The 71,745-nt window shown below is 43.3% G+C and overlaps 5 protein-coding genes across 6 annotated transcripts; 4 read left to right on the forward strand and 1 right to left on the reverse strand.

Moving 5' to 3' along the window:
* Positions 1–31,559: 31,559 nt before the first annotated feature.
* LOC122040559 (CTL-like protein DDB_G0274487) lies at positions 31,560–34,101 on the reverse strand. 2 transcript variants are annotated; one of them, XM_042599914.1, is made up of 5 exons: positions 33,795–34,099; positions 33,462–33,695; positions 32,454–33,368; positions 32,133–32,366; positions 31,772–32,041 (listed from the first exon to the last, which is right to left on the reverse strand). In XM_042599914.1, the coding sequence occupies exons 1-5, from the start codon at positions 33,810–33,812 to the stop codon at positions 31,868–31,870; spliced, it is 1,575 nt and encodes a 524-aa protein (XP_042455848.1). In that variant the 5' UTR covers positions 33,813–34,099; the 3' UTR covers positions 31,772–31,867. The 2 variants fall into 2 exon arrangements, with proteins under 2 accessions (XP_042455846.1, XP_042455848.1); XM_042599912.1 differs by having other exon boundaries at positions 31,560–32,366; positions 33,795–34,101.
* A 14,815-nt stretch (positions 34,102–48,916) lies between these two features.
* LOC122040560 lies at positions 48,917–52,451 on the forward strand. Its single transcript, XM_042599915.1, has 5 exons — positions 48,917–49,311; positions 50,399–50,476; positions 51,344–51,443; positions 51,821–51,963; positions 52,065–52,451. The coding sequence occupies exons 1-5, from the start codon at positions 48,973–48,975 to the stop codon at positions 52,272–52,274; spliced, it is 870 nt and encodes a 289-aa protein (XP_042455849.1). The 5' UTR covers positions 48,917–48,972; the 3' UTR covers positions 52,275–52,451.
* Positions 52,452–54,097: 1,646 nt separating this feature from the next.
* Positions 54,098–55,255, forward strand: LOC122040388 (transcription termination factor MTERF2, chloroplastic-like). The gene has a single exon (XM_042599703.1). It carries the CDS (start codon positions 54,098–54,100, stop codon positions 55,253–55,255), a length of 1,158 nt encoding a protein of 385 aa, XP_042455637.1.
* Positions 55,256–58,964: 3,709 nt separating this feature from the next.
* LOC122040561 lies at positions 58,965–59,522 on the forward strand. The gene is made up of 2 exons (XM_042599916.1): positions 58,965–59,130; positions 59,232–59,522. The coding sequence occupies exons 1-2, from the start codon at positions 59,011–59,013 to the stop codon at positions 59,439–59,441; spliced, it is 330 nt and encodes a 109-aa protein (XP_042455850.1). The 5' UTR covers positions 58,965–59,010; the 3' UTR covers positions 59,442–59,522.
* A 2,402-nt stretch (positions 59,523–61,924) lies between these two features.
* LOC122044357 lies at positions 61,925–63,265 on the forward strand. Its single transcript, XM_042604858.1, has one exon. It carries the CDS (start codon positions 62,508–62,510, stop codon positions 63,096–63,098), a length of 591 nt encoding a protein of 196 aa, XP_042460792.1. The 5' UTR covers positions 61,925–62,507; the 3' UTR covers positions 63,099–63,265.
* The last annotated feature ends 8,480 nt before the right edge of the window (positions 63,266–71,745 follow it).

The following is a 71,745-nucleotide window of genomic DNA, read 5'->3' on the forward strand; positions in this document are numbered from 1 at the left end:
GTACTCTTTGAACTAATCAAAGTACTTAGTCTTGCGGTACATTAAGTAAATTTATTTGTATCTTGAATAGTTGTCTATAAAATAGACAAAATATTCAATACTACCTCTTGTCTGGATAGTCATAGGATCACACAAATCAGAATGAACCGATTTCAACATATCTTTGACTCCATACCCCTTGGACTTAAAAGCTTCTTGGTTATTTTCCTTCCAAGTAAGACTCGCAGGTTGGAAAGATTTCCACTACCAATGAACCCAAAAGTTCATCAGCTACCAATGAATCCTACTTAAGTTAATATAACCTAGCCTTAGATGTCAAAGATATAATTGGTTCATTTCCGAAGGTTGCTTTCTCTTAAAGTTAGAAGATGTGTTATTAATTTCCATTTGTTGTATCATGGAGTTATTGGATTATAAATTGTCAACCATCATACCAGAATAGATAACTTGCCTATTTTTCTTGATAACAACTTTGTTATCAAAATAGACACAATATCTATTCTATAATAGTTTAGAAACTGAAATCAGGTTCTTTCTAAACTTAGTATGTAAAGACAATTCCTAATAATCCAAATTTTATTCCTATTAGAGAATAAACCTCTCCCACTGCAACAGCTGCTACTTTTGCAGTAGTGCCCATGTGGACGGTGTTTTTTTTTATTTTCATTTAGTTATCGGGAATCCTGGAACCCTGCAATGAATTGCAGACATGATCAGTGGCTCCCATATCTACACACCGGGTACCGATAGATAACTCCACTAAACATGTATCAACTAATGAATAAAATACACCTATATTGTTCTTAGTTCTAAGAGGACAGTCTACCTTAATGTCCAAATTCTATTTCCAATCAATTATAATTGGGACCACTAAGTCTATCCTAAAGTATATCAGCTAGGGATTGACCATCTTCCTAAGAATCACAAAAATATTTGGTTAAGACCAACTCCTTAAAAATCCCCATGAATTTTGTATGCCACTTTAGTGTGGACGTATACAAATTCAAAGAGGAAATTTTATTTAATTTTATTATCTCGTCAACCTTACTTTATGACGAATAAAATTAATAGTTGGTCTATCTTTAATCAAATATTTGGTCAAGACTCTAAATTTAAAATAATATTGATTCCTCTAACAATACTATTTAAATTTACCAACACCTCAAAACACCGTGAATTTTGCATGCCACGTTAGTGTGGACGTATACAAAATCAACATTTGTAAGAGGAGGGATTTTACCCATTAACTATCTTGTCAACGTAACTTTATGACAAATAAAATTATCTCAAACACCGTTAATTTTGTATGCCACGTTAGTGTGGACGTATACAAAATCAATCATTTGTAAGAGGGGTTTAACCCTTTAATTTTATTATCTTGTCAACCTAACTTTATGACAAATAAAATTATCTCAACCGTTAATTTTGTATGCCACGTTAGTGTGGACGTATACAAAATCAATCATTTGTAAGAGGGTTTTAACCCTTTAATTTTATTATCTTGTCAACCTAGTTTTATGACAAATTAATAGTTGGTTTCATTTGGTCACACAAATAATAGCGGTGACTCGATGGGAGGATACTATTAAATGTATCTAAGTGTATACCATTACTTGACACTAAGTCCATTAATAAGATTATGCCCCTTCGTTGGGGAAGATCACACGCTCTTAATTAACTTCCTATAGTCATCCAAAATGGAAGTCATTCTAGTGATCCGCAAACAAGCTCATCCGTTATGGAGGAAGGCGAGCCAACGCAAGCTTGTTTGCATCACTTACAAACCAAAGAATGGAGACCATGGGATTTACTTAAAAATCTCTCTCCACTTAGTTATTTATTAATGAGGAATTTTAACTATGCTAGCCTACTAAACTTGTAACTAACATGCACACACAATATAAAAGCAATAAATAGAAAATCTAATTTTCAACTATTGACTTTTATCTCTAGTTGTCCTCCGTGTGTTGTCATCCCAAGTTCTGCCATATTTGGCCACCGCCATCTAGTCGCATCCATCTTGCTCCTTGTTCCCGCCTCTGGTCCTTAAAAGGTTCCACGCTTTAAGATTCGATCCATGACATAAATAGAATTTTAAAATTTTGATCCTATATTCCATAAAAGGAATGTACATGTATCTAGATCAAAATAAAATCCTAATAAAACTAAATACAACTCCTGCTGTATTTTATAATACAATCATGCACACATATAAATGCCCTTGACATGTCCAAGGGTCCAATCACACACATAAAACTATAAGCCATAATAGTTGGATCCTACATCCACAAAGTTAGCACATCCTATTATCCCGCCTAAATTATGTATGACATGTGCATAATTAAACTAATACCAAATACACAGAGGCAAAACCTAGCTCGATACCAATTGTTGGTTGCTACTCGGAAAACCTAGAGGTTCCACTGTACAAAAATTTTGTGCAAAGGTCTGAACCTTTTCCTAGCTACCATGTGTTCTTTTAAATTAAATTTTGGATCGCCTATGGAACTTAACACGTTTGATCCAAAACTTAATCTATTTGTTCTTTTAGGTTTTGACTTGGATCTCCTGCGGAACTTAACACGTTCGACCCAAATCACCTTAAGTTATTAATTCCATTAAATATTAATTTCCATAATTGGTTCCCAGTACTGACGTGGCGAGGCACACGGCCTTCTTGGATATGGGAGCAACCACCACCGACTAGACAAAACCTTTTATAGAAAGCTAATATTTAATTTCCTAAAATAACTTTAGGTTAACCGAAAAGAACAATCAAATCACAAGGAAAAGAAAAAACAAAAGAACACAACATCGAAAAACATATTCGAAATTCTAGAATCGTAAGCCTCTTGTATTTGGTATTATTTCCATAAATAACTAGCATGATGCGGAAAGAAAAATTACTAGTTATACCTTTTAGAAAGACCTCTTGATCTTCTACCGTATTCCTCTTCTAACCTCGGACATTGTGTGGGCAACGATCTTCCGAGATGAGAAACCACCAAGCACCTTCTTCTCCTCCTAGCTAGGTTCGGCCAAAACAAGAAAGCTCCACCAAGGAAGAAGAAAAACACCAACCAAGCTCTAAGAGATGCAAGCTTCCTCTCCTTCTTCTTCTTCTTCTCCAAGTAGTATCCGGCCTCCACAAGACCTCCAAGCAATAGAGAGTTTCGGCCACCACAAAGAGGAAGAAGAGAAGAGATGATGGCCGGCCACAACACCAAGGAAAAGAGGGAGAGAAAACAATAGAGGTTGTGTCTCATGAAGGCATCCTCACCCCTTCTTTTATATTCCTTGGCCTAGGCAAATTAGGAAATTTAATTACAATAAAATTTCCTCAATTTCCTTGACATGATTTAATTTAGAAAATAAAACCAATTTTCCAAATTAAACTTCAATGGCCGGCCACAATCAACAAATTGGACAAGTTTTAATCAACAATTAAAACTTCCTAATTTGTTTCCGGAAATTTTAAAATAAAATTTCTCTTTAAAAATCTCTTCATGGTTGATAAAGGAAATTTCTATAATTTTAATTTTATCAACATGTGAATATTTTAAAAGAAAATAAAATAACTCTCCAATCTACAAATAAGGAAGAGATCTAATCTCTTTCTTTAATCTTTAAGAGCTTTTACAAGAGATATTTTAATTTTAATTCTCTTTAATAAATTATTTCTTCCATAATAAAAACTAAAATTAAATCCCTTTTAAATTTAATTTGGCCCCACTAGCTTGGGTTCAAGCTAGGGCCACCACACCATCTTACTCATCCTAATTTCCCAGCTAGCTTGGCCCGCCCCTTATTAATGGGTATAGAAGGTGGGTATAGAACTCTATAAATAAGAGGCTACGATAGGGACGAGAGGAGGAATTGGTTTTGGTCTCCGATAAAATTAAGCATCCGTGTTCGCCAACACACAACTTAATTTATCAATAATAATTCATTCCACTAGAGAATTATTATTGAACTACCGCACCAATCCCAAATTACATTTTGGGCTCCTTCTTATTATGAGTGTGTTAGTCTCCCTGTGTTTAAGATATCGAATGTCCACTAATTAAGTGAGTTACTGACAACTCATTTAATTAATTTCTTAGTCCAAGAGTAGTACCACTCAACCTTATTATCATGTCGGACTAAGTCCACCTGCAGGGTTTAACATGACAATCCTTATGAGCTCCTCTTGAGGACATTATCAACCTAGTATCACTAGGACACAGTTTCCTTCTATAATCAACACCACACTATAAGTGATATCATTTCCCAACTTATCGGGCTTATTGATTCATCGAACTAAATCTCACCCATTGATAAATTAAAGAAATAAATATCAAATATATGTGCTTGTTATTATATTAGGATTAAGAGCACACACTTCCATAATAACTGAGGTCTTTGTTCCTTTATAAAGTCAGTATAAAAAGAACGACCTCATATGGTCCTACTCAATACACTCTAAGTGTACTAGTGTAATTATATAGTTAAGATAAACTAACACCTAATTACACTACGACCTTCCAATGGTTTGTTCCTTTCCATCTTAGTCGTGAGCTACTGTTTATAATATATAAGGAACCGATAACATGATCTTCTGTGTGTGACACCACACACCATGTTATCTACAATATAAATTAATTGAGCAACTACATTTATCATAAATGTAGACATTTGACCAATGTGATTCTTATTTCTAGATAAATGTTTATACCAAAAGCTAGGCTTTTAGTATACACTCTAACACTCATATCATCATTATTACAACACGTGAGTTTATCAGATAGTCAGAAGATCATATCAGATACGCAATATACCATTCCCATACCTGTTGATCCTGTCCGAGAGTCGAGGCAATGGATGCTGGGGACGTGGTGCTCCCATTGACCGTTGGTGGACTCCTCGTCAATGAAGCCTACAACCACAGCAATGTCAGTGCCGAGTCGGGGAGGGGTTCCCCGACGATAGCCCTCCGATGCTCAAGTCAAACACCGACGATGTAGAAGAAACAAGGAAGCAAAATGGCAGAGTAACTGTAGCTACAATAGATATTATACATACCTCTGTCGAAGCTTGGAGCTCTTTATATAGGGCTCCGGGGAAGCGCATGCATGCTCTTCGAGGTGTGCACGCTCCTCAAAGTATGCCTGAAAAGACGTGTCAAAAAAATGTCCCTGACACCATGCCTTAACGACCTGAGCATGTCTCTGATAGGACAGTGAAAGCTTCCGCCGTACGATCCTCTACCTGGCCATGCCGCCAACCATGCTGTTTGTCGGTGACACGAGTCTCTATGAGGATATTGGTTGATCCTCCTTTTGTTTGTTAGTGGGCTGAGCGGGAAGGCCTTGGGCCGAGCGGAATGACCACTCGGCAAACATCTAACTGTCCTGGCTCCATGTTATGTAGGTCGGAGTGTGTTTGAATGTAGTCTGCTCGGCCGTTAATGTTTGGTCGACGTGAGTCCGAGCGGGCTGGTCGTCCGACACATGCCTTGTCTGTTTGAGCGCCGGAAGCTCGGTACATGACCGAGCTGTGCTAACATCTGCCTCATGTAGGCTCTGCGATTCTTCCTCCCAGTCGGGAAAGGGAGTTGCCCGATCGGACGATAATACCGGGGCAGTGACTAGCTTGACTTTGACCTCCACCACATCATTGACCACCCCTGCTGACCGGGGCCCCTCCTTATCACCGAATCACATGCCTCCCCCTTAAGTCTAGTCAAAGGAGGCTGTAAGTCTGACTAACTGGACGAGCTTGTCTGGAGATCGGCTATCGATCGATCGTGATACTGGTTGGACCCTGACCGGTTTGCCCGAGGGTGTCGGACAGCCATGAGATTGCTCCTTGAGGCCGATCGGTACTTCGCCACTCGCACTTGGAGAAATTTGCCGTTTCTATCCTTGGCTGAGAGCGGTCAATGCTGATATCATCCGAATCCCTTCAGAATTCGTGCAAATCATCTCCATTAAAGCCGAGCATGAGCCCACGCCTGTTAATGCCATTTATTAAATACTGCCCTGTAGGCGTGTGCCATGTGTCACTGCCGCCGTCATCACACGGCCGAAGCGACATACATTGATGTGACGTTTAGCGATTTGAATTCAACGGCTGGATCTGCGCTCTGGCTTTCGTGACCTGGATCGGACGGCCCCGGTCCGCCGAGCTCAAGCTTTATAAAGCCGCGGTGTCGGCTTCTTCCTCTCACGTTTTCTGTGAAGGCTGTCGGCGAGTTCTTGTGTCGTTGGTGCTCCGACGACGCTCCGCTCCTGTTTTTGGTGACCTTTTCTTCTCCTGTAAGCTCTCTCGTTCCTTCCTCTCTCCAATCTCTCGCAACCCTCTTCGTTACTTGCAGTTTTCCTAGTGTTCGTTTTACGTTTCCTGCTTACTATTCTATCAAACTTTCGTAGAACCTCCTGTTTTTCATTTTTCGGCGATGGCGAGCTCTTCTCGACCGCCCGACCCTGCTCCCGGTCTTTGGTACACCACCATGGAGACCAGGTTTGACGAGGGCGACACCGAGAACATCCGAAATGCTTTCGAAATCCCCCCTGACCATAAAATCATTTTGGCCTCTTCATCCGACCGGCCTAATGATCCGTCGATCAGCACAATATGTCTATTCAGAGACCAATTTGTGGTCGGTCTTCGCTTCCTAATCCATCTTTTCATCATTGAAGTTTGTAATTACTTCCGCATTCCTCTCCCCCCAACTAGTACCCAATTCCTTTCGTATGTTGTGCGGTGTTGTCGCCCTGTTTCGACTACACAGCATCCCTTTGACCCCTCAAGTTTTTTATTATTTCTACTACCCCAAGCAGTCCGAGCTGGGGACCTATCTCTTTCAATCTCTGATAGGTCTAGTATTTTTTGATAAGATGCCTACTTCGAATAAACACTAGAAGGAGTATTTCTTCTTCATGCAGCTTCCCGAACGACCAAGCTTCCAGACCCAATGGCAGGTCGGACTACCACCTCAGCCGGACCTGAAGAAGTACAAGAGCCGATCAGATTATCTTCATGTAGTGAACATGCTGGCCGGTCAAAAGTACAATATCCATAAGCTATTGCTGGAGGGTGTTATGTACATCTTTGGGCTGAGTTCGATCCGCACGAGGCTCCCGAGCAGTGTAGGTATGAAATTTCTTAGCTGCTTTCTTTTGAGTCTAACTGATTTGCTTTTTTCCTTTTGCAGCCAAAATCATGATGCGAGCGCGCGCGACCGGCCTGACGAAGCTGAAAGATGCTGAGATCGAAGCGGTCGCTGCCAAGGAAATTGAGAGCCTTGTCCTGACACCGATTGGCTCCCACGAAGGCACGCAAGTTGAGAGCAGGGAGACCCCCACCGCCGTTCAGACAGCCAGCATCGAAGGAGTTGCTGAAGTGGTTGGTGACCCGCTTCCAACCCCTGACACACAACATGCCGATCGGACCGAAGGCTCCGAGTCTTCCGATGGAGTGCCCCTTCTTAGGCGCAAGAGGCACTGCATGGAAAACACCTCCTGATCTGCCACCTCGGCCGTGGGTACGGCCGACCGGGCTGGCACTTCTTCCCTTGTGGTTGTCCCTGTTGGTTGCTACTCGGAAAGCCTATAGGTTCCACTGTACAAAAATTTTGTACAAAGATCTGAACCTTTTCCTAGCTACCATGTGTTCTTTTAAATTAAATTTTGGATCTCCTGCGGAACTTAACACGTTTGATCCAAAACTTAATCTATTTGTTCTTTTAGGTTTTGACTTGGATCTCCTGCGGAACTTAACACGTTCGACCCAAGTCTCCTTAAGTTATTAATTCCATTAAATATTAATTTCCATAAAAGGTTCCCAGTTGTAACGACCCACCTTTCTACACTACTACTATTCTCTAAAGGTGGACGCTACTTGACTACTAACTCTACTTAACCGGTATGATTAAAAATCACATAGAAACTCTACCGAAAAATTTCGGCAGAGTCTCCCCTGTACCGGTGACCCCAAACTGGGATACATAACATGTATACTCAGCCACAGGCGGCTGGAACAGATATTTTCACAACCACGCAGTATAATAGCACAATAAAAATATGAAACTACTCAAGCAATGGCAAACAACCATATCACTCCAACAATAGGAGGTATCAAACTACAAATGCGGAAATAAACTCAATTACAATCTCAACTTCATCATAGCATTAAGGAGAAAAGAAAATGAAACATAACAAATCTTAAACTAAGTGAGTTCTTTAGCTAAGTCTCAAGGATCTCCATAGTCCACACATCACACACTCCTTATCGCCTTCTTCCTTATATTTTAGCTTTTCCTTTATCTGCGGTAGGAGGAATGCAATCTATAAGCATAAAGCTTAGTGGGCGCTATCTACTCACAAAACTCGATATGCATGTATATAAATAAAAACATGCTAAAACTGAATGCTAACATGTAAAGCTACTCATGCTCATAAATAGACAAGAAATCAACTAAGCTGGAAAACTAACATGTATATATTTCATGCTCATGAATAGAAGAAATCATATCATGCTAATGAAATACTAAACATGTATAGCTAATCATGCTCATAAATATAAAGGAACTAACTAAAAGCTAACATGTAAAGCTAATCATGCTCATAAATAGCAAGAAATCTAACTAATGAAATACTAAACATGTATAGCTAATCATGGAACTATCATGTGTATCAACAGGAAACCGAACTAATACATAAGTTGAACTAATTAATGCTAAACTGAGTCTAACTTGTATTCACATAACTAATTTGTGAAGTTTTGAAAACTATTTACATAATAGATCAAAATAATAATCATGCTGCTGATGGGCCCGGCAACTGTACTTGCTATGCGTGCATCCCTAACTAAACCCGGGATTACAAGTTAAGTCTAGTAGGGTTTACTAGGTTATCTAAACCTAGGGACGACTATGGAGCCCAACCCAATGGATATCTAATCCAGTACAGTGCCTCTGTGAAAATAAAATACTGATCATAATTAATTTTCTTACCTTGCTTTAACTAGGTTATCTGAACCTAGAACTAGGTTATCTGAACCTAGAGGCGACTGTGGGAGCCCACCCATTGGACATCTAGTCCATAAAAGCTGTAGCAAGACTATATAAGCTGAATTAAATGCTTCTCCTGCATTAACTGAGCTATTAAAATGCCTACTGTGGCATTATATTGAGCTAAGCATTTTATCAAGCACTTGGTGTGCACTAGAACACACCCTACGTACTGAAATCCTGTATACAAAGCTTAACATAAATCTGCATATTAAGCCTATCAAAATCTGCATACCTTACTTATAAAAATCCGCATGCTATAAAAATAGAACTGCTCATGTTATTCCAATAGCAAATAGGAAACTAGAACAACTTAAGCATGCTGTGAAAGTAAAACAAATTCAACTACTAGGCATGCAATAAAATCTAGAAAATCTGCTCATGTTATTCTAATAACAAAGGAATCTTAGAAAATAAAGGAATCATTGCTGCATGGAATTAACAGAATATCATGCTCACTAAATCATCACAAAAGGATCTAAACTACTATGAATTGGTGGCTATTCTTGCCCATGAATATGCACAAAAGATCTATCCAAACATACTAAGGTACCAAGTTGTGCATGCTCATCAAGGAAACTACACTGCTGTTCATGTTATTCTAATAGTAAGGAGAAACATTATAATTCAATACTGCTCGTGCTCTTCTAGTAATAAAGAAACTACACATGCTTAACTAATAACAAATAGAAAAGTCCATCAACATGCTAAATCATAAGTCTAAAGAATCTTTAGGAAATAAAAACAATCTTGAAACCAATCCAAAACTGTTCCGAAGTCATGAAAGGAAGACTAAATCCCTAGCAACAATTCTATATAGCATGATCCAAAACATGAAAGGAAACTAAAGCTCTATCAATTTCCTCAATTCTGTACAGTATAATCCAAGGCAAAGAAACTCATGCTCTGATTTAACAAACGAACTTCTGAAATTGAAGCTACAACACAACTAATGGAGCAAAACTGAAATCCAAAACCTTCCTGATCTAGCTATCCATGTTATTCCGAATCTCTCCTCATCTTTTTAAAACTCACGGCAGCAAAGAATATACGGATCAATCCGAATCAAAGAAGGAAACTAGAACAACTTATTCCTTACAGCATGTTTCAAAATAAACATCAAGAAGCTAACAAGAATTTGAAACCGACAACCACCAGCTAAACAAACAAACATGCTGTGAATGATAAGGAATGAAATCAAATTCCGAAATCAAAAGGAAAAGGAGATCAATGTCGCGGAACTACTCCTACTGCAGGTGAGAAGCAACTCACCTCGTGTTCTTGGATTCAAACCGAGGAAAAGGGGTTCTAGGGTTCGGAGACGGTGAAGATCTCGGCGGCTTCTTGGTGTTTCCGAGCTCCCCTCGTCGAGGTGGTCATGCACGGGTGGAGACCGGCCGGAAAAACCCTTCGCCGGCACCGGAGATCGAGCCCTACCGCCTGTTTCTTCGTTTCCGCCGCGAGAGAAAAACGCCGTCGCGAGAGGAGGAGAGGAGAAGATTTTCTCACGGGGAAAACCTAAGTTCTCTTCTTATAACTTTAATATTCTGTTAACTAACTATTGCTTAAATACAACTTGATTCGGGTTTTATTAACAAACCCGCGGCTGGTCTGTTGGTGGGCTGCGTTCTGCTTAAAGCCCAACACGAGGGATCGAATCCCAGCTGCAACCATTTTATTTCCTATTATTTTATTGTTCCTAACTATTACTTAAATATATATCGCTCCATATATAATTAACAAAATGAGCGTAGCTCACCTGGTTGGTCCGGTTTTGCTTGGGTCAGTCCGACCCGAGGTCGTGGGTTCGAATCTCACCTTCAACGTTTTTTATCAAAACTTCTTTCTTTTTGTAACCCTATTAAACGACCTCCAAAAATTACATAAAAATACTCTAAAAATTCCTAAAAATCTCTAGAATATTTTAAAAGTATTTCCAAATATTTTTATGGACATTTGGAACTTGAAATAAGAAAAATTGGGTCGTTACACCAGTACTGACGTGGCGAGGCACATGGCCTTCTTGGATATGGGAGCAACCACCACCGACTAGACAAAACCTTTAATAGAAAGCTAATATTTAATTTCCTAAAATAACTTTAGGTTAACCAAAGAGAACAATCAAATCACAAGGAAAAGAAAGAAACAAAAGAACACAACTTCGAAAAAACATATTCGAAATACTAGAACGTAAGCCTCTTGTATTTGGTATTATTTCCATAAATAACTAGCATGATGCGGAAATAGAAATTACTAGTTATACCTGTTAGAGTGTAGACTAAAACCCTATCTTTTGGTATAAACCTTAATCTAGCAACGATCTTCCAAGATGAGAATCCACCACCCACCTTCTTCACCTCCAAGCTAGGTTCGGCCACAAAAGAAAAGCTTCACCAAGGAGAAAAACCACAATACTAACCAAGCACCAAGAGATGCTAGCTTTCTATCCTTCTTCTTCTTCTTCTCGAGTAGTATCACACACCACAGAGCTCGATAGAAGGTAGGGTTCGCCACCACAAGAGGAAGAGATGGAGAGGTTGGTCGGACACACCAAAAGAGGGAGAGGAATAATAGATGTTGTGTCTTGTGAAGGCACCCTCACCCCTTCTTTTATATTCCTTGGCCTAGGTAAATTAGGAAATTTAATTACAATAAATTTTCCTTAATTTCCTTGACATGATTTAATTGAGAGAAATAAAATAAAATTTCCCCAATTAATTTGTGATGGCGGACACATTGGAATACAAAGAGGACAAGTTTTAATCAACAATTAAAACTTCCTAATTTGTTTCCGGAAATTTTAAAAATAAAATTTCTCTTTAAAATCTCTTCATGGTTAATAAAAGGAAATATCTATAATTTTAATTTTATTAACATGTGAATAATTTTAAAGAAAATAAAAATCTCTCTAATCTACAAATAAGGAAAGAGATCTAATCTCTTTCTTTAATCTTTTGTAGATCTTTTACAAGAGAGATATTTTAATTTTAATTCTCTTTAAAATATATCTTCCACATAATAATAAAATTAAAATTAAATTTCCTTTTTAATTTTATTTGGCCGGCCCTACTAGCTTGGGTTCAAGCTAGGGCCGGCCATACCTAGGCTGGCCCTAGCTTGATTCCAAGCTAGCTTGGCCGGCCCCCTTTAGGTGGGTATAGAAGGTGGGTATAGGTGGGTATAGTACTCTATAAATAAGAGGCTACGATAGGGACCGAGAGGAGGAATTGGTTTGGTCTCCCGATAAAATTAAGCATCCCGTGTTCGCGAACACACAACTTAATTTTATCAACGATAATTCATTCCACTAGAGAACTATCATTGAACTACGCACCAATCCCAAATTACATTTTGGGCTCCTTCTTATTATGAGTGTGTTAGTCTCCGTGTTTAAGATATCGAATGTCCACTAATTAAGTGAGTTCTTGACAACTCATTTAATTAATGTCTAAGTCCAAGTAGTACCACTCAACTTTATCGTCATGTCGGACTAAGTCCACTGCGAGGTTTAACATGACAATCCTTTATGAGCTCCTCTTGGGGACATTATCAACCTAGTATCTCTAGGACACGGTTTCCTTCTATAATCAACAACACACACTATAAGTGATAGCATTTCCCAACTTATCGGGTTTATTGATTCATCGAACTAAATCTCACCCATTGATAAATTAAAGAAATAAATATCAAATATATGTGTTATTATATTAGGATTAAGAGCACACACTTCCATAATAACTGAGGTCTTTGTTCCTTTATAAAGTCGGTATAAAAGAACAACCTCGAATGGTCCTACTCAATACACTCGAGTGTACTAGTGTAATTATATAGTCAAGATAAACTAATACCTAATTACTCGACCTTCAATGGCTTGTTCCTTTCCATTCGGTCGTGAGCTCTGTTTATAATTTATAAAGTGCGATAACATCATCTTGTATGTGACACCACATACTATGTTATCTAATATAAATTAAATGAACAACTACAAATAAATGTAGATAATTAGACCAAATGTGATTCTTTATTCATAATGAATGTTTACAAGCTTAGGCTTTCAGTATACTCCAACAATCTCCACTTATACTAATGACTAAGCTGCCATATCTTCTACCATACATCGATTCCATTCCTCCACATGCCGATCAAAAGCTTTCGTAGGAAGGGCCTTAGTGAAAGGATGCCAGGTTATCGCTGATGCAATCTTGGCGATGACAACTTCTCCTCGCTTAATATCTCGTATCGGTGGTACTTGCGCTCTATATGTTTACTTGCCTTATGAGCTCGTGGTTCCTTCGAGTTTGCAAGCACCGCTATTATCACAATAAATTGTGATGATTTTGGGCAAACCAGAATCACATCTAAGTCCATTAAGTTCAAGCCATACTTCTTTAGTTGCCTCGGAGGCTGCTACATACTCGACTTCCATGGTTGAGTCCGAAACGCATAACACTCCTCCATGAAATGGCTCCACCTCTAAAGTAAACACATAGCTGATGTGTAGATTTTATCTCTATCTGATTGGAAATCGAATCCGTGTAACCCAGGGAGCAAATCATACGCTTGGTACTAGCATATAATCCTAGTCCTTCTCGGTACTTTAATATATGCTTCGCGATCAATGTTCTTGTCGAGGTTACTCGATATCTGCTGACCATGCCTACGGCAAAACAAATATCGGTCTCGTACATAGCATTGCATACATTAGGCTTCCTACGGTATAAGAAGGAACTGCTTCATGTCCTCTATCTCTTTTGATGTCTTTGGAGACATCTCTTTAGATAAAGCTACTCCATGTCTAAAGGTAAGAAACCTTTCTTGGAGTTTTGTATGCTAAAACGAGCAAGGATTGTATCTATATATAAAGCTTGGGATATGTACAACATTCTTTTCTTGCGATCCCTTATAACTTTGATCCCAAGGATGTGTGCACATTCTCCTAAGTCCTTCATATCAAATTGTTTGGATAACCATACCCTTACGTCTGATAATACCTTGACATTGTTGCCAATTAACAAAATATCATCTACGTATAGTACAAGAAATACCACCATATTTCCGTTACACTTCTTGTATACACAAGACTCATCCGGACACTGAATAAATCCATATGACTGGATTACTTCATTAAACTGGATGTTCCAAGATCTTGAAGCTTGCTTCAGTCCATAAATGGATCGATTAAGCTTGCACACTAGATGTTATTTGCCTTTTCAATGAACCCTTTCGGTTGCTTCATATGGATGTTTTCTTCAAGACTTCCATTAAGGAAAGCTGTCTTGACATCCATTTGCCAAATCTCATAATCCATATGAGCGGCAATGGATAAGAGTATCCGGATAGACTTAAGCATAGCTACCGGCGAAAAGGTCTCCTCATAATCGATTCCCTCTTTCTGAGTGTACCCCTTCGCAACAAGCCTTGCTTTGAAGGTTTCTACCTTCCCATCTGTCCCTCTTTTCCTTTTATAGATCCACTTGCATCCAATGGCTTTTACACCATCAGGTGGTTCTACAAGCTCCCAGACCTTATTAGAATACATAGATTCTATTTCGGAATTCATTGCCTTTTGCCAAGATACTGCATCTATATCTTGGAGTGCTTCATCATATGTCCGGGGATCTGGTTCATGTTTGCCTGGGATCAAGTCCGAAGACTCACCCAAAAACATGAATCTCTCGGGCTGCCTTACAACCCTCCCACTATGACGAGGCACCGTCTATGGTTGTGTATCATGTGTGACACGTGTTGCAGTCTCTTGTGGTACTTCATCTTGTATCTGTGGTATTGAAGTAGACATGTCCTCTCTAAGTTCTTCTAAAACAACTTTACTTGGGCTTGTGATCCATTATATAGTCTTCTTCTAAAAGCGGGCATTGGTGCTAACAATGACCTTCCGGTCTTAGGACTATAAAATAAACCACCTTCGTTCCTTTGGGATATCCTACAAACACCGAACTTCATGCGAGATTCTAACTTATCAGTGTCTGGTTTCAGACATGTGTTGGACTACCCCATATCCGAATATGTCTTAGACTAAGTTTTCGCCCATTCCACAATTCTATGGGAGTAGAAGAAGCGATTTAGAAGGTACTAAGTTCGGAACATACACTGCTGTTTCCGAGCATATCCCAAGCAATTTGGTAATTCGAATAATTCATCATTGATCTAACCATCTCCATAAGAGTCCTATTCCTTCGTTACGCTACACCATTCATTTGGGGTGTTCCAGTGCGAACAATTGGGATTGAATCGACCTCGATAAGTAATTCCTAAACTCTCTAAGAGGTATTCGCCACCACGATCGGATCGTAGTGTCTTGATACTTTTACCTAATCGTTTCTCCACATCACCTTGTATTCTTTGAACTTATCAAAGCACTCGGACTTGTGGCGCATTAGGTAAATATATCCGTATCTTGAATAATCGTCTATGAAAGAGACAAAATATTCAAAACCTCCTCTTGCCCGGACAGACATAGGACCACACAAATCAGAGTGAACCAACTCTAACACTTCTTTGGCTCTATACCCCTTGGCCTTGAGCGGCCTCTTGGTCATTTACCTTCTAAGCAAGATTCACAAGTTGGAAAATTTTCCAACTCTAATGAACTCAAAGTCCATCGGCTATAAGCCTCTGAATCCTACTTAAATTAATATGACCAAGTCTTAGATGCCAAAGATATGCTTGGTTCATTTCTGAAGGTTCTTTTCTCTTATTAGAATTAGAAGATGAGTTATAAATTTCCATGTTTTGCTTTGTGGAAGAAATTGGATTTAAAGTATACAAATTGTCAACTAATGCGAGCAGATAATCACTTTATTTCTTTTAATAACTACATAGTTCTTGAAAGAAGCTGAATATCCATCTAAAAGCAGTTTAAACTGAAATTAAATTCTTTCTAAACGGGTACATAAAGACAATTTCTTAAAACAAATTTCTATTTCTACTAAAAGACAAGTAGACGTCTCCCCACTGCAACACTGCCACCTTAGTAGCATTGCCCATGTGACAGTAATCTCCCTTGAGATAGTCGTCGGGTTTCCTGGAACCCTGCAAGGAATTGCAGACATGATCGGTGGCTCCGTATCTACACACCAGGTCTTTGGTAGATAACACCGCTAAACATGTTTCAACAACTAGAGCATGAGATATACCTTTGTTTTGGTTCCTACGAGACGATCCGCCTTCAATGTCACCTGCTTGCGGATGAAGCATTGCCCTTGGCTTCACTCGACTTTAAATCCGTACTCGAGATTTATTCACTTTCTTTCTTGAACCGACTTGTTTCTTCTTCTTCTCCTTTCGGTTTAGAAGTAGAACCATTTTCGACATAGTGAATATGAGCATTGTGAAATAATCCTTCTTCGCTTGAAGTTACGTCGGTGAGTTCGCTAATGAATAAGCCCTCTTATTCATATTATAGTTCACTGCTCAAAACTTCTAGGTAGCGTTGGAGGATCATATCGATCTGGGTTTCCCATCAATTTCTCCTCAAGGATCTGATCTCGTTCGGATAAGCCATCATCTTTAGGATATGATCCATTACAGGAGTACCCTCTTGCATGGTGGTGTCATTATCTTTCTCATGGCTTCTTGCCTAGAAGCCCTATCCCGATGACTAAAGAGTTCCTTGAGATTGTTCGTAATATCATAAGGTTTGTTGGTAAATCTTGATGTTGCAATACATTTGACATTGAAGCCAAAATGTAACACCGCGCCATCTCATACGCTTTTATCCATTTCCTATGATATTAATCTCCTCTTGGGTAGATTCACCGATGGGTGCATCGAGGGCCGCTCGATCAAGATCAAATTTATAGCTTCAGAAGATAAGAACAATGTCGTGTTTCTTTTCAATCTATGTAGTTTGGTCGAGTAAGTCTATTCTGTTGAAGTATGATGGACGATGGGTTGAAAGACATCCTAAGAATCACAAATAACTTTTGGTCAGAACTCTAAATTTAGAATAATATTGATTCCTCAAACAATACTATTTTAAATTAACCAACACCTCATAACACCGTGAATTTTGTATGCCACGTTAGTGTGGACGTATACAAATTCAACATTTGTAAAAGGAGGGTTTTAACCCATTAATTTTATTATCTTGTCAACCTAACTTTTTGACAAATAAAATAATAGTTGATATCATTTGGTCACACATATAATAGCAGTGACTCCGTTGGGAGGATACTATTAGATGTGTCTAAGTGTATACCATTACTTGACACTAAGTCCATTAATAAGATTATGCCCCTTCCGTTGGGGAAGATCACACGCTCTTAATTAATTTCCTATAGTCATCCAAAATGGAAGTTTGTTCTAGTGATCCACAAACAAGCTCATCCGTTATGGAGGAAGGCACTCGAGCCAACGCGAAGCTTGTTTGCATCATTTACAAACCAATGGAGACCATGGGATTTATTTAAAAATCCCTCTCCCACTTAGTTATTTATAAATGAGGAATTTTAACTATGCTAGCCTACTTAAACTTGTAAACTAACATGCACACACAGCATAATATAAAAGCAATAAATAGAAAATTTAATTTTCAACTATTATGGCTTTTATCTCTAATTGTCCTCCGTGTGTTGTCATCCCAAGCTGCTGCCAAATTTGGCCACCGCCACCGGGTCTAGCTGTCGCATCCATCTTTCTCCTAGTTCCGCTGCGCCTCTGGTCCTTAGAAGGTTCCACGCTTTGCAAGATTCGATCCGCGACATAAATAGAATTTTACATTTTTGATCCTATATTCCATAAAAGGAATGTACATGTATCTAGATCACAAATAAAATCCTAATAAAACTAAATCCTCCTGTTGTATTTTAATACAATCATGCACACTCATATAAATTGCCCTTGACATGTCCAAGGGTCCAATCACACATAATTAACTAAAAGCCATAATAGTTGGATCCTGCTCCACAAAGTTAGCACATCCTACTATTATCCCGCCTAAATTATGTATGACATGTGCATAATTAAACTAAATACCAAATACACAAAGGCAAAACCTAGCTCGATCCAATTGTTGGTTGCTACTCGGAAAGCCTATAGGTTCCCCTGTACAAAATTTTGTACAAAGATCGAACCTTTTCCTAGCTACCATGTGTTCTTTTAAATTAAATTTTGGATCTCTGTGGAACTTAACACGTTTGATCCAAAACTTAATCTATTTGTTCTTTTAGGTTTTGACTTGGATCTCCTGCGGAACTTAACACGTTCGACCCAAGTCTCCTTAAGTTATTAATTCTATTAAATATTAATTTCCATAAAAGGTTCCCAGTACTGACGTGGCGAGGCACATGGCCTTCTTGGATATGGGAGCAACCGCCACCGACTAGACAAAACCTTTAATAGAAAGCTAATATTTAATTTCCTAAAATAACTTTAGGTTAACCAAAGAGAACAATCAAATCACAAGGAAAAGAAAGAAACAAAAGAACACAACTTCGAAAAAACATATTCGAAATACTAGAACGTAAGCCTCTTGTATTTGGTATTATTTCCATAAATAACTAGCATGATGCGGAAATAGAAATTACTAGTTATACCTTGTAGAAAAACCTCTTGATCTTCTACCGTATTCCTCTTCTAACCTCGGACGTTGTGTGGGCAACGATCTTCCAAGATGAGAAACCACCAACCACCTTCTTCTCCTCCAAGCAAGGTTCGGCCACAAAAGAAAAGCTTCACCAAGGAGAAAAACCAAAATACTAACCAAGCTCCAAGAGATGCTAGCTTTCTCTCCTTCTTCTTCTTCTTCTCCGAGTAGTATCCGGCCACCACAAGAGCTCCAATAGAAGGGTAGGGTTCGGCCACCACAAGAGGAAGAGATGGAGAGGTTGGCCGGCCACACCAAGGAACAAAAGAGGGAGAAGAATAATAGATGTTGTGTCTTGTGAAGGCACCCTCACCCCTTCTTTTATATTCCTTGGCCTAGGTAAATTAGGAAATTTAATTACAATAAATTTTCCTTAATTTCCTTGACATGATTTAATTGAGAGAAATAAAATAAAATTTCCCCAATTAATTTGTGATGGCCGGCCACATTGGAATACAAAAGTGGACAAGTTTTAATCAACAATTAAAACTTCCTAATTTGTTTCCGGAAATTTTAAAAAATAAAATTTCTCTTTAAAATCTCTTCATGGTTAATAAAAGGAAATATCTATAATTTTAATTTTATTAACATGTGAATAATTTTAAAGAGAAAATAAAACATCTCTTCTAATCTACAAATAAGGAAAGAGATCTAATCTCTTTCTTTAATCTTTTGTAGATCTTTTACAAGAGAGATATTTTAATTTTAATTCTCTTTAAAATATATCTTCCACATAATAATAAAAATTAAAATTAAATTTCTTTTTTAATTTTATTTGGCCGACCCTACTAGCTTGGGTTCAAGCTAGGGCCGGCCACCCCAAAATATACCTAGGCCGGCTGATTCCCAAGCTAGCTTGGCCGGCCCCCTTTAGTGGGTATAGAAGGTGGGTATAGGTGGGTATAGTACTCTATAAATAAGAGGCTACGATAGGGACCGAGAGGAGGAATTGGTTTTGGTCTCCCGATAAAATTAAGCATCCCGTGTTCGCCCCGAACACACAACTTAATTTTATCAACGATAATTCATTCTACTAGAGAACTATCATTGAACTACCGCACCAATCCCAAATTATATTTTTGGGCTCCTTCTTATTATGAGTGTGTTAGTCTCCCTGTGTTTAAGATATCGAATGTCCACTAATTAAGTGAGTTACTGACAACTCATTTAATTAATGTCTAAGTCCAAGAGTAGTACCACTCAACTTTATCGTCATGTCGGACTAAGTCCACCTGCAGGGTTTAACATGACAATCCTTATGAGCTCCTCTTGGGGACATTATCAACCTAGTATCTCTAGGACACAGTTTCCTTCTATAATCAACAACACACACTATAAGTGATAGCATTTCCCAACTTATCGGGTTTATTGATTCATCGAACTAAATCTCACCCATTGATAAATTAAAGAAATATATATCAAATATATGTGCTTGTTATTATATTACGATTAAGAGCACACACTTCCATAATAACTGAGGTCTTTGTTCCTTTATAAAGTCAGTATAAAAGGAACGACCTCGAATGGTCCTACTCAATACACTCTGAGTGTACTAGTGTAATTATATAGTCAAGATAAACTAATACCTAATTACACTACGACCTTCTAATGGTTTGTTCCTTTCCATTCTGGTCGTGAGCTACTGTTTATAATTTATAAGGTACTGATAACATCATCTTCTGTATGTGACACCACATACTATGTTATCTACAATATAAATTAAATGAACAACTACAAACAAATGTAGATAATTAGACCAAATGTGATTCTTTATTCATAATGAATGTTTACAAAGCTTAGGCTTTCAGTATACACTCCAACAGTCCCAACGGTGAAAGCCACTTCGTCCGATCAGACACTCTCTCTGGTTGGATCGTTGCTCCTGCGGTCTCAATTTTGTCGCTGCCCCGAACCCTACGAAGACCCCTGGTGTCCAGGATCGATCCAGCGTTAGCCGTCGCTCCAGGTCCGGCTGTTTCCTCCTCGTTAAACCTGAGCGACCGACGATCGGTGACAACGACTATCAACCGTCTGACAAACTATCTTGAGCAATGTGCCCGTCTGACCATCCCCGAACACAAGATCCTGATCCGCGGGCCGCTCGCCAATGTCTCCCGGGCAGCTCAGCAATAGCCATGTGTGAATGCCTATGGGAGTACATTTTTCAGTTATCAATTTACGCCTTACCTCCGATCGGCGCTTGACCTTTATCTTTTTATCTGCAGTACTGGGTGGAGAGCGTGACCATGTGCCAATGACTCGCTTTTGTGAAGGAGGAGTTGAAGAAGCTCAAGGTTTCTGGTGGCGCATCTTCCTCCTAGGGGCCATCAGTCGCCCAGCTGCGGGCCGATCTGGAGAAGGCCCAACAACTCCTCGCGGTAGAGCAGCAGAAGTCGACCGATCAGGCTATTAGGCTGGGCCAGATCGAGACACAGTTGAAGACCTATGATAGGAAGCTAGAGCTGGCCTCCATAAGGAAACATCGAGCTATCGCCAACCTGGAATTGAAGAACCAGGAGGCTCGGCGGCTCGCCCAAAAGCTTAAAGAAGCCGAGGATTATCTGATTGCCGAGCGGGCCTGCCGAGTAGCTGGAGAGGAGTCTTTGAATAAGAAGCTCAAGGAGACTGAGGACGCTCTGGAGGCCTCCCGCGCTGCTCTGAAGACTTACCAGGAGGCCGAGCCCAGCCTCTTCGAGGTGATGAAACAGGAGTATCTCCGCTCGGACCATTTTATTGACAAAGTTATCCGGCGGATCGTCCGAGCGTTCGAGCTAGTTGTTGATGGGACCCTCCAGCAGCTCAAGGCAGGCGGTCATCTCCCCAAAGCCCTGATGAACGGCATTATCAACCGTAGTAAGCTAAACGACTCCATGCCTGACGATGTATTTGACTATATAGAGTGAGCTGGAGTCCTGTAAAAGTTTTTGAGTCTTGAATGTAATCCTGCCGCTCGACAGTACCCTTTTGTGTAATGAACGGTTCGCCCACTCGGCGAAGCTTTTCCTTATGATTTGTTTGCTTCCATGTTCGACACCAGTTTTTCCGATCGGATATAATCATGGCTTGTTTTCGGTCTATCCCAACGACTTGCGAGTCGTCGATCGGCCATTTGACGAATTCAAATAAGGTTCATACCTTCTCCTGGGTTTAAGGTCTCCGCTCGACCATTTATGAGGATTCGCGCTCGATCATCGCCATTCGACGATTTGATGTAAGTCGTGGGTTTAGGGTTGCCGCTCGACCGCTGATGGAGACAAGGGTTTAACGTCTCCGCTCAACTATTTGACGGAGACAGGGGTTTAACGTCGCCGCTCAATGGTTGGTGAAGACAGGGGTTTAACGTCGCCGCTTGACAGTTCGGTGAGGACAGGGGTTTAACGTCGCCGCTTGATGGTTGGTGAAGACAGGAGTTCAACGTCGCCGCTCTATGGTTGGTGAAGACAGGGGTTTAACGTCGTCTCTCGACGGTTCGGTGAGGACAGGGGTTTAACATCCCCGCTCGACGATTGATGAAGATAGGGGGTTAACGTCGCCGCTCGACGGTTGGTGAAGGCAGGGGTTTAACGTCGCCGCTCGACGGTTGATGAAATAGGGGTTTAACGTTGTCGCTCAACGGTTGGTGAAGGCAGGGGTTTAACGTCGTTGCTCGATGGTTGGTGAAGATATGGGTTTAACGTCGCCACTCAACGGTTGTTGAAGACAGAGGTTTAACGTCGCCGCTCGACGGTTGGTGAAGATAGGGGTTTAACGTCGCCGCTCGACAGTTCAGCATGTCGTTCGACATAAAGCTTGGAAGATTAATCTTTTATTTCCTATCTTGCAACGAAGGAACATAGGGATATAAAGGTACATTGATCACATCGGCGCATCTCTCATCCGGATCGGTAAGGCTGGAGATGGTTCGCACTCTACGGTCGTTCTAGTCGCCGCCCGTCCTCGTCCTCTAAGTAGTAGGCGCTTGAGCAAAGCTTTTCTACGACCTTGAAGGGTCCGGCCCATGGAGCTTCCAGCTTGGTGACGTCACCGACCAGCTTGACTTCTTCCACACCAAGTCGCCAACCTGAAACGATCTTCGGATCACCCTTCAGTTGTAGCTTTGCCTCATTCTTTGTCGGTACGCCATCAGCCGGACGACCGCTTTAGCGCGTGCTTCATCCACCAAGTCCAGCTCCAGAAGCCTCCGCTCGACGTTGTCTTCGTTATAGTGCTGTATCCGGTCAGATTCAACCCCGACTTCGACGAGGACGACTGCTTCGCCGCCATATACCAAGTGGAATGGCACTGTCCTGGTTCCTTCCTTGAAAGTTGTGCGGATCGCCCATAGCACGCTGGGGTGTTCATCTACCCAGCTCCCTCCGACGTGGTCGAGTTGAACATGCAGGATCCGAAGTATTTCTCGATTGGCGACCTCCGCCTGCCCATTGCTTTGAGGGTAGGTTACCGAAGTGAAGGCTTGCTGAATGTCGTACCCTTCGCACCACTCCTTAAGCTTTTGTCCCACGAATTATCTTCCATTATCGGAGACGAGCCAGCATGGGATCCCGAACCGGCAAATGATGTGCTGTCAAATAAACTTCATGACCATCTGCTCGGTTATCCTCGCCAACGGCTCGACTTTAACCCATTTGGAGAAATAATCCATTGTGATGAGCAGGAATTTCCTCTAACCCATCGCCATGGGGAAGGACTCCACGATGTCCATGCCCCATTGGTCGAATGGACAAGCCACTGTGGATTCCTTCATCTTCTCGGTCGGTCGGTGCGAGAGGTTGTGATACTTCTGGCAGGACAAGCAGGTGGCAATCGTCCGAGCGGCGCCCTCCTGGAGGATCGGCCAGAAGTATCCGACGAGTAAAATCTTCCTTGCCAATGAGCGGCCGCCCAGGTGTCCTCTGCAGGACCCTTGGTGTACCTCCTGCAGTATGTAGTCGGCATCCTCCGACCCGACACACTTAAGTAGGGGCCTTGAGAAAGCCTTCTTGTAGAGCTGATTTTCGATCAGGGGAAATCGACCAGCCCTTTTTCTTAATAAACGAGCCTCCTCCTGATCGGATAGTGTAGTTCCCGCTCGTAAAAACACCGTTAACGTCATCCTCCAGTCATCTGGGAAGGTAAGTCCCTCCATCTGGTCAATGTGGGCCACTAAAGCCACCTGCTCGATCGGCTGCGATATGACGATCGGTGATAACGAGATGGCCAATTTGACCAATTCGTCTGCAGCTTGGTTCGCCGCTTGGGGGACCTTCTGTATTATGACCTCCTGAAAGTTGGCTTTCAGCTTTTCGAAAGCCTCAACGTAGAGCCTGAGCCGCGTGTTGCTTATCTCGAACGTCTCGGCTAGCTGCTGAGCAGCTAACTGTGAGTTCGAGTGGATGAGGACCTTGATGGCTCCGATGTGCTAGGCGGCTTGTAGGCCAGCTATAAGTGTTTCATATTCGGCTTCATTGTTGGTTGCCTGGTAGTCTAACCGAATAGACAGCCCCATCCGCTCTTGTTGGGGGGAGATGAGCAATATTCCGATCCCGCTCCCTTGCCGAGTGGCCGAACCATCTATATATTATTGGTTGATCCTAGGAAGATCGTACTGGTTCCACTGTACAAAAATTTTGTACAAGTGTCGAACTTTTCCTAAACAACCTATTGTGTTCTTTAGAAATTAAATTAGGAATCGCAAACAGAACTTAACATTATTGATTCCAAATTTAACTTATCTGTTCTTAATGGTTTAGATTTGGATCGCAAACGATGCTTAACATTATTGATCCAAATCCACCTATGTTATAAATTCAATTAAATATTAATTTCTAAAATTGGCTTCCAGGACTGCATGACGAGGCACTAGTCCTTCTTGGGTATGGTATGATCATCCACCACCGCCTAGACAAAGTCTTTTAAGAAAATCTAATATTTAATTTCCTTATATAACTCTAGATTTAACCAAAAAGAACAATCGAATCACAAATTTGAAAAACAAAAAAAACACAAACTCGAATCACAAATTCGAAACTCTAGAATCATATGCCTCTTGTGTTTGGAATTCATACAAAGAAAAACTAGCATGATGCGGAAAATAATTACTAGTTATACCTTTCTTTGTATACAATGGCATCTTGATCTTCTACCGTATTCCTCTTCTTATCTCGGACGTTGTGTGGGCAACGATCTACCGAGATGAGAACGACCCAATCCCTTCTTTCTTCTTCACCAAGTGTCGGCCACCAAAACTCCTCCAAGGATGTAGAGGTTTGGCCACCACCACCAAGCTCCAAGGGATGCAAGAAACAAAGTCTCCTTTCTCTCATTCTTCTCCAAGAAATATCCGGCCACCTTCCAAGCTCCAAAGGATGAAGAGTTTCGGCCAAGGAGAAGAAAGAAAAAGGAGAAGGGAGAACTAGAAGGGCCGGCCACACCACCAAGGAAGAGAGGAGGAGAATAGAATAGAGTTGTTAGCCATGAAGGCACCCTTACCCCCTCTTTTATAATCCTTGGTCTTGACAAATAAGGAAAATTTAAATAAAAAACTTCTTTATTACTTTGCCATGAAAAGAAAATTTTAATTAATTAAAACTTATTTCCTTTTCTTAAAACAATATGGTCGGCCACCTCATAATCCCAAACAAGGAAAGTTTTAACAAGAATTAAAACTTTCTAATTTGTTTCCGAAAATTTTAAAATAAAAATTTCTCTAATAATTTATCCCTTCATGGTTGGTTATAAAAGGAAATTTTATAAATTAAAATATTTCTTTTAAACATGTGGATGATTTCCAAAAAGGAAAGTTATCTTTAAAATTAAAATCTCCTTTCAATTTACAAATAAGGAAAGATATCAAATCTTTTCCTAATCCTTTGTAGAAACTTATAAAAGGAAAATTTTATAATTTTAAAACTCTCTTTTAAATCATGAACATGGTTACAAAAAAGAAAAGTTTTATCAAAATTAAAATCTTTCTTTCAATCTACAAATAAGGAAAGATATCAAATCTTTTCTTAATCTTTTGTAGAAAGCTATAAAAGGAAAGATTTAAATTTTAAACTCTCTTTTAAAATCATGGAATCCAAATAAGAAAATTTTAAAAAAAAATAAAATCCTTTTAATTTTATTGTGGTCGGCCACCTAAACTTGGACTCAAGCTAGGGTCGGCCACCACTTGGTTCATCCAAGGATTAACTTGGCCGACCCCTTACTTGGGCTCCAAACAAGGCTTGGACGACCATCTTAGGATGGGTATAAAGGTGGGTATAGGTGAGTATAATACTTTATAAATAAGAGGCTACGATAGGGACCGAGAGGAGGAATTGGTTTTGGTCTCCCGATGAAATTAAGCTTCCCGTGTTCGCCCCAAACACCCAACTTAATTTCATCAATAATAATTCATACCACTAAAGAATTATTATTAAACTACCGCACCAATCCCAAATTATATTTTGGGCTCCTTTTTATTATGAGTGTGTTAGTCTCCCTGTGTTTAAGATGTCGGATATCCACTAATTAATTGAGTTACTGACAACTCATTTTAATTAATATCTCAGTCCAAGAGTAGTACCACTCAACCTTATTATCATGTCGGACTAAGTCCACCTGCAGGGTTTAACATGACAATCCTTATGAGCTCCTCTTGGGGACATTATCAATCTAGATTACTAGGACACAGTTTCCTTCTATAATCAACAACACACACTATAAATAATATCATTTCCCAACTTATCGGGCCTATTGATTTATCGAGCTAAATCTCATCCTTTGATAAGTCAAAGAAATAAATACTAAATATATATGTTTGTTATTATATTAGGATTAAGAGCACACACTTTCATAATAACTAAGGTCTTGTTCTTTTATTTAGTCAGTATAAAAAGAACTTACCTTAAATGATCTACTCAATACACTTAGAGTGTACTAGTGTAATTTATTAGTCAAGATAAACTACCACCTAATTACACTACGACTATTCCAACGGTTTATTCCTTTCCATCTTAGTCGTGAGCAACTGTTTTTAATTTATAAAGAACTGATAACACGATCTTCTGTGTGTGACACCACACACCATGTTACCTACAATATAAAGTAATTGAACAACTACACTTAACAAATAAATATAAATATTAACCAATGTGATTCTTTTATTTCTAAATAAATGTTTATACAAAAGCAAAACTTTTAGTATACATTCCAACACATATATTTTCCAAATAGCTTCTAGTTCAGGGTTCTGTACCTCAGTGACGAAATCCGCCAAAGATTGAGCTTTGATGGTCGTTCGGGGCTGGTATTGGATACCAAACTCGCTGAGCTCCGTCGTCTATTTGATTAGCCGTCCGGATGCTTCTGGATTGAGAAGGACCCTCCCCAAAGGACTGTTGGTCATCACGATGATGGAATGCGCGAGGAAGTAGGGGCGAAGCCTCCTAGCAGCGAGCACCAACGCAAAAGCCAGTTTCTCGAGACTGGTGTAGCGGGATTCGACATCTTTCAATATATGACTCAGGAAGTACACTGGTTGTTCCTCGCCATTTTCCGACCTAACTAATGCTGAGTCGACCGCATGCTCAGTTGAGGATAAATAAATTCTGAGTGGCTCACCAACAGTTGGCTTAGCCAATAATACAGGCAATGAACTGAGGTACTTCTTCAACTCTTCAAACGCCCGGTCGCATTCTTCGTCCCCTTGAAATTTGGTGGCTCGGCGTAATATCTTGAAGAACGGCAAGCTCCGGTCGGTTGACTTGGAGATGAACCGAGATAGTGCTGTTATCCGCCCGGTGAGATGTTGGGCTTCCTTAAGATTCCTTGGCGGTGACATATCTTGTAGTGCTTTCACTTTGCTGGGATTCGCCTCGATGCCCCATTCAGTGACGATGTAACCCAGGAGTCGCCTGCTTTTTGCGCCAAACAGACACTTGCTTGGATTCAGCTTGATTCCGTATGTCCTGAGTGTCTGGCAGGTCTCCTTGATATCTACACATAGGTCAGTTGCTCGAAGGGATTTAATTAGCATGTCGTCGACATATATCTCCATGTTGCGGTCAATCTGCCGCCAGAACACCTTATTCATCAGCCTCTGATAAGTAGCACCAGCATTCTTTAGCCCGAACGACATGACATTGTAGCAGTAGGTTCCATCGGCCGTGATGAAACTGACCTTCTCTTGATCTTCTCGGGCGAGCGACACTTGGTGGTACCCTTGATACGCATCCAGCATACATATCAGCTCGCACCTGGCAGTGGAGTCTACCATCTGATCGAACCGGGGCAGCGGGTAGAAGTCCTTTGGGCACGCCTTGTTGAGGTCCCTAAAGTTGATGCAGACTCGCCACTTGTTGCCTGGCTTTGAGACCAGTACTACATTCGTGAGTCAGCTCGGGAATTGAACCTCACGTATGTGGTCGGCTTCCAGGAGCTTCTCTATTTCCACTCGGATGATCAGATTTTGTTCGGCGCTGAAGTCCCTCTTTCTCTGCTTCACCGGCCAAGCGTTTGGTTGGACGTGAAGCTCGTGCTGCGCGACGCTCGGTGATATCCCGGGGAGTTCGTGCGTCGACCACACGAATACATCGTGGTTTTGTTGGAGACAAGCGACCAGCTCCGCCTTCTGCTCATCTCCCAGGTCGGACGCAATGAAAGTCGTTGCTTCCACTCGGCAGGGGTGGATCTGTACTTCTTCCTTTTCTTCATAGACTAGAGTAGGGGGCTTTTCAGTGATGGCGCTTACCTCTAGTCGGGGCATCTTCCGAGCGAAGTTGACTTCAATTTTGACCATCTCGACATAACAGCGTCGAGCGACCAACTGGTCGCCTTTGACCTCTCTTACCCGGTCTTCTACTGGGAACTTGATCTTCTGGCAGTATGTTGAGACTACCACTCGGAACTCATTGAGGGCCAATCGGCCCACAATGACGTTGTAGGCCGAGCGGGCATCCACCACAATGAAGTTCGTGGTCCTGATCCTTCTGAGCGGCTCTTCTCTGAGTGATATGGCCAACTTGGCTTGGCCGATCGGCAAAACCTCGTTGTCGGTGAACCCATATAGTGGGGTTGTCATCGGCAGGAGGTCACCTCGGTCGATCTAGAGCTGATCGAAAGCGTTCTTGAAAATTATATTCACCGAGCTCTCTATGTCAACAAAAATCTAGTGAATTGTATAGTTGGCGATTACCGCTCGGATGATGAGGGTGTCTTCGTGAGGGACTTCCACTCCTTCGAGATCCCGGGGTCCGAAGCTAATTTTGGGCCCGCTCGCATTCTCCTGACCACAACCCACGACGTGAATTTCTAGGCATCGAGCGTATGATTTTCTAGTCCGATTGGAGTCTCCGCTAGTCCGTCCACCGACGATGATGTTTATCTCTCCCCGAGCGACATTGCTTCTATTTTCCTCCTCCCGAGCGCTAGTCCTGTGTCGATCGTGTGAGGCTCGGGGATGGTCATTGCTCCTCTGTTGATGGTGGTGTTGCTGTTCGGGTGACCGCTTGGCATCTTCTCGTCGCCCAGCGGCTTGATGCCCATGTCATCGGTTGGGTGAAGGCGATCAGCGACAATAACCCCTTGGTGCCGGTCAGGCGACCAGTGTAAACTCGCAACAGTCACGGGTGTTGTGTGGCGCTGACTGGTGGAAGGAACAAAACATAGACGTGCATACCTTGACCTTCACTGTTTTTGGCCGAACGGAAGCCACATGCTGCACGGCCTGCGCCCTTGTTTCTTGGTGCGACCGACCTTCAGCTCTCGACCCCCTTAGCGGTTGGTGGCTGCTAGCGCGGTCGCCGTTCGGTTGGCACCGCAGGCTCGGATGGCACCTCCTTCCTTCTAGCTGTCTGGGCCTCCTCTACGTTTATATATTCATTAGCCTTCTTGAGCATATGATCATAGTCGCGGGGTGACTTCCTGATGAGCGATCGAAAGAAGTCTCCCTCTACGAGCCCCTGGGTGAAGGCATTCATCATAGTCTCAGATGAGACGGAGGGGATATCCATAGCTACCTGGTTGAAGCGTCGGATGTATGCTCGGAGGGTTTCTCTCGACCCTTGCTTCAAGAGAACAGACTGATGCTTGTCCTTTGGTAGCGCTTACTGCTTGTAAAATGGTGAAGGAAGGTCGTTCGGAAATCCTTAAAGCTTTGTATTGATCCATCTGGCAACCTCCTGAACTATCGTTGCGCTGAGCCGGACAGCATTGTGAAAAAGACTCGACACTTCACCCCCTCTGTGTATTGGTGAAGTGTAGCAGCGTTGTCAAACTTTCCCAAATGATCATCCGGATCTGTCGATTCAGATCTTTTCTGTTCCATGTTATGTAGATCGGAGCCGTGTCTGAATGTAGTCTGCTCGGTCGTCAATGTTTCGCCGATGTGAGTCCGAGCGGGCTGGTCCTCCGATACATACCTTGTCTGTTTGAGCGCCGAAAGCTCGGTACATGGTCGAGCTATGCTAACATCTGCCTCATGTAGGCTCGGCGATTCTTCCTCCCGGTCGGGAAAGGAGTTGCCCGATCGGACGATTATACCAGGGTGGTGACCAGCTTGACTTTGACCTCCACTATGTCATTGACCACCCCTGTTGACCGGGGCCCCTCCTTATCACTGGATCACCTGTGATGTGATTATTATATATAGTGTAAGCATGACAATGAGACAAGTTGACTGACGACCAGATAATGCCTCATGAAATATGGAGATTGTGAGGGCTATTATAAAAAGGGATCCTTCTCTACTAATACAAGTATGCACACACATATTCAAGCCTTCTTCTACTTTTTTCTATTTTACACCGCCGTTTGGCCACCACCATTTTTTGACTTAATTGTCAGATTAGCTGTGTCAGGACCCCCCGACCCATTTACTGATGATTTCACTCCTTTTGCTAGTGTTTGCAGGCAATTTCTGGAGGCAATATTTGAAGTTCTTGGGATGAGGTCTCAATCTCGGTCCGCTTTCTAGCTAGCTCACCGACAATCAACTCTCAACTGCTTCTCGATAGAATCACCCAAAAAAGAAAAATTAAACTAAGGAATAATTATTTTAATTTATTTTAAATTTGGTTTATCAAACAAGTTTAACAGTTCCACTCGGACTCGTTTGCTTTAATTAAGATGATTTTATTTTTAATCAAATTGAATTAATTTGTTTTGATACTGATTTTTAATAGTACAAATATACTAGAGCTTGTTTGTATTATTATTTTGATGATTTTATAATCAAGGAAGGCCCTTTTAATTTTTTATTTTTTGAAAAGGATATTTCTAGTATATTCTCAAATCCCAAATCTCATAGCAGGGTGGAGATAAAGGTTCTGTCTTGCGATTTTTATTTTTTTTAAATGGAATCTATAATTATTAAAAAAAATGATATATTTAGGGATAGACTCATAAAATAATAGGACCTATATAAATTTATATATCTATCTTTAAATATTTCTTTGAAATTTTTGTTTATGCATATTGTTTGCTCATAATTATTTGGTTGGTAAGATTTAGAATATTTGATTTTATAATTTAAAATATTTTAAAAAATATTTAATTGTTGACTTGGAAGCGAGACAATATTTTGGAAAAATGTTTACTCTATCTACATGTTCTACTAATTTTGATTTACTTAGTTTGTCCAACACAATTAATTTTTCGGACTAATATAACCCATTTGATTTTCTACGTATGTATTGTAATAAACTCATAAAAATTATACTTCCAATTGAAATTCCTAACAAACTCAATAATTCTTTACTTCCAATTGAAATTCGGCCGATTGAAATTCTTCACAAATTCAATAATTCTTCATAATTTTAATTAAATCAATTCGAGATAAATATGTTTTTAGTAAAGATACAACCAAGAGTTTGATTATTCTTTTTTCTAAACATTATATTTTTTTTTTGACACATTATAAATGAATTATGCCTATCTTTCCAGAATATTCCCTACCGAGGATGGCGGCGCAGATTAATCATTCAACGAGATAAAGCGCCGATGACAACGATCCCATGAGATCTGCCCCACCAATTAAATTCGAAGCCTTACGACTTACGTCACGACTCAAGACTCCGCTCCTTCCCCCTCGTAGCCCAGCTGTCGGGTCTTTTTTAATTGAGACAAATATACAAACACTTGGCGTGCGGGCGTCTCCTTCCGTCGCCGTCGCGAGGCGGCGATTGATTTGTCTGCAGGAGCAGCCATTGTGCGGCGGCGGGCGGGCGGGAGGGCGGGAGGGCGGGCGGGCGTCAAGCGGTAGGGGGGCGCCGGGGGAACCGAGGCGTGGCTACGTTGCCCTCGCGGTCGATCTGGTTCAGCCGCTCCGGGATGGTGGAGTCGAACAGTCGCGAGGTCGGGTTCTCGGCGTAGCAGACGTAGTAGCACGCCACGCACGCGTGCGGCAGCGCCATGCCGATCCGCGTCTGCGGGAAAGGGATTTGGGGGTTGGGTGAGTGATTCCCTCTGGAGTCTGGAGTGTGTGAGAGTGAGAGTGAGAGAGAGAGAGGAACTGACCATGAGATAGCCGACGAAGAAGGCGAGGAGGGAGACGGTGGCCGTGTAGTGCTTGTGGGAGGAGAAGGTCCAGGACGCGGCGAAGATGAGGGAGAGTGCGCCGCTGGTCACCCCAGTCAGAAAGCAGACGGCGGAGGTGATGTCGGAGTCGACCAGCTCTTCCATCTTGTTCCGCTCGAATAGCCCCCAAGTGCTCATCGACGCCTCCACGAACCCCTTTCCGTATGCTGCGATCTGCGAGCATCATTCGTCACCAAGATCGCATTTTTTATTCAATTGGAACAACAAATTCGATGCGGAGGGGCGGAATTGATCGATTACATGGACGAAGGCCCAGCTGTTCCCGTAGCGGAAGACGGATTCCATGACTCTGAGGCAGCAGTGAGCGCAGGAGAACAAGAACTCGTCCTCTCCCTCCAGCAAGTTGAGGCCGCGGGCGATGATCCTGAGCGCCTCGATGGAGGGGACGAAGAGCGAGCCGAGGCAGGCGCTGCCGAGATTGATGGTGGTGGCGCGCTGGAAGCTGAACTGGGTGTTCGACTGCATTCCCCTGAGGTAATACAGGGCGATCACTCGGCTAACCGTCAAATTAGCCACATTGCGCATCACCTCGGCCGTCCAAGCCAGGCTGAGCACCAGGGCGAGGATGGTCAGGGGCGGGTAGTAGAAATTGAGGGCTCCGATGATGGAAAAGCACCACACCAAGATCCAGAGGAAGCCGACGCCCATCATGAGGTAGGCCGGGCCGTTCACGTCCGGGAATTTGGCCACCGGCTTCAGCGCCTGGGCGAAGATCTTCCCCGTGAATGCGACACGGCGAGTGACCCAGCAGGTGTAGAGGCCGGCGCCGATTGAGAAGGCGATGAGGGCGACGCCGAGCCCGTCTGTGGCCGGGAGGGAGAAGCAAAGGAGGAGGATTCCGGCAGCCATGGTGGCGAAGAAGCTGGCCCAGAGGATGATGTGGACCATGACGGTAGGATACAACCGCACCGTTTTCTGCCAGACGAAGGCGAGGATGATGCTGAGGACGGAGGCGCCCTCGATGGGCGGAATCCAGAACTTGAGCACATGCCTCTCCCGTCGAGCCCTGGGAGATCCGAAGTCGAGCAAGCCCTGGACTCCCTTGTAGCAGAAGAAGCACACGGCGGCGGCGGCCACCAGGAGGTGGAACACGAAGAGCAGCAGCGAAATCCGATTGGTGTACGCCCTGGAGTTCAGCGAGGCCAGGCTGACGACCTAATCCCCCACCACCATATTCAATTAGAGAGAATCGCACCTGCCCCCATTCAACACTAAACAACGATCTCACATCGATCGCGCGAGCATTACCTGCGGTGGGGTTGGGGCGGGTTGGAAGCCGGCGGAGGCGGTGGCCGCTGTGGCGGCGGGGTGCGGGGCGACATGGATGGGAGCCACTGGGTGCTGCGTCTGCAACCTGGACACCTTCGTCTCCCCCGGCGACGAATCCACCATCACCACTTCCTTCTTCCGCTCTCCTCCAACCGATTTCTCTCCTCCGCCGAGCTTCTCCTCCTTTCCTCCGGAGGGCGGTTCCATCGCCTCCTGCAAAAACGTCAAGCGACGGCCTTTTTAGCTCAAACTGAAGGTGGGATATGCGGGGAAGCAACCGGTTGGGTGCGAGCGCGGGGATTGAGTTGATACCGTCACGGCAGCGCCCATCTCGCGTTCCCTTCCGGCGAGCGGAGGAGAGAGAGAGGGGCTGACGTCGGTTTCCTCTTTGTCGGCGTGCGAATCGGGCAGTGGCCGTCCTCTTCTATTGTTTCGTCGTCGTCCTCGCGCTTGCGCGCTCTCTCTCTCTCTCCTCGTCAGCGGTGTCAGGCCGTGCCGTTGACGCAAAGTTTACCACGCCGGCGCAAACGGTCGAGACCAGGCGAAGACGGAGACGGACGGCCGCGATGTGATCCGAAGATGGGACCCACGAGGGGGAAGCCGGGACAGCGAAGCCTTCCTTTGGCTTGTAACGAAGCCGCTTTCTTATCATATTATTGGTGGGTACGGGAGGAATTAATTATTGATGGGTATTTGTTTCACCAACGTGATGTAAAATAAACTCAATAACAATATAATAAGATGATCTTTGTATGCGCGCTACAAACTTTTTCCTCCATGGTGAGCTATGAATTAAAATTGATTGTTCTATCTGAATTTTAAAAAAAATCATTATGTAATAAAGAGTATATATATATATTTTTTTTTTGATAAAAAACAAATGGGGATTTTTGTATTGGAATCATTAAAAAAAAAAAACTTTCCTATTTTGTTTATTATTCAAGAGTCTCTGGATCATGGTGTCGTGATAGGACATTCAGATTGTCACTCAAGCAACCATGATTTAAACTCTAGTTATGACATATTTGTAGAAATTTTTCCTCTAAATGGGAGACGTAATCAAAGGTTGCTGGGCTTCTAGGCTGGCCGCCGCATGCGCTTCCGATTTACCCTGATAACCGATGGAAAATTTTTATGGGGTCGGACCGATCATTCCAGAAATAGTTAATGAGACTAACTGGGATTATCATTTTTTATTATTATTCAATAGTCTCACTAGATTCAAAAATTGTTATTATTATTATTTTATTATGGTAGTAATAAAATGTGAAATTCATCTTTCAGCGGTCCCATGATCATATATGAAGAGGTATGATCCTATCCGAATGAAAGAAACTAGAAAATCGGGGAGGGAGTGACCATTGATGGGATGAAGACTTCAATCCTGCAAAACAAAACTAAATCAAGGCAGGAGTCCCTGGGGTTGACCCTCCGACGCTCAAGTCAAATTCAGGAAGAGAAAATGAGTAATTAAGAAAATGACCAATCTTGTCTTTCCTCATATTTGGTGTATCTTTTTATACCTTTCTTTGTGATCGTTCATCTACCCTTATTTAATGATATTAATGGTCAGAGGAAGACTTCTTTGTCTTGACTTCTGTGTATTAATGATAAATGAAGTGTTCTTCTTAGTCTTGGCTTCTTCATATTTAATGATGTTAGACGGAGTGTTTTCTTTTTGTTTTCTCGTCTCCTCCTGTGTAGTGTCATTCTTGCGTTGGGCGGGCGGTCTGAGCAGCTTGTTTTCCTGCCGACCGAAACAACCAACTACGGGTTGTTCATTCGTCCGACCGACACATGATGTCTATTTGTCTGATCGGTTGGGTGATCCACTTGGCCACTCCTTTGTCGATCGAGATAACCAGATAGTCACCTTTGGCTGAGACTTTTTCCGTAAGCCCCGACATTAACTGTCTTGACTTTGATCGACACCGTGTAAATTGACCCGTGATAGGTGGGCTCCCCTTTATCGTTGCATCACAAGCCTCCCCCTCAAGTCTAGTCGAAGGAGGTTGCATGTCCGACTGACTGAACCACTGGTTTCCTTGGTGAGTTCTACGTCTGATCGGAGTGTTAGGTTCCCTAGTATCTAATCGGTGCATCAACCAACGTCGCTCGGTCATTGTCTAACCATGGCAAATGACTATCAGTCCAGTAACCTTATGTAGATCAGGACGATGAGCGACAATACTTTCGAGGGTTTTCCAAATGCGCTTCTTCGAGCGAGCGTGGTCGTCACTGACATCATCCATATTTCTCGAAATTTGTGCAAATCCTTGACAATTATGGCCGAGCATGCGGCCATCCCTTTTAATTAAGTTCATTAACTGTTGTCTGGTAACCGCATGCCACGTGGCCCTCTTTCTGTCGTCGCACGCCTAACAAGACAGGTGGATATCCTCTGCTAATGTGACTAGCACCTTTTTGAATTCCATGGTCAGATCTTCTTCTAGGTTTTCGAAACCTTGGATTGGACGATTGAGAGCGACCGACCGTGAGGTTTATAAGTCTCATGTGCGCTGTCGTCTTCTCCATTTTGTGCCTTCGTCTTCGAGCTTCGCCGTTGTGGCATTGCGATTCTTCACCGATGATTTCCTTGTACTCCGGTAATCTCCCACTTCTTTGAGCGATTATGTGTGATCTTCCTTGTAAGGTCTTCGATCGATTCGGTCTAATGTTCGTTTATCGTTCATCTTCGATCTTGTTCTTTCATTCTTTCGATGGCAAGCTCATCTCAGCCTCCCGTCACCATCCCTGGACTCGGATACACTTCCATTGAATCTAGGTTCGACGCAGGCGATGCAGAGAGTTTGAGGGATGCATATGAAATTCTGCCTAACTATCAAATTGGTCTCCTCTCTGCCTTTGACCGTATGACTGAACCGCCACCCGATTTCGTAACATTTTTCAGTGACCAATTTACCGTCGGTATGTGGTTCCCGATCCACCCTTTCTTTTCTGTTGTTTGTAAATATTTTCGTATTTCTCTTCACCAACTAGTGTTGAACTCTTTTCGATTGTTGTGTAGGGTCGTCATTCTATTCTGCTTGCACGACATTCCCCTTACTCCTTGGCTCTTTCATTATTTTTATTATCCCAAATTGACTGTGTTAGAATCGATGGTCGCGGCTAGAGAGGGGGGTGTGAATAGTAGACCCCAAATCTTCGTTTCTTTCTACAAATCAAGGTTAGCGCAGCGGAAATAAACAATAGAAACGACAACGGAGAATAGCAAACCTCAAACTCGTCGATGTAACGAGGTTCGGAGATGAAACTCCTACTCCTCGGCGTGTCCGTAAGGTGGACGAAGCCTATCAATCCGTCGGTGGATGAGTCCCCGGAAAATCGGCTAATAAGAACACTTCTTCTGGGTGGAGAAATCTCGCCACAGAAACTTCTTGCAACAGCAAGAAAGGTGTACAAAAATACAGCACAACACAGAAGACAATATGAATGTACAAAACAAAGCTTGCCTACTGTTCTTGTCGACTGGAATCCGAAGCAGCAACTTCAGGAAACTCACAGCAGCAGCTGATCAGTCGAGGAAAGCTCACCCAAAGCTTCAAGAAGGAGCTAACACGAAGCTCAGTAAGCTAAGAGCTCAGCAAAGCTCGATCACTGTAAGGAGTAGGAAGAAGAGGGAAGAAGTCGAAGAATCGCTGTAGAAGCCCTCGATCCTTTTATAACCTCTGATATCCTGAGCCAACCTGCGAACCTGCAAGCAAAAAGGCCAGAACACAGACGCCCGAAATAGCCTAGCCGTTGAGTCACAACGGCTAGGCCTGGATCGATCAGGCTCCACCCTGATCAGTCCAGAGCCTATCTGATCGGTCATGGGGACCGATCAGGCCCTAGCCTGATCGGTCCCCAGACCGATCAGCTGTTCCTTCCCGAGCCGTTGCCTCCTTCTGATCGACCTTCTGATCGGTCTCCAGACCGATCAGATAACACACAGAAGCTCACTGTGTGGTTACTGATCGGTCACCAGACCGATCACTCGTATCGCTGGATAGGTCACCAGACCGATCCAGGTTTAGAGCTCCAGCCCTAAACCCTAAATGGTCCTGAGAATGAGCTACCTAGCCCTCTCTTGACCTAGTCTGGAGAACGAGCTACCGAGCTCTCTCCGACTTCGTCCGGTCCAGAGAACGAGCTACCGAGCCCTCTCTGACCATAGTCCAGAGAACGAGCTACCGAGCCCTCTCCGACTTTTCGTGCCATCTCCGTGCCAAGTCTCCATAGTTGGACTTTTCCCGTGCCAAGCTCCCTGCTTGGACTTTTCACCAGATGTCTGGTCAACCTTGACCCATCTGGATTTCCCTTGCCTGGTTTCACTCACAAGGACTTTCCAACTGCCTGGCTTCACTCACCAGGACTTTCCCATTGCCTGGCTTCACTCACCAGGACTTTCACACTGCCTGGCTTCACTCACCAGGACTTTCACTAACTGCCTGGCTTCACTCACCAGGACTTTCCCACTGCCTGGCTTCACTCACCAGGACTTTCACAACTGCCTGGCTTCACTCACCAGGACTTTCTCCAACTGCCTGGCTTCACTCACCAGGACTTTCACTTTCACCTAGTTTCACTCACTAGGATTTTTACCTGACTTCACTCACCAGGATTTCCCGAGTGCCTGGCTTCACTCACCAGGACTTTCCGAACTGCCTAACATCCCAGTTAGGACTTCCCAGTCAAGTATCCGGTCAACCTTGACCTACTTGACTCTTCTTCATTCAACCTGATCAGACCCTGATCAGTATCTCTCCGCATGGACAACTGCACCTGCATTGTCCATGTCTACATGTCTTTCTGTATTGTCAAACATCGAAACCATGACCAAGGTTTACGCTTGGTCAACTAGGTCAACCTTGACCTACTGAAAATTGCACCAACAGTCTGAGCCGGGGACCTTCTTATTCCAAGCCTGAGTGGGCTTGGTCTTTTTCGATAAGATGTCATCCTCCAATAAATATTGTAGGGAATACTACTTTTTCGTTCGCTTTCCCCAAGCGGTCGAACTTCTCGACCAGATGGCAATTAGAGGCGTCAAATCTACCAGAGCTCAAGAAATACAAGAGCCGATCAAACTACCTTCACGCAGCTTCATACAATTGGCTGGTCGGAAGTATCATATACATAAGTTGCTGCTGGAGGTTGTCTTATATGTGTTCGGCCTAAGCCCAATCCGCACAAGTCTTCCATCCAGCTTAGGTACGCTCCTTCTTGGTCTAACTTTTGAATCTAACTGATTTCTTCTTTTCTTTTGCAGCCGAAGTCATGTTGCGTGCTCGTCTGGCCGATAAAGCCAAGCTCGCGGACAGTAAGATCAATGTCGCGGTTGTGGCCAATTGGAGAGCCGCGGTCTGCAGCCAATCGGTTCCAACGAGGATCCGTGCGACGAGAGGAAGGAACTCAAGTGCTAGGAAGCAGCGTTGGGGGAAATCGGACGGTTGTGAGTGAAGCAGTGGCTGCACAGCGGACCTTCTACTCGAACGGTCGTCTATGGCCCCGATAGCGGTAGCTTTGGTCCCGATAGCGGTAGCTTCGGAATCGGCTACCTCTGACGAGCCCCTTCAACACCGAAAAAGGCGCTAAGCAGAGGGTTCTTCCTGTACTGCTACTTCGGCCCTACAACCCTCCCCCGCGATCAACTCTCGTCCTCCATCTGAGTGGGGTGAAACTCTTCCACCTCTATTCGAGCGGGGTGAGACTTCCCTTCCACCACTTGAGCAAGGCCTAGGGGAATTCCCTGCGTCGATGTCCTCCGACCGGACGCCTTCATTGTCCAGGCTGCCTCAAGGGACGATCTGCGTGCCACAGATTGCCTTCATACCTCCACCGGTGGCGCAAGTATCTCGTATCCGGCCAGTCTCCTCATAGCCGGGCGACCGGACATCTTCTGCACCTTCTGGCCCGAGTGGCCAGAGATCTATAACGACAATCATCCATTTGCCGACTGACAAGTACTGCCATCCGGACGACCCAGCGTCCCTCACCCCCGAACATCAAATAAGAATACAAGGGCCGCTTGCACAGATATGGGCTGGCGCACGAGCTCGTGCAGTGGTCGTAGCTTCGGGGGGAATTGGCAAATAGCCACACCAAGATGTCTACTAGGGTATGTAAATCTTTCTCCTTTTCTTTCATCCGCTTAGTTCGTATAATGCTTAACGTTCTCTGCAGTATTGGGTGGAAAGCCTGGTTATGTGCCATAGGCTCGCTTACCTGGAGCGTGAAGTCCAATATCTCTATGCTTCGAGCGGCCAGTCACCTGCTTCTCAAGCCCAACTAGAGCAGATGAATGTCGGGATGACTCAGTTAAGGGCCGATCTGAATAAATGCTCCGAGCAGCTTGAGGCGGAGAAAGGTAAGAGCGCCAAGCAAGTGACTCAGCTGGCTCGACTTAATAAACATACTGCCTCCTTTGAGTCTAAAATCCACTCGGTCAACATCAGAAAGCTCCGAATCACTGAAGATCTAGAGATAAAAAACAAAGAGTATCAGATGTTGGCTCAGAATCTGAAGGACGCTGAAGATGCACTGAAGGCTGAGCAAGATGGGCGATCGTCCGAACAGACTGCAGTGAAGGCCCAGCTCGACGCCAAAGATGAAGAGTTGACCAAGTTGAAGGAAGAGCTGGAGGTCTCCCGAGCGGCCTTAGAGACTTATCAAGGAACTAAGTCGAGTAGGTTTGATCTCATGAAGCAAGTCTGAATCCGCTTGGATGCTTTTAATGACAAAGTCATTGATCGGGGTCTTCGTCTGTTCGACCTTGCGATCGATGGGACGCTCAGCCAACTCAGGGAAGGCGGCTACCTCCCAGCCTCTTTGACAAGTAAGGTCTTCAGTCAGGACAAGCTGACTAAGTCGCTGCTTGATGATGTCTTAGATTATCTGGAGTGAGCCTATTAAAAGTTCTGTCTCTGTAAAAATTTAAAGTTTCAATAAATGCTTGTCCGTCCGCCTAATCTTTATTTTCTTCTAGTATTTTAATTTTTTGACTCATTTTTTAAGCGTCGCGAAAACTCGTGCGGCCTCGTGATTCTTCCGATCAGCAATGACTTATCTACTTAGCCGATCGATCCATTTTGTTTTCAAGGTCGTCGCTTGATCGATATAGCGTAGACAGGGGTTTAAGGTCGCCGCTCGACCATTGTTGGAGACAGTGGTTTAAGGTCGTCGCTCGACCGTTGATGGAGATAGAGGTTTAAGGTCACCGCTCGATCGTTGATGGAGACAGGGGTTTAAGGTCACCGCTCGACCGTTGATAGAGACAAGGGTTTAAGGTCATCGCTCGACCATTGATGGAGACAGAAGTTTAAGGTCGCCGCTCGACCGTTGATGGAGACAGGGGTTTAAGGTTGCCGCCCGACCACTTATGGAGACAGTGGTTTAAGGTTGTCATTCTACCACTGACGGAGATAGGGGTTTAAGGTCGTCGCTCGACCACTGACGAACACAGAGGTTTAAGGTCGCCACTCGACCGCTAACAAAGATAGGGGTTTAAGGTCACCGCTCGACCGCTGACGGAGACAGGGGTTTAAGGTTACCACCGCTCGACCATTGATGGAGATAGGGGTTTAAGGTTGTCACTCGACCACTAACAAAGACAAGAGTCTAAGGTCGCCACTCGACTGCTGATGAAGACAGGGGTTTAAGGTTGCCGCTCGACTGTTGACGAAGACAGGGGTTTAAGGTCGTCACTCGATCGCTGACGAATATAGGGGCTTAAGGTCGCCGCTCGACCGCTGATGAAGACAGGGGTTTAAGGTCATCGATCGATCGCTGACGAAGACAAGGGTTTAAGGTAGCAGCTCGACCGTTGATGGAGACAGGGGTTTATAATCGCCGCTCGACTTTTAACTTAGCCTGGTCGACCCAAGAGTCTGGAATGCTTTGGTTTTAATTCATGTTGGCCCACCTCTCACCCAGGCTTGTAGGATTGAAGATGATTTGCGCTCCATGGTCGCTCAAATCGTCTTTCATTTTCATCTTCCAAGTAATAGGCCCCTGAGCGGAGTTTCTGTACGACCTTATAAGGTCCCACCCATGATGCCTCAACCTTGTAAGATCACCGACCTGGAAGGACCTCGGGATCACCCTCCTATTGTAGTTCGTGCTGAGCCACACTTGGCGAAATGCCGGATAGCTCATGTGTCGTCCAAGCGAACACATCTTGATTTTGTCTCAAGTAGGCTACCAGCTCCGCTTTTTTCTCGTCCTCTAGATCAGCGGGGATGAAGGTGGTTGCTTCCGGACGGTTAGGGTGGTTCTGAACTTCTTCTTCTTTTTTTGTAAACTAGTGTGGGGGGTTTCTCAGGGATGACGTTTACCTCCAAACGCGGGTTTTTATGAGCAGTTCTTGCTTCAGACTTGACTATCTCGACGTAGCATCGTCGAGAGGCTAACTAGTCTCCTATGACTTCTCCTACCTTACCGTCTATCGGGAATTTGATCTTCTGGCAGTAGGTGGACACTACCGCTCGAAACTCATTGAGTGTCGGTCGACCCAAGAAGGCGTTGTAGGCCGAAGGCGCATCTACTACTATGAAATTTATGGTCCTTGTCCGCTTCAGGGGTTCGTCTCTAAGTGAGATGACCAACTTGATCTAGTCGATTGGCAACACTTCGTTGCCAACGAAGTCATAGAGCGGAGTCATCATTGGCAGCAGTTTACTCCGATCAATTTGCAATTGATCGAATGCCTTCCTTTATATGATATTTATCGAGCTCCCTGTATCAATAAAAGTACGATGGACTGTATAATTGACAATTACCACTCGGATGATTAATGCATCGTCGTGGGGGACCTCCACTCCCTCCAAATCCTTAGGCTCGAAGCTAATCTCAGGTCCCTCAACTTTCTCCTTGCTACATCCAACAGCGTGGATCTCAAGCTGCTGCGCATGCAGCTTCCTTTCTCAGTTAGAATCTCCATTGATCGACCCACCGACGTGATGGATCGAAAGCACTAGAGGGGGGGGGTGAATAACGCTTGTGGCTATTTTATCGATTTACGAAAATCGTTCGAGTAACTAAAGTAACGCAGCGGAAATGAAAAGTAAAGTAACTACAAAGACACAATTGATTTACTTCGTTCGGAGCCTATTTCGACTCCTACTCGAAGGCCCGCGATCCTTGACCGCTTTCGGTGGGCAACAACTATATAGCGCAAATCTTTACAAGTGAATAAGTACAAGTAATTGTAGTAAATAAACTATACCAACGAAAAGGAGAATAGAGAACTTTGGATTAATTCGTTGAAGTAGCAGAGCGTTGTTGAGGCGTTTAGCAGCAACACACGGAAGAGCAGAGTTTTCTGTTCGAAGTTGGATGATTTGAGCTGCACCTCGAGGCCTCCTTTTATAGCTCTGCAAGGTCTGATCCAGATCCCCAAGTCTCGGGATCAGATTTGACCTGAAGCGGATCGGTCGATCGATCCTCACGTTCGGTCGACCGATCAGATGACCTCCACCGCATCTGATCCGTCGATCTGTCGCTCTGCTTCGATCTGGTCAAACTCTATCCCTGCGTTCGATTGACCGATCCCAGGATCCGGTCGACGGATCAGTCTCCTTTGACCCGCACACCTCGGCTTGATCCAGTCGATATCTATCCCAGGTTCAGTAGACCGATCCCGAGGTCCGGTCGACCGAACCCTGGTCGAGCCCGGTCCAACTTCTGGAAACCTGATCTATTAGCTTGGGGGTTCGGTCGACCGATCCCAAGGTTCGGTCGACCGATCCCGGTCAGTACTAACCCTGCACAAAAGTATTAGTTTCCTGCAAAACAGAGTTAGAACACAAAAGATAATAGATAAACAACTGAATTGACAGCCTTCGGACCGTCCGGGTCTGACTTCGGGTTTCCGACCGGAAACCCTAGGTCGACCCGACGCCTACTGTTCCCTCTACGGGGAACACGTCCTCACCTATTCCACTCAGGAGATTTTACTTTTTGCCAGTTCGATCCTCCAGATCGACTGGACTTTTGCTCACCGTCCGATGCTTCCGGTCTTCATGCTGGATGTCCGGTCCTCGACCCATCCAGACTTCTACCCGATTCGCGACACCAGGATTTTAACCTAGGGTTACCATCCCCTAGGATTTTTGCCCGAAGCGTCGACCCGCCAAGACTTCCCGCATAGGGTTACCACCCCCTATGACCTAGGGTTACCGTCCCCTAGGGTTTTCCTTTTGCCTAACCGCAGCTAGGACTTTTCTCCACCTAGGGTTACCACCCCCTAGGGTTTTCACCTTGCCTAACCGCAGCTAAGACTTTCCTGAAACACTCAGTCATACACATTAGATGACAATTAAACTTAACTTTAAATCCCTTTTCCATTATCAAAACTAAGGTTCAATCATCGGATGCTTCCCGCACCAACACGGCAATCATTCCTATCTCCCCCCAGAGGCATTACTTCGATTCTCTTCTTCCCTTGTGGATGGTCTAATCCGTTCGGAGGAGGCTAAGGTAGGGATTCGATCCCTTTGTGGTTGGTGGTGGTGTGACCCAATCGTCCTTTCTGAATTCCTTCATTATACAGATCGGCTTTTGTGGCGTCAATCTGGAAGTGGCGATCGTTGGTGGTATCCGCGCGGAACCTACCTGCTAGCTGCCAGGTCGTAGCAATCCTTGGCGTTGTGCGTCATCGACTGGTGGAAGGTGCAAAATATCGGTGGCCCTATCTTGCTTCTTGGATGAGTGGCCGCCACTTGTTGTACAGCATGTGCCCAAGTCTCCTGGTGTGGAGTGGCTCCCGATCGAGGCCCTTTAGGTGGTTGATGATTGCTCGATTGACGCCGCTCGGATGCTCCTGTGGGCTCGACAACTGTCTCCTTCTTCCTTTCCATTTGAACTATCATTCCGCCGATCCAGATAAAGTGGTAAGGAAGACTCGGCATTTCACCCCGTCCGTATACTGGTGAAGGGGTGGTCGCGTTGTCAAAGTTAGCTAAATGGTCATCACGATCAGTTGCTGCATTGTACTTCCCGATCGTTAGCTGGGTGTAATGCTTCGGCAGAGGGTCATTTAGGATCCCCTTCGAAAATTGTTGATTGATCCACTTGGGCGAGCCGTCTTCCCTCAGCGCTTTTCCCTTTCGTGCATCCCGTACGGGGGCCTCATTTGAAGAAGATCCACAGTCTCTATCTACTCGACCTCTTTCTTCTGGGAGAGTCCATGATAGCGCTCAGTTGAAGGGGATTGATGCATTACGGGTGTCCCCATAGGAGCCAATCGATCTCCTATTTGGCTCCCGAGCGGAAAGTTGATTCGCTCGATCTTCTCTTTCTCTTTCAGCCTGTCGACCTGCTGCAGAGGCAACATGCTCATACGTTGGTCGATTGGCGAACGCCTATTGCTGTTGCTCCAATATCTTCGTCACTCGAGTTTGTATTAGTGCATCAATATCCTCTTGCATCAGCGTCACTATTGTGAGTCGTCCAGCGTCTTCCATCTTCTTATTCGGATATAGACTACGTTCCCACAGACGGCGTCAAATTGATTCTGTCCGAATGAAAGAAGTTGGAAAGTCGGGGATGGGGTGACCACTAACGGGATGAAAACTTCAATCCTACAAAATAAAACCAAACCAGGGCAGGGGTCCTTGGCGTTGACCCTCTGATGCTCAAGTCAAAATCAGGAAGAGAGAATGAGTAATCAAGGAAATGATCAATCTTGCCTTTCCTCATACCTGATATATCATTTTATACCTGTCTTTGTGATCGTTCATCTGCCCTTATTTAATGATATTAATTACCAGAGGAAGACTTTTTTATCTTAACTTCTGTATATTAATGATAAATGGAGTGTTCTTCTTAGTCTTGACTTCTTCATATTTAATGATGATAGACGGAGTGTTCTCTTTTATTTTATCGTCTCCTCTTGTGTAGTGTCATTCTTTCGCCGGATGAGCGGTCCGAGCGGCTCGTTTTCCTATCGACCAAAACAACCAACTACGGGTTGTCCATTCGTTCGACCGACCCATGATGTCCATTTGTCTGACCAGCCGGGTGATCCACTCAGCCACTCCTTTGCCAACCGGGATAACCAGACAACCAGCTGTGGTTGAGGCTCTTTCCATAGCTCCGATGTTGATCGTCTTGACTTTGATCGACACCATGTCAATTGACCCATGACAGGTGGGCTCTCCTTTATCGATGCATCAAGGTAAGTCAGAAAGTTGAATGAGGAGGATTTTTGTTTTCTCGACTTTGTTAAGATTTAAATCTCCCTATAATAGCAACTCTGTCCATATTAACCAACTCAACTTTGTTTCGGGACTTTATTTTTTTATTATTGATCAATATTAACTAGTGTTGATGAATATTGATTAGAGATAAAATATTTAAATTGTCATAAGTATGTAAAATAAAGGATGAACTAGTTAACATTGAATCTGAAATGATGGATTCTGCGGAAATTTTTTATCAGTCGTTAAGGTAAATCAAAAAATGTTCAGGGAAAATGACCCCAGAAGTCCAGCATCTTATGATTGTGTATCTCATTTAAAAAAAAAATCTCTGCAAATATATTATAGTTAAAGATTAAACATGAATATCTAAGTGTCAATTGGACGTCTTCCCAATATATCATTATTTTTAATATGCTTATGTAATTAAAATATTGTTATTAGCCCATTAATATTGATAAGAATTATATAATTAATATTCATCAAAATTGAAATATCTATTATAGCAAATCTTAACAGCATAAAAATAAAAATAGTTTTTAAAAAAATAAAAAGATGAGACATTCTTTATTTATATAAATGAAGTGAAAGATATATCCTTTATTATTTTTTTAATAACCTAAGAATTTACCCTGCGGTCCAATTAGTCTGAGAGTTGGATGCATAAATTCCTAGGATGTAATTGAGTCAAGTTAAATCGAACTCTTGAATATTTGAGCTTGGCTCATTTATAATTGAACCAATCTCAAATTTTATTTAACGAATATATTTACGATTCACGAGCTTATTCGAACTTTTATCGAGCTTAAACAACCTTAATAAATATAAATAATAAATTTAAATATTCATTAAAAACTAAATTATATATTTAGAGAAAATTATAATAATGATATTAAAATTTATAATTTTATTCTAATAAATAAATTTAATATATTTGTCTATATTTTCCATAAATAGAGTGTAAAATCTATAAATTTAATATCAAAATTATTATTTTTTTTTATTTAAAAATTGCTTAATGAACTTAACAAACGTGTTCATGAGCTAACGAGCCGAATATTACGAAGCTTGAGCTTGGTTTATTTTTCTTAACGAACCTTATTAAACGAGCTCAAACGAGCTTTTATCGAATCAAGCTTCGACTAACTCACGAATGATTTGATTCATTTACACCCCTATAAATTTCTGAATGTGTGGGCAGCTACTCGTCTAGTCATCATGGTCTTAAATTTTTTTATCTCACCATACAGATATCCTTTTACTATTCTAATAAAATGGTTCTTTTTTATTTTTACTTTTTTTTTTCTATTTTCGTATTGTTCAGTGGTGAAAGATGAATTCGTTAATTTAACAATCCCTCCAATACGACCCTACACGGTAAATCATAGCCTTGGCCGAGCACATAGTTAAAGGGAACGAAAGAATCCAAAATAAGATCTGCATCTATCGAAATCGAACTTGACAAATTCTACCTTACCAACTGAGCAAAGATTCTTTGGTTCATTTTTTATGGATCGAGATGACCCATAATCTAATTATGGTCGGATTATGATTATGATTCTATTCGATCGAGACGTACGTTAGAGGAGTGAATCATGTGATTTTTTTAAAAAATATTCTTTTCGATTTTGAAAATAAAGTGCGCAGCGAAAAATTAAGTAAGACAGTAAAATAACAAAATAAGTAAAAATACGATTCAATTTTTACTTAGTTTGGAGTTTTCGACTATTCCTACTCCAAGATCCAGGTCACACGGACCTATCAACAAGTAATCCACTAAATCTTCTTGTGGAACCACCAGAAGAGTAATCAAATATAAAGAGAGTTGAAGAAGAGTAACATGCTACACTTTCTGTTTGTAGAAAGTAAGTACAATAATTAACTTTTTACCAAACACTGTTTATAGTCGATCGGCTTGAACTAAGTGTTTGGGCGGCTTCTCGGCGGTAGTAGAGTGTAGTAGAGTCGTAGCAGGTTAATAGTAGCAAGCCAGAGTAGCTGAAAAGCCTATTAGATGCGTAGAAACTTGTATGAAAATTGTGTGCAAAGCCTTAGGCGAAATACCCTTATAAAGAATATGAAAGGCGCCTTCCATAAGTCAAATTCTATCTCGCGTTCACTGTTCCTTATCTGTGATGAAGTCTGAAGTTTACCTCTTGGAAGACGCCTTCCATGGCACTGAAGGCGTCTTCCATAGCATGAAAGCACCTCGGGCACTGTTCATCCGAGACCTTTTGTGCTCCTTTTACCTTGTAGAAAGTGTTAGTCTAATAACCTATAAGACAATGTTAGCATAGTAATAATAAGGAGTAGTAATTAGACTCTGTCTTTCCGAGACCAAGATTTAGTCAGAGTCTTAATTTAGGTTTTTAAAATGAACCTAAATTACATTGATGCCTACTATCCTTTTGAACGGGGGCGCGTTCTCACATAGTCACTCTCCTCCAATGACTTACATCTACTTACCAGGTGTAGAGTTACTCCCGGAATCACACATTTGGACTTCAGGAATCAAATATCTCGACCTACCAAAATCGCACATTTGGTCTTCTCCAATCGGGAATCGCACATCCCAACCTATCGAAATCGCACATTCGGTCTTTTCAATCGGGAATCGCACATCCCGACTTTGCCAGAATCACACATCTAGACTTCAACTTGTCGAGAATCAAACATCCCAATTTGTCAGAATCACATATCCGGTCTTCAACCAATCAGGACTAGAACATCTTGACTCGGGTTAGTCAACCCTGCACACTCAATAACAAGGTTATATTATCACAACATTTAATTTAACACACTTGTCATTCATCAAAACCTTAGACCGTTAGTACAAATTACACCAATTGATTCAACCGTAATTGGTTACGATCCGTCCTTAGGTTCACTTTCCTATTCAAATTATAATTTGAATCGGGGTGGGCGCTTGGAGGCCGCCAGTGATGGGCGGGTGGTCAGATTGTCGAGCGCCGAGCGAGAGACGCAGCCTTTGGATAACCTCCGACTACCCATCCCAACCTAAACTATAGCATAAATAAAAATATAAATCTCAAAAAGGATCCCAACTAATTACAACTTAATGACGGCTGTAATCTAATTATAATTATATTATGGATATGCACGGTCCAAAGAAAAATGAACGGATCCGGTCTCTTAGCAGCTTGGCTCACGTATCGTCGATTATTCCGTTTGACTTATTTTCTAAAATATATTCTTATTTTCCTCGATAAGTTGTTACTGGTTTCCCTTCGTTTCATTTCATTCCTTCGACACTTCGCTCGCGTCGGGCCATGGCGGCCACCTCCCTCTCCATCTGTTCATCATCGGCGCCCCTCTCCTCAGTTGTCTTCCTCGCCCGCAAAAGCTTCCCACTCCGACGCGCCTGCTGCCGTTGCGGCTTATCCTCCCCCACCTCTTCTTCTTCTTCTTCTTCTTCTTCTTCTCCCCAGTACTCGCGCTCCCATGGAGAAGGCGCCCCCAACGCTCCCCGTTCCACTGCTGCTCACGACGGAACCTATTTGGATGCCGAGGTTGACACTGGTTCCAGATTCACACGCAAGATCGCTGCCGATCCCAGCAGCAATGCGCTCCTCCACCCCGCGCCGGCCACGGAGTCCACCATCGAGAGGGTTAGCGTCTTAGCGACGCTGTTTCTATTCATCCTTGATTTATCCTCGTCGATCTGGGAATTTATAATTTGGTCCGTGATCTCGCCTTTTTGTGAATCACCGATTTGTAAACAAGGGTTCGAAAGAAATCCCAATCAGCTAGACACCAGGGAACCCTGCTGCATTTACTGTGAAAAAAATAAGATTTTCGTTTAATTTCTAAAAACGCCTAGTTGATGGGGATTTTTAACTAGAAGATATTCAATAGTTAAAATTCTTCTTTTTTTTACCTTTTTATAGGGAATTTCTGGCTACAATAATTTGGGGAATCAAATAGATTTTTTGAATTGTTAATTATTGAGCTGCAGTGAAGTTGTACTTGGACAGCAACTTGTGAGCTTAAGTTGTAGACTAATTTTTGCAAGTAACTGGGTATAGTAAAAGACTCTAGATTCAAGTAACTTCTTTATCTCATTTTCGCCTGTGTAGAATCTTAGTTCCCCTTGGTGCTCTATATTTATTGCAACTAGCAGAAAACTGACTGTTAGAGTGGGCAGTTAAAATCCTTTTAGCCTTGTTTTCCTCTTAAAAACGGAGCTTCATTACAGCTGTGCAATTAATTGGTTGGTTATATAGCTTTGCCATAATAAAAGGATATGGTTCACAAACATAAGGAGAAACATGATTTTTTTTTTTTTTGGTAGACTTTACCATGGATTGTTCTAAATTCATTGCTATAACATATTTTCTTATGACAAGGTGAGAGACCTAGGTGAACAGGACAAGATTCAATGAGGAAACCTGTGGATAAGATGATGGCACAAGGAACTCTCAGAATAATCCAAACTAGCCATTTTCTACTTTCCATTTTGAAATTTTTATCATCCTTTTTGCTATATGTTGATAATCATATGTGCTATTTAAGCTTTATGGAAATCTCAGTAGCTGTGAATATCCAGCGACAGTTCTTGTTGTAGTATGTTTGTTAGTATCAATGTTATTTACTTCCTTTTAACTGGTAGTTCGCTGAATTTCAGTTAACCAAAATGAAGTAGATTTTTTTAATTGTTATTACCTTAATAAAATATGCTTCTTAACTAAAATACAGGTGATTTTTGATTTTCGTTTCCTTGCCCTGCTGGCTGTTGGAGGTTCGCTTGCTGGATCTCTATTATGTTTTCTAAATGTAAGTCATACCAACTTCCAAGTTAAATATATTCTTCTTACAAAAGGTTAATGAATGCCTTTGTTTTTTCAATACGAAATAGACTATTGATGTTTCTTATCAACAATGTATTCGAAGCTCCAACTTTGGTAAACAATGACTAGCGCATGGCTATGATGTACTAGTTTATCAGGTACTAGTATGATGATTAAATAAGCTATTCTTTAGGTGCATGTGAAGATCTAAAAGTTTCAATAGTGGTATTCTATCATATTATTCATCTTTTATGTAATTACTTAAACAAATGGTAAGTTGACAAGAACCATTTAGTTTCCCAAATTTTATAATTGACAGTATGCTTACTATTTGACATAAATAATCATCTTCAAGCCATAATCACCCCCAACTATTTGGGCCAGTTACAGGGATCTTATCTCTCCAGTGATTTTGATACAAGCCTAAATTTGTAGTCATATATGTATACTATCTGACATGAATGTGCTCGCAAAATTGTTGTGGAATATTATCACTAATCTCTTGGTACAAAATTAATGTAACAATTTTCAAATTTGATGGAGAATCCGCAAGTGATTTGGTTGTCAAGTTGATGATGTGCATATATAATTGAAGTTTTTGCAAATTGGCAACAATTTCTCAAAAATTCAAACTAGTTATAAAGCTGTATGAATTATGAAATATGGAGTTACATTTCACATCATCGAGCTCTAATCCTTATAGCGCTTGTCTAGACTCGATACAAATTCAGGTTTGTGTTGTTTTTGGTTTTATTGATATTCATTTAGGTCCTTGAATCTCCTATAAGCACTTTGTTTTTTGATCAAGTTACCAGTAGGATGAATGTATTTTCTAAAATTTTCTCTTTAATAGGGCTGTGTTTACATAGTTGATGCATATAAAGTTTACTGGACAAGCTGTGTTAATGGCATTCATACCGGTCAAATGGTGCTCCGGTTAGTCGAGGCTATTGGTAAGTACATTTCTGATTAAATTATAATTTGTTGACTCCTACACATATACCACCATATTAAGGAGTACATTTCTGCAAAATTTCAAGAATACTGGTACATTACTTCTTCAGTGAGAAACAGAACTACAGAAATAGTATGGTATGGAAACACGTAGTGTACTTCGAAATGTACCGGTACCAGAAAATCTGGTTTATACAAAAGCATATTATGTATTGTGCTTTCTATTATGCTTGAACGAGTAAAATTATGATCCACTACCGTTTGATCGTTTATATATTACTTAAGATATACAAGATCCAATTTCTCTAAAATATCCAATGTGGATTTGTTGCTGCATCCTCATCAAGTTTGTAGTGTCAATTTATTCTTCCTGCAGACGTTTACCTTGCTGGAACAGTGATGCTGATCTTTGGTATGGGATTATATGGACTGTTCATCAGCAATATACCCACAGGGACCCCATCTCGTGTCGACCGTGCTCTAAAGGGATCTTCTTTGTTTGGAATGTTTGCCTTAAAGGTACTAGTGATCTTCAAGATATAAAGAACAATGTCAGGAGTTGAGTCTTTTCAAATGGCCCGAGTCTGATCTCAATTTCTGCTCACAACAATTTCCTACAGGAGAGGCCAAAGTGGATGCAGATTAGTTCCCTCGACGAGTTAAAAACAAAGGTCGGGCATGTCATTGTTATGATTCTCCTGGTGAAGATGTTTGAAAGAAGCAAAATGGTGACCATAGCTACCGGGATGGATCTTTTTAGTTACTCGATATGCATATTCTTATCCTCAGCATCATTGTACATCTTGCACAATCTTCACAAGCCTGAATGAAAATTTTCGAATGCGTGCTCAGATGCGTTATAAGGTATATATTGTACAAGATCTATTCTGCCAATATCTGTAAATAGCAAGAACAGTAGTGTGACATCGTCTCAATGTGCTTATTGGTGCACACTGACATGATGAACAAGTAATGCAATAACTTGTATTAATTTTTTGTATTTAAAATATATAAAATAAATATGTTTGAACATTTAAATTTGATTTATTAACGCTCACAAGTAATGTTGGAACAATGTTATGAATAATTTATAAATAATATTTTAGCGGAGGTCGATAAGGACATTATGAAAGAGGGAAGAAGGGGCACGACTTGATTGTATCTATACGGCACGGTCGGACTGTGTTTGATTCTAGAGATGTGGCACGTTTAGGTATAGGCGTGCCCACCAGATATGTTAGGGGCATTTATGGTTCTGGAGTTGTGGACTGTGTTTGATTCTAGAGATGTGGCACATTTAGGTATGAGCAATGATATGTTCAAGGAAAAAACTCAAGGAAAAGTTCAAGGATAGACACATAAAGTCATGGCCTACCATTTCACTTTTTGTGGGTCCCAAGACTTTATGTGTCTATCCTTGAATTTTTCCTTGAGTTTTTTTCCTTGAGCATATCATTTTTCTTTAGGAGCAGGCGTGCCCACCAGATATGTTAGGGTCATTTATGGTTCTGGAGTTGTGGCACGCCTCGGCATGCATGGGCATGCCCACTGGCTACAGTAGGGTCATGTTCGGTTTTGGAAGAGCGGCACGACCAAGCGCGGTCGTGCCCATCGGACATAATACCATGTAAAGGTTTAGACACAATATATATAGGATTATTGTAACGTAACGAGAATTTTAATAAAGCTTCGATTATTTTGGTGAAGTAGATATGTCGCTAAATCATAATAACTTTGCATTGTCTCTCCTTATTTTTCTCATACTCAATTTTTTTTTACTGTTGGGATTCGATTATTGTCTTATTGCTGTGCGATCTTCTTTCTTCACTCCTCTGTTTTTTTATAATTAGAATTGACGATGTAATACTCCGATTCTGAGATTCTAGTTAAGTATGATTTAAAAGGTTAGATGATACTATCCATATTATCGAGTTGCACCTTCCTTTTCGGAAGCTCAAACTTAAGAACTCCAAAGTTAAGCGTGTTTGGGTGATCTTCTGGGAATTTTTCTGGGTGCGTGCGAGTGAGGACAAAGCATGCTGAAAGGATTTCCGGTGGCTTATGGAGCTAGTCGTTAATTCGATGGTTTTCTCTTTTTCCCTTCCTGAAAGGACCTTCGGTAATTTGTGGAGTTAGTTGTCAATCCGATGGATAATTCTGGTGACGTTCCCGGTTTGATCCGGGTGGGGCTCGCCCGGTCCGGGGCATTACAGGCGAGGTTTTTGCAAAGGGTGAATAAATTGATTTATTAATATATAGATAAAATTTAATTAAAGTAGTATATATGAAAAATGCTAATGAATAACTCGTGATCTTCTAATCACATATTATTACAATTGCACCAGGTTACCTTTTGTAAAGAAAAATGATATGCTCAAGGAAAAAAACGCAAGGAAAAGTTCAAGGATAGACACATAAAGTCTTGGGACCCACAAAAAATGAAATCGTGGGCCATGACTTTATATATTTATCTTTGAACTTTTCCTTGAATTTTTTCCTTGAATATATCATTCCTCTTTCGTAAATGATAAAAATCACCATGTCAATAATTGAGTCGAATTAAAAGTTTAAATAATTTTATTCGATAAGCAGAAGCAGGAAAAGGGTGTACCGCCGTCGTCGCGTCAAACAGTTTGTTCGCTCAGGCTCAGCTATGTTTCGGCATCTCTTCGCCGGCGTCCACCGTCAACTTCAGGTGACCGCCACTCTCGGCCATCGTCGGACTGCCGCCGCCTCTTGTCCACATTTTCTGGGATTCGTCAAACCCTATTCTGTCTCCTCCGTCGGCGCCGACGATCCCTCACCCCTAATCGCCTCCTCCCTGGCGAGATCGTGCGGGCTCTCCGACCATGCCGCCTTCTCCATCTCCAAGAAAGTCCAGCTCGACGCGCTCGACAAAGCGCTCTCGGTGCTCGCCCTCCTCAAGGACTACGGCTTCGACGACGCCCATCTCGTCCGCCTCGTCGACCGCCTTCCTCGTGTCCTCTCGATGGACATCGAGAAGACCTTGAAGCCCAAGCTTGAGTTCTATTGCGGGATCAGCCTCGTCGGAACCCCCTTCCCGGAGATCCTGCCAGCGAACCCCTGGCTGCTTACGTGCAGCGTGGAGAAGCGATTGCTCCCCAACGTTGAGCTCCTCAAATCGATCTTGAAAACGAATGAGAACCTTGTGGATGCCCTAAAGCATACGCCTTGGTTGATGACCTCAGACATCAGAACCACCGTGCTTCCCAAGCTCGATGCTCTGCGCGCATACGGCGTGCCCGATGATGTAATCTTAGTGCTTTTGATCCGTTACGGCTACGCTTTGCTGACAGATACAGCTCGATTCAATGAGGCCTTTGACAAGATCAAGAAGATGGGAATCTGTCCGAAGAAAACTACTTTCGCCCGTGCACTCGGGATGGTTGCTATATTGCCCGAGAAGAAGTGGGAGGAGAAAGTGGAGAACTTGAGGGGATTGGGATGGTCGCAGGATCATGTCTTGGAGGCATTCGCAAAGCAACCTCACGTTGCGATGGTATCGACGGAGAAGATAAGGAAGATTGTGAAGTTTCTGGAAGAGAAGCTGGGATGGACACCGGAGCACATTGTGAAGTATCCAACTGTTCTGACATTGAGCCTGGAGAAGAGGATGATGCCCAGGTATGCCGTCCTGAGCATTCTCAGGCACAAGGGATTAATCAAGCCTGGCTTCACAGGGGATCATTTTCTGATGTCGAGCAAGAAGTTCCAGATGGAATTTGTGACCGAGTATCAAGACAAAGCTCCAGAGATAGTTGAAGCTTATCAAAGAAGTGAAATCGGATAGATGACAAGAATGTGCTCTAGACAAATCTGCTAACAAGCAAACTCCTCTGTAAGACAAGCGAATTGTAAGCAGGCAAGGTTTTTCCTAGGACACCATCTGAATTGTTGCATGCATCCTTGCTAGATTGTTTTGTACTCACATAAACTCAGTTTATGGCATGTTTCTTGTTGCTTAGAGTATGATCGAGATGAATACTATTAAGCTTTTGAAAATTGATTTTTAATTGAAGGAATTAGTTAGTGTCATAGAGATACTTGGCATGTCTATACATTGTTGGAGGAGCTTGGGCAATTGTTCCTTGATCATACCCTCTCACAGCTACATAGTGCTTCAAAATGTTAGGATGATAAATTTGTATGCCAACATAAGTGTGGATCTCATCCAATTCAGATCGTCTACATCTACCAAACATATGGTCAATCCTTGACTGCTATCTAGCAATCCACTGACCTTTGAGTCTATCAAAGAAAACTTGACCAAAAATAAAAAAATATGGCTACTTGGACGAGGATGGAGCCCGATGGAGTACAATGATTTCTGCAAGATCCCAAATGTCCCACACGGTTGGCCCCGCAATATTTGTACAGAAATAAATCATGCAACTGAGCAAGTCATCACATTTAAGGGTATTTTTATATCGGCTTCGTTGGTAATTGACACATGTCCATTTTTACAAATCTACTACGTGGTAATTAGCTCGGCTATGCCCTGGGGATTTGATGGAGTACGATGATGCAATATACTTGAGAAGACTCGGAAGTCGAATTTATCAACTTATCAAGGTTGATCATGATACTTCAAAAAAAATAGCATCAGAATTTTCATTCAATATTCTAAAACGCGGGCTAGGTGGTCGTCTAGGCGCTCAGCGGCCGCCAACTGCATCGGAAAGGTGTTGGGTGGTCAGTCTATGCGGCGTTGGACATGGTGGAATTTTTTTTTAAAAGACTTAAATCCTATCCTTCAGTGATTCATCTTCCTCTCATGTCGATTCACCTACTTCTCACCTCCGAAAGCTTAATCGGTAAGTTTTTCTATAAATTATTTTATGCAATTAATTTTTTTAGCCTCCCGCGACACTTCTGGTGTCGTGGGACGCATAGACACATCGTGGGAAGCTTCCGATGGCATCGAACGTGGCGTCGGAGCCTTCCGAAGGTGCCAACAACGTCACGAGAGGCATCCAGCGCCAGTGTTGCAGACGCTTCCAGCAGTGTCTGAGGCTTCTGGCAGCGCCAGACGGGTCTTGCAACACTTCTGGCTGTGTAGGAAGCCTTTGGTAATGCGTCCGGTGATGCGTCTAGCGCCACCGGAAGCGTTGTGATGCTGTTGGGATCACGATGTTTTTGTTATCATTTATTTAATTCAAACAACTTCTCACTTAAATGGGATAATTTGAATAGACTTTTATAAATCATAATTAAATTATTCTAATAAATTATATAAAAAATATATATAAAATTAAAATCTTTTTATTTTTGAGAAAAATACCTTTAACTACCCTCTATTTTTTATCAAGTAGCATTTTGCCCCCATGTATTTCAAAAATAACATTTAATCCCCTTTAATTATAATTTGTTGACGGCCACACATATACCACTGATACAGGTAGTAATTTATGGACCCAGAAGATAACGAGACAGTCAGAGTCAAGGTGACCCGCCAGCCGCTCGACATTAAAGCGTTAAGCCCGACCTGATTAGGGTATAAACCACACAGGCAAAAGTCGGTTGGGCTTAACACCCTTAGCCTTATAAAGTTCTTAATATACTATCGGTTGGATAAAGGCCGGTCGAACATAAGATTTCCTGTGTATGCTCGGCCGAGCAAAGGCTGGTCGGGTTTAACGCCCTTAGCCTCATAAAGCTCTCAATATACGATCGGTTGGATAAAGGTCGGTCGATTATAAGGCTTTTTGTGTACGCCTGCTAGGGCAAAGGTCGACCAGGTTTAGCACCCTTAGCCTCATAAGACTCTTATACGATCGGTACGATAAAGGTCGGCCGGGCTCAAAGACACTCAGCCTCATAAAGCTCTTAATATACTATCGGTCGGATAAAGGCCGACCGAATATAAGTCTTTCTGTGCATGCCAGGCCGGACAAAGGTCGACCAGGCTTAACACACTTAACCTCATGAAACTCTTAATATATGATTGGTCAGATAAAGGTTGGTCGAACATAAGGCTTTCTGTATACGGCTGGCCGGGCAAAGGCTGGCCGGGCAAAGGTTGGCCAAGCTTAGCACCCTTAGCCTCATAAGACTCTTAATATACGATCGATCGGATAAAAGTCGGTCAAACATAAGACTTTCTGGGTACGCCTGATCGGGCAAAGGCTAACCAGGTTTAACACACTTAGTCTCATAAATTCTTAATATACGATCAGTTGGATAAAGGCTGGTTGAACATAACTTTCTTTGTGTTCGCTCGGCCAGAAAGGTCGGTCGGGCTCAAAGACACTTAGCCTCATAAAGCTCTCAATATACGCTCGGGTGGGAAAAGGCCGATCAGGCTTAAAGGCACCTATCCTTTAGAGGTTTCACATGAACGGTCGATTGGGTAAAGGTTAGCCGGGTTTAAGATTTCTTGATATTATATCGTCTCTTAAATGTTACTTTAATATACAATTGATCATATGACTCCTTAAATGGATCTTAGTCATACTTTGGGCATCATATCAGTCTCTAAACAAATTTTTACAGCATTTAGTACATAACGGAGCAGATTAATACAAAGCTAGGTATAAATATGGCTGGCCTCGGAGACCGGTCGAGATATACTCAGCAGACAACTTTTGACAACATTATAGCAGCTTACCAAAACTTGTTAGGGAATATTCTTTTGAAGCCTTCTTCAAAAGTTATTATGTCTCCCATAAGCCAGCTAATTATGACAACATATTCCTTTAATCGCCTTAATAATGACATGAAACATAAATGACAAAAGGGGTATGTCAATGGATAGATGAAAGATTCCTCGTATAATTATTTCATACTGTCCAGGTTGTACACTTTTCGTCACCTAACAAACTCTGACAACGTAGGCTACCTTATGATCACAGAGGTTATGAAAGATAGTATATAAAAAGGATTATCTCTGTTGGCAAGATATGCAATTTGCATCATCTAAACCTTACGTTCGAACGTATCCTATACGGTTCTCCATTCACCCGCTAGAAATTGTACTGACTTGATCGTCGAAGGATCTTGCCAGGGATCCCTTTCCTAGTCTTTGATCACTAACACTTTGTCGGATCGTTGGATTGTGTGCAGGATCGAAGAAAAGTTCTATTCCAAGCTGAAGAAGTCTTCCATCGATCAACAAACCATCTACTAAAGTCAGCGCCATCTCCCTAACCTTCAGACAGGATCAACCACCATATTAAGGAGTACATTTCTGCAAAATTTCAACAATACTGGTACATTACTTCTTCAGTGAGAAACAAAACTACAGAAGTAGTATATGGTATGGAAACACGTAGTATACTTCAAAATGTACCGGTACCAGCAAATCTGGTTTATACAAAAGCATATTATGTATTGTGCTTTCGATTATGCTTGAACTATATTCGATGCTTTCTATTATGCTTGAACGAGTAAAATTATGATCGACGACCATTTGATCGTTTCTATATTACTTAAGATATACAAGATCCAATTTTTCTAAAATATCCAATGTGGTTTGTTGCTGCATCCTCATCAAGTTTGTAGTGTCAATTTATTCTTCCTGCAGACGTTTACCTTGCTGGAACAGTGATGCTGATCTTCGGTATGGGATTATATGGACTGTTCATCAGCAATATACCCACAGGGACCCCGTCTCGTGTCGACCGTGCTCTAAAGGGATCTTCTTTGTTTGGAATGTTTGCCTTAAAGGTACTAATGATCTTCAAGATATAAAGAACAATGTCAGGAGTTGAGTCTTTTCAAATGGCCCAAGTCTGATCTCAATTTCTGCTCACAACAATTTCCTACAGGAGAGGCCAAAGTGGATGCAGATTAGTTCCCTCGACGAGTTAAAAACAAAGGTCGGGCATGTCATTGTTATGATTCTCCTGGTGAAGATGTTTGAAAGAAGCAAAATGGTGACCATAGCTACCGGGATGGATCTTTTTAGTTACTCGATATGCATATTCTTATCCTCAGCATCATTGTACATCTTGCACAATCTTCACAAGCCTGAATGAAAAATTTCGAATGCGTGCTCAGATGCGTTATAAGGTATATATTGTACAAGATCTATTCTGCCAATATCTGTAAATAGCAAGAACAGTGGTGTGATAATCGTCCCAATGTGCTTATTGGTGCATACTGACATGATGAACAAGGAATGCAATAACTTGTATTAATTTTTTGTATTTAAAATATATAAAATAAATATGTTTGAACATTTAAATTTGATTTATGAACGTTCACAAGTAATGTTGGAACAATGTTATGAATAATTTATAAATAATATTTTAGCGGAGGTCGATAAGAAGGACGTTACGAAAGAGGGAAGAAGGGGCACGACTTGATTGTATCTATCAGGCACGGTCGGATTGTGTTTGATTCCGGAGATGTGACATGTTTAGGTAGAGGCGTGCCCACCGGATATGTCAGGGTCATTTCTGGTTTTGGAGTTGTGGCACGCCTCGGCATGGGCATGCCCACCGACCACGGTAGGATCGTGTTCGGTTTTGGAAGAGTGGCACAACCAAGCACGGCCGTGCCCACCAGATATGGCAGGGCTGTGTTTGGTTCTGGAAGAGTGGATCGGTCATTTCTGGTTCTGGAGTTGTGGCACGCCTCGGCATGGGCATGCCCACCGACCACGGTAGGATCGTGTTCGGTTTTGGAAGAGCGGCACAACCAAGCACGGCCGTGCCCACCAGATATGGCAGGGCCGTGTTTGGTTCTGGAAGAGTGGATCGCCTGGGAAGTGACAGAAAATTAGAAAAACAAGATTTTTTTTTTGGTGTGTTTTCGATCCGAAATAATACCATGTAAAGGTTTAGACACAATATATACAGGATTATTGTAACGTAACGAGAATTTTAATAAAGCTTCGATTATTTTTGTGAAGTAGGTATGTCGCTAAATCATAATAACTCTACATTGTCTCTCCTTATTTTTCTCATACTCAGTTTTTTTTATTGTTGGGATTCAGTTATTGTCTTATTGCTGTGCAATCTTCTTTTTTCACTCCTCTGTTTTTTTATAATTAGAATTGGCGATGTAATACCCCAGTTCTGAGATTCTAGTTAAGTATGACTTAAAAGGTTAGATGATACTATTCATATCACCAAGGTGCACCTTCGTTTTCGGAAGTCCAAACTTAAGAACTCCAAAGTTAAGCGTGCTTGGCTTGGAGAACTCTAAGGATGAGTGACCTCCTTGGGAAGTTTTCTGGGTGCGTGCGAGTGAGGACAAAACACGCTAAAAGGACTTCCGGTGGTTTGTGGAGCTAGTCGTCAATTCGATGGACAATTCTGGTGGTGTTCCCAGTTCGATCCGGAGTTTGGAGAAATCTGAGGATGAGTGACCTCCTGGGAAGTTTTCCAAGGTGCGTGCGAGTGAGGACAAAGCACGTTGAAAGGACCTTCGGTGATTTGTGGAGTTAGTTGTCAACCTGATGGATAATTCTAATGGCGTTCTCGGTTCGATCCGGGTGGGGCTCGCTCGGGCGGGGGTATTACTGGTGAGGTTTTGGCAAGGGTGAATAAATTGATTTATTAATATATAGATAAAATTTAATTAAAGTAGTATAGTCGTCAATTCGTGGAGCTAGTAAATTTAATTAAAGGATGAGTGACCTCCTGGGAAGTTTTCTGGGTGCGTGCGAGTGAGGACAAAGCACGCTAAAAGGACTTCCGGTGGTTTGTGAAGCTAGTCGTCAATTCGATGGACAATTCTGGTGGTGTTCCCGGTTCGATCCGGAGTTTGGAGAAATCTGAGGATGGGTGACCTCCTGGGAAGTTTTCCAAGGTGCGTGCGAGTGAGGACAAAGCACGCTGAAAGGACCTTCGGTGATTTGTGGAGTTAGTTGTCAACCCGATGGATAATTCTGGTGGCATTCCCGATTCGGTCCGGGTGGGGCTCGCCCGGGCGGGGGGCATTACTGGTGAGGATTTGGCAAGGGTGAATAAATTGATTTATTAATATATAGTAAAATTTAATTAAAGTAGTATATATGAAAAATGCTAATGAATAACCCGTGATCTTCTGATCACAGAGATCATCCACATCAGTATCCTTATCCAAAATCTAAAATTTAGGTTAAAAAGACTACTTTATTAAATTTAGATATCTATTTTCCACTATATGATACATCAGCTTCTCTATAATTTGCCATATATTTATTTTTTTATTATTAGAAGGAGGAGAGAGAAATAATATTTTAATATTTAGGAAATGGAATCTATTCACTAAATTTAAAGAGCTGCTATTCATAAAATGTATATTTAGGGAATAGTAGGGTACCTGATGCGAATGTTTTTTTAATACAAAATGTAAAATTTAAGATAAAAATTTAGTTTAGGATAATTGATATGGATGCTCTAATAATTTTACAGTTGCACCAAGCCTACCTTTAGTAAATTATAAAAATAACCATGCCAATAATTGAGTTGAATTAAAAGTTTAAATAAATTTATTCGATAGGCAGAAGCAGGAAAAGGGTGTACCGCCGTCGTCGCATCAAACAGTTTGTTCGCTCAGGCTCAGCTATGTTTCGGCGTCTCTTCGGCGGCGTCCATCGTCAGCTTCAGGTGACCGCCACTCTCGGCCATCGTTGGACTGCCGCCGCCTCTTGTCCACATTTTCTGGGATTCGTCAAACCCTATTCTGTCTCCTCCGTCGGCGCCGACGATCCCTCACCCCTAATCGCCTCCTCCCTGGCAAGATCGTGTTGGCTCTCCGACCGTGCCGCCTTCTCCATCTCCAAGAAAGTCCAGCTCGACGCGCTCGACAAAGCGCTCTCGGTGCTCGCCCTCCTCAAGGACTACGGCTTCGACGACGCCCATCTCGTCCGCCTCGTCGACCACCTTCCTCGTGTCCTCTCGATGGACGTCGAGAAGACCTTGAAGCCCAAGCTTGAGTTCTATTGCGGGATCAGCCTCGTCGGAACCCCCTTCCCGGAGATCCTGTCAGCGAACCCCTGGCTGCTTACGTGCAGCGTGGAGAAGTGATTGCTCCCCAACGTTGAGCTCCTCAAATCGATCTTGAAAACGAATGAGAACCTTGTGGATGCCCTAAAGCGTACGCCTTGGTTGATGACCTCAGACATCAGAACCACCGTGCTTCCCAAGCTCGATGCTCTGCGCGCATACGACATGCCCGATGATGTAATCTTAGTGCTTTTGACCCGTTACGGCTACGCTTTGCTGACAGATACAGCTCGATTCAATGAGGCCTTTGACAAGATCAAGAAGATGGGAATCTGTCTGAAGAAAACCACGTTCGCCCGTGCCCTCGGGTTGCTCGCTATATTGCCGAAGAAGTGGGAGGAGAAAGTGGAGAACTTGAGGGGATTGGGATGGTCGCAGGATCATGTCTTGGAGGCATTCGCAAAGCAACCTCACGTTGCGATGGTATCGACGGAGAAGACAAGGAAGATTGTGAAGTTTCTTGAAGAGAAGCTGGGATGGACACCGGAGGACATTGTGAAGTATCCAACTGTTCTGACATTGAGCCTGGAGAAGAGGATGATGCCCAGGTATGTCGTCCTGAGCATTCTCAGGCACAAGGGATTAATCAAGACTGGCTTCACAGGGAAACATTTTGTGATTTCGAGCAACAAGTTCCAAATGGAATTTGTGACCGAGTATCAAGACAAAGCTCCAGAGATAGTTGAAGCTTATTAAAGAAGTGAAATCGGATAGATGACAAGAATGTGCTCTAGACAAATCTGCTAACAAGCAAACTCTTCTGTAAGACAAGCGAATTGTAAGTAGGCAAGGTTTTTCCTAGGACTGTTGGTTGCTACTCGGAAAATCTAATGGTTTCACTGTACAAAAATTTTGTACAAAGGTCTGAACTTTTTCCTAGTTACCATGTGTTCTTTTAAATTAAACTTGGATCGCCTGCGGAACTTAACACGTTTGATCCAAAATTTAATCTATTTGTTCTTTTAGGTTTTGACTTGGATCTCCTGCGGAACTTAACACGTTCGATCCAAATCACCTATGTTATTAATTCCATTAAATATTAATTTCCAAAATTGGCTTCCAAAACTGACGTGGCGAGGCACATGACCTTCTTGGATATGGGAGCAACCACCACTGACTAGACAAAACCTTTTAAGGAAAGCTAATATTTAATTTCCTAAAATAACTTTAGGTTAACCGAAAGGAACAATCAAATCATAAGGAAAAGAAAAAAAAAACAAAGAACACAACATCGAAAACAAATTCAAAATACTAGAATCACATGTCTCTTGTATTTGGTATTATTTCCAAAAATAACTAGTATAATGCGGAAAAGAAAAAATACTAGTTATACCTTTTAGAAAGACCTCTTGATCTTCTACCGTATTCCTCTTCTAATCCCGGACGTTGTGTGGGCAACGATCTTCCGAGACGAGAACCACCAAACTACCTTCTTCTTCCTTCCTTCAAGTTTCGGCCAAGCAAGACTTTCAAAGGAAGAAGATCCTTTTCCACCAACCAAGCTCCAAGGGATGCAAGCTTTCTCTTCTTCTTCTCCAAGCTAAGATCCGGGCACCACTTGATCTCCAAGAGAAAGAAGGTTTCGACCACAAAGATGGAGAGAAGAGAAAGGGAAGGGTCGTCCACACCAAGGAAGAAAAGAGGGAGAAAAATAATAGAGTTGTCCACCATGAAGCCTCCTCTACCCCTTCTTTTATAATCATTGGTCTTGGCAAATAAGGAAAATTTAATAAAAACTTCCTTAATTCTTTTGCCATTGAAAAGGAAAATTTATTTAATTAAAAATAATTTTCTTTTCATCATGATAATGGCCGGCCACTTTAATCCCTTAATCAAGAAAATTTTAATTCACACAAGAATTAAAACTTCCTAATTTACTTCCGAAAATTTATAAAAATTTCTCAAATAATTTTTTCCTTCATGGTGGTTAATAAAAAGAAAATTTTATAAATTAAAATCTTTCTTTTAAACATCTGGATAAAAAGAAAGTTATCTCTAAAAATTAAAATCTCTTTCAATCTACAAATAAGGAAAGATATCAAATCTTTTCTTAATCTTTTGTAGAAACTTATAAAAGAGAATATTTAATTTTTAAATTCTCTTTTAAATCATGAACATGTTTAAAAAGGAAAGTTTTCTTAAAATTTAAAATCCATCTTTTAATCAACAAATAAGGAAATATTTCAAATTTTTAAACTCTCTTTTAAACATGTGGTGATTTACAAATAAGGAAAGTTTTTACTAAAAATTAAAACCATCCTTTTAATCTACAAATAAGGAAAGAGATTAATCTCTTCTCTTAATCTTTTGTAGAAAGCTATAAAAGGAAATTTTAATTTTTAAACTCTCTTTCAAATCATGATATCCACATAAGAAATAATTTTAATAAAAAAACCCCCTTTTAATATTCTAGTGGCCGACCACCTAAGCTTGGGACCCAAGCTTTGGCCGGCCACCAACTTGGCTCAACCATTTGGTCTTGGCCGGCCCTAGCTTGGGTTCCAAGCTAGCTTGGCCGGCCCCATTGGATGGATAAGAAGGTGGGTATGTGGTGGGTATAAATCTCTATATACACGAGGCTACGATAGGGACCGAGAGGAGGAATTGGTTTTGGTCTCCCGATGAAATTAAGCATCCCGTGTTCGCCCCGAACACACAACTTAATTTCATCAATAATAATTCATTCCACTAAAGAACTATTATTGAACTACCGCACCAATCCCAAATTACATTTTGGGCTCCTTCTTATTATGAGTGTGTTAGTCTCCCTGTGTTTAAGATAACAAATGTCCACTAATTAAGTAAGTCACTGACAACTCACTTAATTAATATTGATCCTGTCCGAACCAGGGGTCAATGAACGCTGGGGACGTGGCGCTCCCTGCTGGATCCTCGAGTGCTCCGGCGAACCTGCAACAAAACCGAGCCGGGGGGGGGGGGGGGGGTCCCGGCGACGGCCCTCCGACGCTCAAGTCAGGCGAGGGAATAGATGAAGAAAGTGACTGCAGGATCAAGACTAGCGTACCTCCGGTTGAAGAAGTGGAGGCCTTATATAGACCTCTCGAAGGAGCCTGGGCACACCAATAGAAGCAATCGTCTGTTTTTGACCATGCCCATGCGTGGGCCTGTCAGAAGGGCATCCATAAGACCATACTGTTGAAACAATCACCTGCTCTCGACCATGCCTAGGTGTGGGCTTGTCAGAAGGGCATCCATAAGGCCATCCCACTACTGTATCAACCTTTCCATGACGTGATGGTATGGCCTTTAATAGTGCCATCTTGCGTACAGTCTGATCATTATGCCTTTGCTGACATACCATATCCCGGGCCGAGCGAATAGGCCGCTCGGCTAATCACTACTCCCTCGCCATGATTCCGGCCGAGCGGACACCCCCGCTCGGCCATTCTGTCCTCGGCCGAGCGGACACCTCCGCTCGGCCACTCGGCTCCGGTTCTACTGCTTTGGCGTCGGAAACCCAAACCTTTGGCTGGGTAATCTCTGGCGCCGCTCGGACGGGACCCCCTCTGTGGGCCCCCCATTCTTACCGCCGGATCACTTGCCTCCCCTTCAAGTCTAGTCGAAGGAGGTAGTGAGTCCGACTGACTAGACTGTATGTCCGAGCGGATGCTCGTCGCCTTTTGTTTTAAAAGTATTCCACAGGTCACTCGGCGTGTGCGCCGAAATAAGCCGTTCAGCACTCGTTCAGATGTGACTTGTCGCCTGCCGTCGTTGCCGCCTGTCCGAATCCCCTCGGGAACGGCGGCGATCTATTCCATTAAGGCTGCGCGTGCGTGGTATGGTGCACATTAAATGCGCTAAATCACTCAGTGCCACGCGTCGACTGTTGCGTGGCAGCAGCGTTACTTATGATGGGACGCCACCATTTGAAATGGACGGCCCGATGACGTCCTTGTTTCTCGCGACCTGGATCGGACGGTGGAGGCCTATCGGCCTCGACCGTATAAAGCCTCAGTCCCCCTCCTCAGTCGCACGTTTGTCCGTGCTTCGTCCTCCTCACTCTTCTGCTGCTGCGGCCTCCGGCGATCCAGTTCCTGTTTTTCGGCGGCTATCATCTCACCGGTGATCTTCTCCGCCCATCTCCTTCTTAGTGAGCCTTCTTTCCTTGCTTACTAGGTCTTCCCTACTCGTTTTACCTCTCTTTCGTTCTCATTCCTCCGATTTCTTGCTATCCTTTTGTCTCTTCGAGATGGCGAGCTCTTCCGAACCCGCTACCCATGTTCACAGTCCATGGTATATGAGTATGGAAAGTAGGTTCGATGAGGAGCGTGCCCGGCGCGTTGTTAGGACCTACGGGATCCCTGACGACCATGAAATAGTCATAGCCGACCCGACCGACCGACCCCATAACCCTTCGATCGGTACCATTTGTTTTTTTCTAGACCAATTCCAGGGCGGCCTTAGATTTCCTACCCATCCATTTATTTTGAAAGTTTGTAATTATTTCCGCATCCCGCTCGGCCAACTTGTGCCGAATTCCTTTAGGCTACTGAGCGGGATGGTCGTCCTCTTTAGGCTGCACAGTATCCCCCTCGACCCCAAGATATTCCACTACTTCTTCTACCCCAAACAATCCGAGTTGGGCACTTTTATTTTCCAAAGTAGAATAGGCTTCAAATTTTTTGATAATATGCCGACCTCTAACAAGCACTGGAAGGAGTTCTTCTTCTACATACGACTTCCCGAGCGGCCAGCATTCAGAACTAAATGGCAGACCGCTGTGCCGACCCAGCCGGAGCTCGGCAAATTCAGAAGCAATCCAGCCTACCTTCATGCGGCAAACTGGTTATCCGGTCAGCGGTACAAAATCAACCAGTTGCTTCTCAAGGGGGTGTTGTACATTTTTGGATTATCCCCCGTTCGGGCCAATCTTCCCTACCGCATGGGTAAGGACTCTTTACTCACTTCGCTTTTTTTGTCTAACTGATTTTAATTTTTTCTACTGCAGCTGAAGTCATGTGGCGCTCCAAGGCTACTGATCATCTGAAATTGAAAGCTGAAATAGAAGTTACCCAATACGCTTCAACGGAGGTTGAGGCGGATCTTGTTTCCTCTGCTCCAGCAGAGCTGGGAGTCCCCCAGGCCGGGGATTCACCACTGGAAGTTCGGCGGAAACGTCGAAGGGACTCCAGCCTTCCGCCGACCCCAGAGGGTGAACCACAGGCGCCGATCGATATCGCTTCGCCAGATCGCACGCCGTCGCAGATCAGGACCCCCGTGGCCTCGCCCACCGCACATCCCTCTGGCTCTCCTCCACGGACTCGTCGTCGCTTACGACGATTGGGCGAAACTTCAACCATAGGGGAGTCCTCGGGCCAGGCGACTGAGGAAGTGCCGGTCGGCCACCCGACCATCAAGACTACCCTTCGATTCCCATCGGAGGAATATTTATTGTCTGCCGATCGGCCATCAAGCCCCGTTCATGAAATAACCTTGACGGGTCTGATCGCCAAACTTTTCGAGGATGCCCAGATTCGGGTGGCCCTCATGACGCCCAAGCAGCTCGGCGATAACCACATGCAGCAGGCCACTCAGGTAGGTTCATTTTTCTTCCTGTGCCATGCTACTGTTTGGTTCCTGATTTTATTATTTTCCTTACAGCATTGGGCCGAGCAAATCGCCACTAGTCATCGGCTAGCCGAGCTGGAGGATCTCATGGAAAAACTCCAAGTCTCGGGGGGTCCATTGGCCGAGCGGGGGAAACAAGCCCTCGAGGCCGAACAGAAGAAGGCCGCCGACCTGGCTACAGAGGTGGCTCGGCTAGAGGGCCAAGTCAAGAAGCGCGAAGCGGATGCCAAACGCGCTACTGCCCGGAAGAAGCGAGCGATAGCTGATCTGGACAAGATGAAAATAGATGTCCGTGCGCTAGATCAGCGATCCAAGGATCTGGAGACCCAGCTGAACGCAGAGCGGGAGGATCGTTCGGCAGAACGTACAAAGGCTGAGGTGGACTTGAAGGCAGTCCAAGATTCCTTAACCACTTCCCGGGCGGTACTCAAAAAATATAAGGAGGGAGAGCCGAGTCGCCTAGCCGCAACGCGCCAAGAATACCTCCGCTCGGAACGGTTCGGCGCAAAATTCGGCGGCAACGTCTCCTCAACTTTCGCCGAGGCGGTCAAGGTCACCATGGCGTATTTAAAGAAGGGGGGGTGCCTTCCTGCTGACCTGAGCATTCCCTCTTCAGATCTGGCGGCTATGATTGACGATATCCCGGACGCCTTCTTTAATTTTGAGGACCCGGAGTGAAGCGAGTTCTTCTAAGTACTTTCTGTATTTCATTCGCTCTGCTGATGTAAAATTTTTACATGTGCCGATCGGCATAATTGTGTTCCTTTGCCTCTATTTTTGTTTGCCCTTCATTGCCGTCTTTTGTCTGTTTGGTGCCTATTCGTAGAGTCGTTTAGCGATTGGCTATACTGTTTGCATTCAGTGAATGCGAAGTATTGGCAAACTGATGGTCGATCGGACTTAATCAATTTAGTACTTGCGAACGCTCGTTATTTGTCGTCCTTAGTTCCGTCCAGTAAGTTCACAGTCGCGAGTTCGGCGTGGATATTTATAGTCGATCGGCGCGGCTTTCGATCTTTAATGACGGAGCTCGTCGGTCGTCGGTCTTCCGCTCGGAGAGTTTATAGACGCCGGCTCGTCTCTACGGTTTAACGTCTGGGCTAGACGGTCTTCTGCTCGGAGAGTTTATAGACGCCGGCTCGTCTCTACGGTTTAATGTCTGGGCTAGACGGTCTTCCGCTCGGAGAGTTTATAGACGCCGGCTCGTCTCTACGGTTTAACGTCTGGGCTAGACGGTCTTCCGTTCGGAGAGTTTATAGACGCCGGCTCGTCTCTACGGTTTAACGTCTGGGCTAGACGGTCTTCTGCTCGGAGAGTTTATAGACGCCGGCTCGTCTCTACGGTTTAACGTCTAGGCTAGACGGTCTTCTGTTCGGAGAGTTTATAGACGCCGGCTCGTCTCTACGGTTTAACGTCTGGGCTAGACGGTCTTCCGCTCGGAGAGTTTATAGACGCCGGCTCGTCTCTACGGTTTAACGTCTGGGCTAGACGGTCTTCCGCTCGGAGATTTTATAGCGCTCGTCTCTACGGTTTAACGTCTGGGCTAGATGGTCTTCCGCTCGGAGAGTTTATAGACGCCGGCTCGTCTCTACGGTTTAACGTCTGGGCTAGACGGTCTTACGCTCGGAGAGTTTATAGGCGTCGGCTCGTCTCTGGTTTAACGTCTGGGCTAGACGGTCTTACGCTCGGAGAGTTTATAGCCGGCTCGTCTCTACGGTTTAACGTCTGGGCTAGACGGTCTTACGCTCGGAGAGTTTATAGGCGCCGTCTCTACGGTTTAACGTCTGGGCTAGACGGTCTTAGCTCGGAGAGTTTATAGACGCCGGCTCGTCTCTCAGTTTAACGTCCAGGCTAGACGGTCTTCGCTCGGAGAGTTTATAGACAAGCTCGTCTCTACGGTTTAACGTCTGGGCTAGCCGGTCTTCCGCTCGGAGAGTTTATAGACTCGTCTCTACGGTTTAACGTCTGGGCTGAACGGTCTTCCGCTCGGAGAGTTTATAGACGCTCATCTTTGCGGTTTAACGTCTGGGCTAGGCGGTCTTCCGCTCGGAGAGTTTATAAACTGGCTCGTCTCTACGGTTTAACGTCTGGGCTAGACGGTCTTCCGCTCGGAGAGTTTATAAGACGCAAACTTCGTCTCTCGGTTTAACGTCTGGGCTAGACGGTCTTACTTTCGGAGAGTTTATAGACGCCGGCTCGTCTCTACGGTTTAACGTCTGGGCTAGACGGTCTTCCGCTCGGAGAGTTTATAGACGCCGGCTCGTCTCTACGGTTTAACGTCTGGGCTAGACGGTCTTCTGCTCGGAGAGTTTATAGACGCCGGCTCGTCTCTACGGTTTAACGTCTGGGCTAGACGGTCTTCCGCTCGGAGAGTTTATAGACGCCGGCTCGTCTCTACGGTTTAACGTCTGGGCTAGACGGTCTTCCGCTCGGAGAGTTTATAACGCTCGTCTCTACGGTTTAACGTCTGGGCTAGACGGTCTTCCGCTCGGAGAGTTTATAGACGCCGGCTCGTCTCTACGGTTTAACGTCTGGGCTAGACGGTCTTCCGCTCGGAAAGTTTATAGACGCCGGCTCGTCTCTACGGTTTAACGTCTGGGCTAGACGGTCTTCCGCTCGGCCACCCGACGCAGACGTTGCCTGTTGCTCCGGCCGCTCGGCTGCTGCTTTCTGTTTTTGCTCCACAAGTTTGGCGGCCCTTATCTCGACCAGAGCGTCGAGTTCTTCCGTGGAAAGCGTCACCGTGTGTTGTCGTCCAGCCTCGTCCATTGTTCCCGTTCGGATGCAGGAGCGGTTCCCACAGACGGCGCCAAATTGATCCTGTCCGAACCAGGGGTCAACGAACGCTGGGGACGTGGCGCTCCCTGCTGGATCCTCGAGTGCTCCGGCGAACCTGCAACAAAACCGAGCCGGGGGGGGGGGGGGGGGTCCCGGCGACGACCCTCCGACGCTCAAGTCAGGCGAGGGAATAGATGAAGAAAGTGACTGCAGGATCAAGACTAGCGTACCTCCGGTTGAAGAAGTGGAGGCCTTATATAGACCTCTCGAAGGAGCCTGGGCACACTAATCGAAGCAATCGTCTGTTTTTGACCATGCCCAGGCGTGGGCCTGTCAGAAGGGCATCCATAAGACCATACTGTTGAAACAATCACCTACTCTCGACCATGCCTAGGTGTGGGCTTGTCAGAAGGGCATCCATAAGGCCATCCCACTACTGTATCAACCTTTCCATGACGTGATGGTATGACCTTTAATAGTGCCATCTTGCGTACAGTCTGATCATTATGCCTTTGCTGACATACCATATCCCGGGCCGAATGAATAGGCCGCTCGGCTAATCACTACTCCCTCGTCATGATTCCGGCCGAGCAGACACCCCCGCTCGGCCATTCTGTCCTCGGCCGAGCGGACACCTCCGCTCGGCCACTCGGCTCCGGTTCTACTGCTTTGGCGTCAGAAACCCAAACCTTTGGCTGGGTAATCTCTGGCGCCGCTCGGACGGGATCCCATCTGTGGGGCCCATCTGTGGGCCCCCCATTCTTACCGCCGGATCAAATATCTAGCTCTAAAAGTAGTACCACTCAACTTCATCGTCATGTCGGACTTAGTCCACCTGCAGGGTTTAACATGACAATCCTTATGAGCTACTCTTGGGGACATTCTCAACATAGATTATTAGGACACAGTTTCCTTCTATAATCAACAACACACACTATAAGTGATATCATTTCCCAACTTATCGGGCTTATTGATT

This window comes from Zingiber officinale, chromosome 2A (genome assembly GCF_018446385.1).
Source record: "Zingiber officinale cultivar Zhangliang chromosome 2A, Zo_v1.1, whole genome shotgun sequence".
Taxonomy (NCBI): Eukaryota; Viridiplantae; Streptophyta; class Magnoliopsida; order Zingiberales; family Zingiberaceae; genus Zingiber; species Zingiber officinale.

Excerpts from the sequence above, each read along its gene's own strand:
- LOC122044357 (XM_042604858.1), top strand. The coding sequence starts at position 62,508 with ATGACCTCAGACATCAGAACCACCGTGCTTCCCAAGCTCGATGCTCTG.
- LOC122040559 (XM_042599912.1), bottom strand. Across the intron at positions 33,369-33,461 it reads CCGCCCCAACCCCACCGCAG|GTCGTCAGCCTGGCCTCGCT; the intron begins GTAATGCTCGCG and ends GTGGGGGATTAG. Across the intron at positions 32,367-32,453 it reads ACAGCTGGGCCTTCGTCCAT|ATCGCAGCATACGGAAAGGG; the intron begins GTAATCGATCAA and ends TGATGCTCGCAG.
- LOC122040560 (XM_042599915.1), top strand. The coding sequence starts at position 48,973 with ATGGCGGCCACCTCCCTCTCCATCTGTTCATCATCGGCGCCCCTCTCC. Across the intron at positions 49,312-50,398 it reads CGGAGTCCACCATCGAGAGG|GTGATTTTTGATTTTCGTTT; the intron begins GTTAGCGTCTTA and ends ACTAAAATACAG. Across the intron at positions 50,477-51,343 it reads CTCTATTATGTTTTCTAAAT|GGCTGTGTTTACATAGTTGA; the intron begins GTAAGTCATACC and ends TCTCTTTAATAG.
- LOC122040561 (XM_042599916.1), top strand. The coding sequence starts at position 59,011 with ATGCTGATCTTCGGTATGGGATTATATGGACTGTTCATCAGCAATATA. Across the intron at positions 59,131-59,231 it reads TTGGAATGTTTGCCTTAAAG|GAGAGGCCAAAGTGGATGCA; the intron begins GTACTAATGATC and ends AATTTCCTACAG.
- LOC122040388 (XM_042599703.1), top strand. The coding sequence starts at position 54,098 with ATGTTTCGGCATCTCTTCGCCGGCGTCCACCGTCAACTTCAGGTGACC.